The 69,556-nt window shown below is 49.2% G+C and overlaps 3 protein-coding genes across 7 annotated transcripts; 1 reads left to right on the forward strand and 2 right to left on the reverse strand.

Moving 5' to 3' along the window:
* Positions 1-4,944: 4,944 nt before the first annotated feature.
* Positions 4,945-18,613, reverse strand: LOC121673199 (lysophosphatidic acid receptor 4-like). 2 transcript variants are annotated; one of them, XM_042046303.1, is made up of 2 exons: positions 18,144-18,613; positions 4,945-7,660 (listed from the first exon to the last, which is right to left on the reverse strand). In XM_042046303.1, the coding sequence occupies exon 2, from the start codon at positions 7,505-7,507 to the stop codon at positions 6,461-6,463; it is 1,047 nt and encodes a 348-aa protein (XP_041902237.1). In that variant the 5' UTR covers positions 7,508-7,660; positions 18,144-18,613; the 3' UTR covers positions 4,945-6,460. The 2 variants fall into 2 exon arrangements, with proteins under 2 accessions (XP_041902237.1, XP_041902238.1); XM_042046304.1 differs by lacking the exon at positions 18,144-18,613 and adding an exon at positions 17,196-18,093.
* A 24,921-nt stretch (positions 18,614-43,534) lies between these two features.
* LOC121673201 (G-protein coupled receptor 183-B-like) lies at positions 43,535-49,411 on the reverse strand. 4 transcript variants are annotated; one of them, XR_006019158.1, is made up of 4 exons: positions 49,009-49,411; positions 47,399-47,842; positions 43,968-45,684; positions 43,535-43,929 (listed from the first exon to the last, which is right to left on the reverse strand). XR_006019158.1 is itself a non-coding variant. In XM_042046305.1 (3 exons), exons 2-3 carry the CDS (start codon positions 47,539-47,541, stop codon positions 44,994-44,996), a joined length of 834 nt encoding a protein of 277 aa, XP_041902239.1. In that variant the 5' UTR covers positions 47,542-47,842; positions 49,009-49,411; the 3' UTR covers positions 43,535-44,993. The 4 variants fall into 4 exon arrangements, 3 of the variants coding, with proteins under 3 accessions (XP_041902239.1, XP_041902241.1, XP_041902240.1); XM_042046305.1 differs by having other exon boundaries at positions 43,535-45,684; XM_042046307.1 differs by having other exon boundaries at positions 43,535-45,684; positions 47,394-47,842; positions 49,009-49,409.
* Positions 49,412-63,419: 14,008 nt separating this feature from the next.
* Positions 63,420-69,068, forward strand: LOC121673203 (cysteinyl leukotriene receptor 1-like). The gene is made up of 2 exons (XM_042046309.1): positions 63,420-63,466; positions 65,912-69,068. The coding sequence occupies exon 2, from the start codon at positions 65,957-65,959 to the stop codon at positions 66,992-66,994; it is 1,038 nt and encodes a 345-aa protein (XP_041902243.1). The 5' UTR covers positions 63,420-63,466; positions 65,912-65,956; the 3' UTR covers positions 66,995-69,068.
* Positions 69,069-69,556: the final 488 nt, after the last annotated feature.

Here is a 69,556-nt window from a genome sequence, read left to right on the forward strand (position 1 = left end):
ATGGGCTGTTACAGAGCACCCAGAGTTTATAATGTTACTAATGCCACCATGCCACTGTTTAAACGGGATCATTTTTTCTTTGTGTGACCTATGTAAAATTTGTAAATTATTTCCCCAGACTCTTCATCTGTGCAGCAGGAGATCTGAGACACCTCTTCTACAGCACTTTCCTCAGCTCCCTAATGCAGCTAATATTGATTTAGGACAAAAAATAACACCTCCCCTGGGGATCTGCTGCTAATTCAGTGTTGTCTGTGAGGTTCTCAGACTCCTTGAGTAAGGTTTCAATTCTCTCTGGTGCTGAGAGGGCTTTTATTCCACCTCACTTCCAGGGATAACACATGAGACCAGCTTTGGAAGCAGCACAGCCCTTCCAGTGGTCAAAAGATATTTTTAAGGTTAATTTTATTCCATTAGCAATGTGTCATCCTGGGCAGGAAAGATGGGAACTTGGGGAAATAGAAATTAAAATAGGTTCAGTGCAACTGCTTTGGCTTTTTCTGTGTGTTGTGGTCTGGGAAGTGATCTAGGGAATGAGTTCCAAGAAAGTATTCCATGACTGCAGAGGTGATTTGGGTTAATGATGGAAGGAAGAAATGGGAGGATTTGTACAAACCAAGAAAAAGGAATGACCAGTTTCCTTGCTGAGAGTTTCCAGGAAAATCTGCATGTGTGCTGGATGTACTCAGGATTTGAGAGGGCTGCAGAGAAAGTGAAATTTAAATATTATTCCAGCTAATATTGTGTATTTATGTAAGTCAGGGTAAATGAGCACACTCACACGTTCTGTTGTTCCGGAAAAAACTTTCCTTTTTCATTATCCACACACGTCCACAGAGATACAGAAAAGAGCAAACAGTGCAAAACATGGGCGTTGGCACTTCTATACAATATTTACATTGCTCAAATCCCTCAGGCAGGGAAAAGCCAGCCCAGGTTTTTCTTAGGAACTGGACAATTTTCTTGGAAAACATATGCCAAGTGATCCCAAAAAGAAACCACCACCCTCCTTGCTTGCTGCAGTGTTTTAGGGGTGTGAGTGTCCTGGTGTTTTGCATGGAAATTAAATTTAAGAATTAAAATCAAGAGCAGCCAGCAGCGTTACATGCCAGTTTTAAGTGAAGTGATGTTTTCCAGAGGAAAAAACCAGGAATAGCTCCATGTTTTGCTGTGAAATGTGCACATTTTATAGGGCTTAAAATCACTGTCTTAAATCATGGAATGGTTTGGGTTGGAATTGACCCTAAAGACCATGGGCAGGGACACCTCCCACTATCCCAGGTTGCTGCAAGCCCTGTCCAACCTGGCCTTGGACACTTCCAGGGATTTCACATCAGGCAGAACGAGCTTTTAATCATACCCAGATCCTGACAGAACAAACAGGAAAGGGAGGAGATTCCCATGGTTGGAATCTGTGCTCAGAGAAAAGGATCTTTGACCACTCAAAGATGTTTTGGGTCGATCTTCCTCACTTTCTAAGCTCTTTGAGTGCTTGAACCTCCAACAAACTTAATTTTCTCCAAGTGGCATCTCCATGGCACAGAATTCCAGGGAGATACAGGTTATGTATAAATACCATAACGGGATGAGAGGGAATGGCCTCAAGTTGTGCCAGGGAAAGCTTAGATTGGATATTAGGAAAATTCTTTCACAGAAAGGGCTGTCAAGCATTGAAACAGTGGGAAGTAGTGGAGGCCCCTGGAAGTGTTCAGAACATGTGTGGATGTGGGGGACATGGGTTTGTGGTGAACATGGTGGGGCTGGGTTGATGGTTGGACTTGATGATCCTGGAGGTCTTTCCAACCTTAATTCCATGATTCTAAGGGTGATTTATGGTCCTTGGAGTGTCAGAGGGTGAGTGCACAGCTCAGACCCAGCCTGGGCTCTGGGGTCAGCATTCAGAAATAAAAACTCCAGCTTTCCTGGAATTACAGGGGAAACAAGGCTTGGGCTGCTAATCCATGGAGAGCAGCTCTGCCTCTTTCCTCAATTAACGCTGAGCACCAAAACCTGCTTAGTGAAGTGAGGGCTGCTTTGTTCCTGTCCCTAAATCCTGCCCCAAGACTCTTGGGCACAGCAAAGCTTTGGGGTTATCCTGTGCTGAGGGCTCCCCGTGGCCAGCAGGTCACACCAAAGGACACTTTCACAGGAGCCACTGCTGTCCCTGAGGGGACAATTTCCTGCCTGTGGACAGCAACCCTTCCTGCTGGGAATGGCATGGGATGTCTGTGGGGACACTGGCTTTTGAGAAGGTTATCAGAAGTGCTGTATCTCTCTGGCACATGGGAATTCCTTCTGGGTCATCCGTGTCTTTGTGCTGGGTAGGGAGCAGAGCCTCCCTCCCTCACCCATGCAGAACTCCAGAGAGAACCAACAAAAAACTTCCCAGGGATAGTTTTAGAGGGATTTCAAGGCTGGATCCATGCAGGGAGCAGGGATAGGAGGAGTAGAGGCTCGCTGGCTGATGTATGCATGCAGCACAGGAACCTTCCATCCCTCTGGCTCACCCAAGAGCTAATCCATGGCTTTTATACATGACTTGTGCTGCCTCTTTGCCCTTGTGTTTCTTAGATGTAATTCTGGGTAGTTTGCGCCGATTGTGCAAAGCTGCTGGAGATTTACACAAGATTTACCCAAGATTTACACAGGACTTGGCACCTTTCACCCATCGAAGGGCCCGTGGTGGCACCGAGAGGAGCTTCCCTGGGACTGTGGAACAGGGCCGTGCTTGCCACTGTTGTGACAGCTTAGACTGGCACAGAATTTCACCAGGTGTGGGCACCCCAGGGTGGGTTTGGGCTGGGCAGAGGGCTCAGGAGCCTTTTGGAGCTGCAGCTTTTCCAGCTGGGCAATGGGTTGCAAAGCTGGTGAGCGAATGTTGTGGGAGGACAGGGGAATGGGAACAGGGAGCTGGCTGGGAGCAAGGAAATCCATGATTAATGTTTGTTTAGGATCTCCGGGTCCTGTCTCAGCCTCAGCTAAAGGCAGTGACTTTTAATTAATTTGATTTTGTTTTTAAGCTTGAAGTTGAGGCGTTGTCTTTGCTGACAGCAGCCCTTTGTAGGGGGGGAGGAACACTCAGCTGCCCCTCAGCCAGAGAAACTGGGAATCCATTTTCCTGCCACCCTCTCCTCCCAGCTTGGCTTTGCTGACATCTGAAAAATGACTTTTCCTCTCTCTGAATGCATAATTGGTTATTTATCCACAAACCATGGAGTGTGTACTCAGTGTACCTGACCTAGAAAAAAACAGATTAGTCAAGACCTGTCCCAGGCAGATGTGAGTGTCAGTCATCATGTGATCCCCATATAATTTATGAGGTCTTAAATTACAAAATAATGGATCTTTTCAGTTGGCATTTTGGCACAGGATGATAGGATTACATTTTATGTGAGAATATCCACCACAGCTCTTGCCCCATAAAACTGCAAACAGAAATTTGTAAGCGTTGGCACTGGTTTGGCTCCCAAAAAGACACCCATTATGCTGGGATTACAGGCAGGCCATGGATGTGGAGCCTGGAGCTTGTCCAGTCCCAGGCAGTTCTTTCCCTCTTCTCTTTTAACATTTCCTTCAGAAGGCCAGACAGTGGTTTCTAGCCTGGATTTTTCTTTCTTCCCTTGGATTTAACCAGAGGAAGGCCTGTGGAGCACACCCAGAGCAGAAGGTGTCTCAGGGCTCTGGAAATGAGAGATTCTGCAGCCACCAGACACGAGAATAGCCCTGTCCCACAAAGTTCCCAAATCCCACAAACCCTGGGATCTCTTCTTGCTTTGCAAGTGGAAAGCAGCAGCTTTAAAATAAGATTCCCAAGCTGGCAGTTGGATTTTGCCCACTGAGAGCAAGCTCAGTGTAAACAGGTTTCTCATCTCTCTGTAAATCTGAATTAATCAGGGGTTTGCCTCAGAGAAGAGCATTTTCTCATGTTCCAGATACTTTTCTTGTGAATAGGAAGATGTGTTTTTAGGCCTAGGTGGGATTCTTGGGGCTGTCCTCTGCAGGACCAGGAGCTGGGCTTCCATGATCCTTGTGGGTCACTTCCAGCTTGGGATATTCTGTGGTCTAAATGCACCCTCAGTTTTTTAGCAGATCCTTCTCACTCTCGTTCCTTCCCTCTCCCACCTCTAGAAATGGAGCTTGTTAGTGAACTCTTCCTGCTCTTTTCCTTCTCTCTCTCATCCCTAAAAATGCAGCTTGTGTGTCATTAAGTCCAGTTCCTGGCAGGGTGTTGGGATGGGGTGCCCCATTTCTCACAGGGTTTGGGGTGTGTCAGAGCTGTTGATGGTTCCCCAACCCTCCTGTTTGCCATGGGGTGAAGGATTTGTTCCGCAGGGAGAGCTCTGCCTGTAGGGAAGCCTGGCTGATCCCTCACTTTGCCTTTTGATCTGATGTTACAGGAGCGACTGCTCTGAAATACACAGATTTCATGGCAAGGGTTGAGAGGGGCTCATCAACCAAAGCAAATATGGATTTTAAAAACCCCTCTGAAGAGTTTGGGTCAAGCAGGAAAGGGGCACGGGCAGGAAAAGGGGCAGTGCACTGCCGGACACCGCCTCTGGTTAAATGGCAAATATTGCTCCTTCCTAAAGCCCAGCTCAGCCCCTGGGCTGGAGGTAAACCTTTCCCAGCTGCTGACAAACTCCTGTCAGTGCCTGTCCTTGTCCCGCCACATCGACCTCATTCCACCACCTTTTCCCAGTGATCTCTCCTTGTTTTCACATTTTTCTGCTCCAAAGTGCTGTTCTCTGAGGGCTCAATCTCCAGAAAAGCCTCCCAGGCCAGTCCTGTGTGCAAGTTTCCAGTAAATACTGTTGTAACTCAGAGCTGAAACAGAGTATTTGGGCTACTCTCGTGCTCTCTGTGTATAATGGGTTGATCATAAGCTTTTTTCCCAATAAGTGACATTTTAGGGCTGAAATAGAATAATTTCTGGGGTCTCCCAGCCTTGGTAAGCCACTGACTTCTTTATTCAAAGTGAATGCAGTGCTAAATAAATATTCCCTTGGAAGCATTAACATTTTACAGCTGAATTCTTCTCACACTTAAACCTCTGTTGCTTTAAATGATCACATTTGAGGTGTTGCTCTCGTATCTCATGAGGCTTCATCAGAGAGACTTAAAATAGAAAATGAGTGGAAAACATCTGTTCAATTAACAATTTGTCTCTTTTTTTGGCAATACAGTCCTAGAAGTAGCTTTACCGTGGAAATGTAGATTGCTGAGCTAACAACTCGTAACTTTATAATTTTTTTCAAATTAAATTGTTCTCCTCATTTCTGTGTCTTACACTTAAGAATGACCCAGCCTGGGAAGGGCTGTAGAGCTTCAGACATGAGCCAAGAGCTGGAGAAAGGAACCAGGTGGTAAAATGCAACACATACAAATAATTAATTTTCCATATATTTCTGTAATCTCTAAAAGGAAAGGTAATAAATTAATTGGAAAACAAGACAATATTGCTGTAACCAGCTAAGAAAAGAGTGCAGAAAATTGGTTTTTGAGTTACTTTGAGGCCCTAAAAGCCCATTAAACAATCACAGATCATCCCCTAATTGGGTGCTCTGACACCACTTGTCCGTATTTCAGTGGGATCAGCACTCCTGGGCCTTCAGCTGCCTCAGTTCCATATGGGAGCTCTGCCCTTGGAAGAATTCTGGGGTTTCAGGCCCTTCTCCAGCTGACTTTACAGCCCAGCCCTTCCCAGAAATAGTCATATAATTCCCTGGGATATAAAAGCCCAGGTGCAACAGATCATTAATGAGCTCTTTACTCCTCCCCAGACGTGGCATTAAAAATAATCAAATAAATTAAACGACAGCTTAATCTGATAAAAATGAAACTTCAGATTTCAAAACTGTAGTATTAATTATCTTTTTTTCTTATTATCTTTGCCATCACCAAGCAACTCTTCTGCCTAATTGCTAAACAGTTATTTACACTTCAAACGTCTCCATAAATTCCAGTCTCTAGGAAAACCAGGCTCTACACTCTGGCAGTGGAGTAAGGGAAAGCCACAAGCTTTTATTATGCCTTTGAAAGCAAACATACATATTGTGGGAAGTTACTGAGTTAACATATGAGGATGAGGATGCATCTCCAGAAGGCAGGAATCTCTAAGAAAATGACATTTTCTATTTCCCAACTGGTCCCATGTCAACTGCTGAGGGGGAAAAATGCCAAATGTTGGCATCTTCTGGTTAAAGAAGTTGTTCTGCTCCCTCCTGAGCTGATGCATGTGTTGTTGCCTACCCATAATCTCCAAAGGGAGATCCATTGGGATTTTGATATTTCGTGTTCACCTGTGGAATATGATGGGACCATCCCAGTGTGAGGATCTGCCATCCCCCAGCAGCTTTTCTTCATTAACCCCACGTGTGAACCCCCGTTTTCTGGAACAGCTCTTTGCCACGTGGTGTTAATCAGGAGTTAATGGGGGATAACTCCCTGTGTAAACATCTCCCTAGAAATGGGATTCAGATGTGGGATCTCCTCCGTTGGTGATGGCCTGATCACTGATCTCATCCTGTGGCGCCGGCAGCGCCGTCTTTGTGAGCGGCATCTCCGTCTTGAAAAGAGAATCCATTTTGACCTGGGTTTTGATGTTGAAGGACTTCTGGAAGGACTCAGAGGTGAAGTAGTAGATGAAGGGGTCAAAGCAGCAGTTGAGGGTGGCGATGCACAATGTGATGGGATACATGGTCCTGGCAAACCTCTCCAGGGAGCAGTTGGCGATGGCCTGGGAACGTACGAGCGCGTACAGGAACAGGATGGAGTTGTAGGGGACAAAGCACACAACGAAAATGGCCACGTGCACAATGATCATCTTCAGCACTTTCTCCTTGTTCGTCCCAATCTGGGACAGGGTGGCCGGCTTTCGTAAAGTCCGGAGAACCAGCGAGGAGCACGTGAGGTTGAGCAGCAGAGGGATGATGAATCCCACCACCTCAATAAATATGGTGATCTTGGACAGGTAGGTTTTCCAGATCCTTTTGGAGAACCCTTCGAAACAGGTGGTGCTGGTGTTGGACACGTTGGTCGTGGAGAACAGCGAAGCTGAAATTCCGCCACTGAGGACCAGGATCCAAACGCCGGCACAGACGATGGCAGAATTCCTCCTGGTGCGGATGGTGCGGGAGCGGAAGGGATACACGATGGCCAGGAAGCGATCCACGCTGATGCAGGTGAGGAACAGCATGCTCCCGTAGATGTTGGTGAGGAACGCCGTGCCCGAGATCTTGCACAGGCTGTCCCCGAAGGGCCAGTGCCTGTTGAAGTTGTAAAAAATCTTAAAGGGCAAAGTGAACACGAAAAGCAAGTCTGAAACTGCCAGGTTGGTCATGAAAATGGCCGTCTCGCTCCGCATCTTCATCCGGAAGAGGAAAACAAAGAGGGAGGCACAGTTTGTGATCAAGCCAAGGATGAAGACCACGCTGTACACGGCTCCGTACAGGTTGTACTTGAAGGAATCATCTGTCAGGCAGGTATGGTTGTTGCTGTGGTTTCCCATGCCAAGTCTGGGATGGGCTTCCAAAGGCCTTCAAAGTCTACTTCAGTGACATCCATAAAATAAGGCAGGGAGCTCGCCCCTTCCCGAAGGAACACATTCCAGGGAGGTGGCTGGACTCCTTCCTACCGCATCTCCCTCATGGATCCTTTCATCCTGAAGGAGAGAGAGAGAACTGCCATCAGTCCTGAACCTGTCACCCAAAGTGGCTGTGCAAGAGAAATTCCCAAGTCAATGGATGTGCAAACAAGAGCAGGATTTAGTTTTCAAGCGAGTCTTTACAAATTCCTCTATTACTGGGATTTTTCACAGTTGAAGACAGAATTTACTGAATTTGGCCTTGCCTTTCTTTCCATCACTCCCTCATCCTCCTGTTTGAAGGAGAGTGATTGCTCTGAGCAGCCTGGTCTATGGAAGGTGTCCCTGTCCATGGCAGGGGGTGGAACGAGAGGGGCTTTAAGGTCCCTTCCAAGCCAAATCATTCTATGGTAATTCCAACTTTCCCCTTGGAAAGGTTTTTGTTTGAAATCTGAGATGGAATTGGCCCAGTGTGTTTGGAAAGAAATTTAACAGAATGAAACCTCTGAAATATTCTCCTAAACCTGTAACAGGAGGAGAAAAGCTGAAAGTTTTAGTGTTTGCTTTAAACTGTGCACAAAGGAAAGTTCTATGGATTTTCAACCTTTTTTGATGCAAAAGTATTTTAAAAATCCACAAAATCTATGATAACAAAGAGCTGCTTTGCCTTTTTTTCTACTTGAAAGTAGGAGCATCTTTACACATGTTTTCCGAAGTAGAAAACTGCTGTACCTCAGAAATGTTTATCAAAAACACTTCCCAAAGCCACGTTCACTTTTTTCCCCCTTAAAAATGTCTGCAAATATGGTATTACTTCCAAGAGGGATTTTTTTGCAAGTGTAAAACCTTCCCGAGAAAGACTCCTCTAAGCTGTACCAACAGCTGCTTTTCATTCCTGGTCTTTGTCGAGGTTTGGAATGTGAAATTTGGGAAATCTCATGGACTACACTCTTAACGAGATTTTGTCCCAACTCAACAAGGTTTGGAGACAGGCGGAGTTAAAGTGAGCATGTTTTTACTTGGACATAGGTGCTTCCTGAACTGCCTGGCTCATCTCTCCTGGCTACTTTAAGTGTTTTTAATTCCTGTGAGGATATTCCCTTGGAAAGTCTCCTTGTTGGAGCGAGGAGGGTTTGTGAGTTGGATCAGCACTTCTTGGAAATGTGGAGCAAAGTTGGGTCATGAAGGGAAAGACCTTTTCCTTACAAACTCCAACCAAATATGAACCAGTTTGGAATCTCCTTGTAATCTAAGAAATTTAGGAGCTACAACTGGGAATAATTTGGAGGCAAAACCCTTGTGAAGAGTGGGATCCTTTCCACAGTCATGCCCTGACAGATGAGTTTCAGCTCCAAACCTGTCACTAGTTGTGTTAAAGGTTGTAATGGCAACATATAAACAAATAGAATGGAGAAGAAAGCATGGATTTGGGATAATCTGGGGTGCAAACGATCAAAATCAGATGTTTTCCATATGTTTTCCTCCTGGGAAAGCTCATGCTGACCATTGTTCTCGCATGCAAGCTGTCAGTCTTGCTGGTAAAATGGCAAGTGCTGGGAAAGCTGGAATAGCCATGGCTTTGCCGGGTGGAAGGGGCAAGTTCCTCACCTGGGAATGCCTGGAGAACCACAGGCTTCCCAAAAACTGGTGCTGTGACCCTGGGAGCAGGCAGCACCTTACCTTTGCACCTGGCAAAGTGGCAGGAAAGGAGGATGCCCACATCTCCCATCACAAATGACTTTCAAATTATTTCAACCTTTGGACATCCAAAATGATGAGTTGGACCTCGGAGGTCTCTCCTGTGGAAGTGTTTTTCTTCTAAATTCATGGTTAGATGAACTTGAGTGGGAAACAAGCTAAATAAAGATAACAAATATTTAAATTTATGACAAGGACAGGAGTAAAATCTCAAATGTGGGATTGAACTCACTTTCTTTGGCTCTGTGGTGGTGTAAGTAAGGAAAGGTCTTGCCTGAGTGTTAAATGCCTTTAAACAAGAGCTAAGTTGGACTGGAAAGCTCACGAACTCCAACAGGAATAGCTGAGCCTTGGCTTAACCCTCAGCCTAAAGCATTAAATCCTTGGCTTGGAGCTCCCTCCCAGTGCAGACACTCCCTGTTATCTCCATCAGGAGAGTTTGTGCTTATGCTGGAATGTGACTCCCTGGGTGTGTGAACCCCAGGTGTGCCACACTCTCCTGGTCCAGGCTTCACTCTGGGTCCTACTGGGCAGATCTCAGAGGGGTTGGGTGTCCTTTGAAACCTCACACAGCCTGGGAGCCCGATGGAAACCCTGCTTTCCAACCTGGCCTGGGTTTTGGCAGTTCCTCAAGACCCAGGTTTGGAAGGTGCCTTTGGAACTCTCACCTTTGCTCCTGACCAAGTGCTCGTTGCCTGTAGCCTGACCCAGATACTCCTCACACAGGAAAAAAGATGCTTCATCACCTGATTCTTTTCTCCCTGCTCTGCTCCAGACAGCCCCAAGGTCAAATCCCGTTTTTTCCAGTGTCTAATCTCTGGGAATTGTCTGCCAGCAATTGTCTAGTTAACTTATGGGCTTTAAAATACAGCCTGGCTTGTTTACCTATGGAACCCTGAGGTGTTTAAACAAGCTGACAAGTGGCTTTGAAACCCAGCCATGTGCTTTAAATTCTGTAGGATGAGTCCACAGATTGAGTTTTCCGAGTGTAAAATTCCCTTTCCTTCCTTTCCACTGTGGATTAAAGCAGTGGGATGCTCTTCATGGACACCACGGTCACCACTGCTGTTGCCTTGCTGGGAAAATAAAGCAATATATTTTTAAAAGTTAAGTAAATACAGGATGACAAAGGGGTTTTCTTTATATTTCAGGCAGGGCAAAGCTTTAAATCCTATATTTAAACTGGGGGTGAGTCCAGGAGGGGAGGAATGTAACAGAATAAACCCCCTGTTTAATGTGATAAAATTCAGAATATTCTCTCTCCTGGCAGGGGTGGTACAAGCAAACCTCCAGCAGCCATCCCTCACATAACCCTGTTATTCAGAGTGAGGTTCAGCAGAGGGTTTACTCTTTTATTGCACAAGAATCCCATCCTCCATGGACTGAAAAGAGAGGAAAACTTGGTGTTACTTCCTATGGCGCCTTGAGCATCCTGTTTACAATTCTTGTATTTCCTCCTCCCAGCACCCCAAGACACCTCCAAACTGCCAGACTGCAGCTCCATCCAGAGCAACTGTTTGTTAGAACAGGAATTACCGCAGGGAAAAAACAAATTTAAAACCAGCCCCTGTCATTCCATTATCCCATTCTTCCTGCTCCGCACTGATCCCGTTCTTCACACGTGCAGCAAACTGAGGTCAGAAAAACCAGCACAGAGTCTGGGCCTGGCATTTTTGGCATCGTCACATTTTCTTTTAATCATGTGAGATGTCAGATGAGTGGATCTTTATCAGTCTGGACGCGAGGGACATCCTGTGTGTTCATTTAAACCACTGAACACTGGCTTTGGGAGGCCTGGCACAGCCCTGATGGGAAAACCTCCCAAAGCTGAAGGATCTTTGCTGGATTGTCACGGTGTGTATTCAGGTTATCTCTTAAATCTTGAGAAACAAAGGTTTATAGGTAGAGAAGCCAAAGCCTGCAGGACAGTGGGGTTTGGGGAGGTTTCTCTGGGTTTTGTTCCAGGTTGTGGCACCACTCATTGTGTTTTCATAGGGTCTCAGCCCCTGACCTTGGAAATAAATCGGGATTTTCCTGGGGCACAGCAAGAGCTTTATTTCTGCCTTCTCCTGACAAAACTCCATTCACTCCAGGGTTTGCAGCTCCCTGCTCCTCACCCCACTGCTACAATGCCTGTGGGATGTGTAACTTACTCCCACCACGGAGCCCAGGGTTACCGCTTTACAACAAACTCTGCTCTGCAACTTCTTGGGGTTTATTTCCTTCCTTCGTTCCACTTTAATTAGGCAGAAGGCTCAAACAAAAGGGTTTGTGGGGGGAGATGTTTGGGTTTTTGGCAGATTTTTGCGGAGATGATAATTCTGTGTAAGGCTGTAGGACTTGGGTTCTTCCAGAATGCTGACTAGAGACAAAATGAGATTAAACTGCTATTGTTTGAATAGATAAAATCAGAACTATTATATTTAAAAAAACCCCTTTTTCTACCTGAAAAACATTAAACATCTCAGTTCCTGCAATGGAATTTGCACTTACTTCTACTTTCTTTTTTCAATAAAAGTTGGATTTGGTCACAGAGGGCTCAGAGAGTGTGAACTGGAAGCAGCTTTAAGGACTAGCCTCCAGTTTGGGGCAATCTGGTGGATGATTTTTCCCTGTCCAGAGGCTGCCAGGCCAGGAGCTGGGGCTGCACAGTGATGCTGCCTCTGTTCTCCCAGTGTCAGCTGTGTGGGTTTATGGAAAGCTGGACCAGCTGGAGTAGGTGATGCTGGATCTGGCTTCTCCAGAGAAAGGTGGAGGGATGGGAAATAGCTTGGGACACCACTTTTGGGGTTGGCTCAGCTCGCTGAGTGCCTGCGAGCGCTCCATCCTCCCGAAACTCCTCGCAGATTCCCAGTAACCTTCGCCTGTTTTCTTGCCCGGTGCGGTAGGAGCAGGGAAAGGCTGGGATTAGAGGGTGGGAAGCGGAGCAGCAGCCTAAACAAAGCTCTATTGACGATCCGAAACTCTGGAAAGGAGAAATGCTTTAATCTCTTTCATTTCCTAATCCTAAATGATGTATTGGAGAACAGTAGGAAAGGAGCAGACAGAAGTGGGACTTTGAAGTCCACGGAGGTTTGTGGAGCTTCAAAGGGCCATTCTTGCCTGGTTTATCGGAGTGAATGCCCGGCCGGTATGCCGGGGAAAGGGGACGTTCGCGGGTGATTAGCATAAAAGCCAAGGCAGGAAGGCTCTTATTCATGGCTTTGACACTTATTGTGCTCAGTGTCACCCGGCCTGGCACTCCCCAGCCCTTGCTGCGGCTGCGACAAAGTCTCCTGTACCTGTGGGAAGGTGGGGTTGGGAGTTACTCGCTTCAGTCAGGTTTCAGCAGCTGCTTTCCAATCCTCTGTGAGCGAAAAACCCCAAACATGGGACCGCTTGAGGAGGCATCGGCTCTCCCTCAGCCAGGAGTGAGCGCAGGGATGCGCCGGGATGAGGCGGGAGCCACCGGCCGCTCCCGCCCCCTGCTCTGAGCTGGCTTTGGCTTTTGGGGACCCTCACACCCCTCCACGTTCAACAGCTCCTCTCTGTCGTGCACGAGCTGCAGCAGGACCCCAAGTGAATTCTTCTCCAGGATGGAGCAGGGAAGGAAGCCTGAGCCTCTCCTTTAGGCCGAACCCTAAAGGCTCTCTCCTTTATTCTTTCCCTTTTTTTTTGTTTTTTTTGTTTTTAATTGCTCAGCACCGCCGTTGTCTCCTCACTGTCCTCTGAGACTTACAAAGCATTTCCTGCTCGTGGTGCCTTCTCTGGGCTGTATCTGTTTTGGATTGAGCTAATTAAAATGTTTCCTTCAGAAGAGAATCGTGAACTGCCTTACCCCATATTCAGCCACTGATCCTCAGGGCATGACTCTCTTTTTGTTTGCACTGAGAATGTCTCTCTCCATTTACATCACCCTTTAACCCTTGGCGTGCTCTGCCTTTCCCCATCCCCAGCAGCCTCCAGAGGGGCTGGGCCGCAGCCAGGAAACAATGGAATTCACCCCAAGCTTCCCAGCGAAGTTTGCATTATTTAACACTTGTAAGAGGGGCTTTTTGCTTCGCCTTTGGTGCTGGAGGAGTGCGGGAATGCTCCTTGTTTGGAGCGCCAGGTCTCTCACTGAAGGGGCATTGCTGGATAATGGCAGCGCCGGCTTCAATGGAGAAGATTTAGATGCAAAGAAAAGCTGATGAAGTGCTGAAAAGCAAAGTTACCCTGTCTGACTAGGTTGTTTTCACCCAGGAATAATGTTTGTGGTGGAGGTTGCTGCGTCCTTGATGTAGCCCTGGTTCTTTACAAAGTGTGGCTAAGAAAAAAAACAACATAAAAAATAAGCGACTCCTGTTTCCCTGAGCCACTGGGGACTCCAACAACAGGCCTGGGTTTATTTGCTCACAGTTCCAAAAGGTTCCCAGTCAGCAGCCTGCCCAACAAGCTGCCTTTCTTCGCTTTCCCTGACACAATTTCCATGGCTCCTTGGCCATTCCTTGGCTTTTTGGCTCCTTGTTGCCTTTCCTCAGCTCCTCTGAGCCACATAGAGCCCTCCTGTCACCCCATCCTCATCCCATTGGGCTGGATCCTCTGTACTCCCTTGGCTGAAATGGGAGAGCTGAACTTTCTCCTCTGATTATCCAAAAATTATGGACTTTTCCCCTTCCCTTGTAGCAAGAAGGTGCCAGCACAGCAGCACAAACAAGATTTCACCTTGGCAAGGTGGCCTGGCTGGAAGGGCTCTGTCTGGATTCCTCTGGGTGCTGGGCCAATCCTTCCATGGGGCTGGACACAATCTGTGTTTGGGACCTTGAGGGACCTGAGCCCTGTGTTTATTTACTGCAGGGGGCTGATCTAATAAGGTTTTATTCTCTTAAATGGCTTTATCCTGTGAGGAAAAGGGGAAGTTCTCGGGACTGTAGAATCCCAGGATGGTTTGGGTTGGAAGGGAACTTAAAGCTCATCCTGTTCCATCCCTGCCATGGGCAGAGATACCTTCCAGAGGGTACTCCAAGCCTTGTCCAACCTGTTTTTTTCTGTAAAGTGTTAAAATAAGTATGAAACAACTCCACAATGCAGAAGTATCCAATCTCAGACAGACAGCAGTGTTTCTGCTTCTTAGAAATCAGATTTCTAATGATGAGATCAGGGCAAGGCAATGACATTTTGGCATCGTGCAAGGGCTGGATGCTGCTTTTCCTGCTAAATATGGTTATATCCCTCTGTAAAACACATGCTGGGGAGGAAAAGGGTGGGTTGTCTGCAGGTTCAAGAAAGGAAAATGGGAATATTATTGGAGGAAAAGAAGAGGTCTGTTGTGGCTGTGTGTTTACAGCATTAGAGGGTCTCACAGCCTGATGAGCTCATGTTTTGTCCAGAGACAGGATCTGCTCTGCTGCCAGAATACACCTTTGTCTTGGGGCTCAGGGACTGATGAATGTCCCTTAATTTCACTTGCCAAGATAAAGAGATTTTCCTTTTCCTACCAAAACCCTTACAAATGATCCAGCACACTTCCCTGCAGCCAGGGTCAGCTCAGGCTGGTCTGGCTCCGGAGCAGGGTGGATCTTTACCCCTTTTATGGGGCTGAGCTGGGAGCTGGTGCAGGAGGAAGCTTCGCAGAGCCACTGTCTGCTCTGGGAATAAAGAGCTCCTCTTTTCAGGGAGAGAATTTCCCTTCTGTGGAAGGTGGTGGCTCCCCTTCCCTGGGACTAAATCGGATCCTTATTTAGGGAGGAGGAGCAACGTGTGGAGGAACAGAGTGAGGCTCTGCACGCACGCTTGACCTGGGAAGACCTGCTGAGGGTGGCTGAGTGCTCCAGGAGCACCCCCACCCAGCCCATCCCGTGGGGACGGCTCCTTTGGGATCCTGGAGCTCCGTCAGGATGGGAATGCCGCTCCAGCCACACAGCCCTGGCCAGTAACGCTTAGACATCGGGAAATAGAGCCCCAAATCCCAAATAAGCCTTAAGCAGGGTGAGGGGCAGCTGGCACCCGTGGATCACGGACATGGCATCCATCCAGATGGCTCCAAGTGCCACAGTGACAGAATCCCAAATTGCTTTGCCACGTCCCCTCCAACGGTGCGCCCTGTCTCCAGGATCTGGCCCAAGCTTTGGATAAAACTGCCTTAATTCCTGCTCTTGTGCTCCAGCCATGAGGTCACAGCTGGAGGAGGGATCCATGTTCCAGCTGGGAGAGCATCCTCCCCCTGCCCAGGGAATGTTTCCATCCCTGCTCCTCAGCAACCCCAGCTTTGCAGTTCTGTGCCTCATTGCAATGCCCTAAATGAAGGTGAGTGGGGAATTGGGGCATTTGTTGTGTTTGTCCGTGTGGAGCTGAGCTCCCTGGAATTCGGAGGACATCGATTTTTATCAGTTGAGGGGGATTCTCATTTTTAGCCTCAAAGGATTCCAGTGACTTGTTCAGCCTCCTGTCCCATTCCCTTCCTCCCTCCCATGTGTTTCTGGATTTCCTTTTGAGACGAAAGATGTGTGCCGATGTCTTTACAAACAGTTTGATGGGAGTTAAGGTCTGAAATGGGTCCTAGTGCCTCTACTGTCTTGGGGCAGCAGGTTCCTTACCGGGCCCAGACAGTCTGGTTCCTGAAACAGGCACGGGTCTGCACAAGGCTGGACTTCTGAACTTTGGGGTAAAACAGTAGGTTCAAGGGGGGATATGGGATAGGCAGTTCGGGAAGGCTGCACCTTCCTGGTACCTCAGGCAAGAGGGAAACGAAGAGGGCAACGTGCGGCCGGGAGTTCGGGATAAAAGGGAGGCTGTGCCCTCCGAAACCTCGAGAGAGAAAATCCCATGGGCGTGTGCCCAGTGGACTCTCTCCTCTTATTCGAATAAAGTTGAAGGACTCCTCTGTCTCCCTTTTGGACATAAGCGTTGGTGGGCTGTCCTGACACTTTTAAAATTCAGAGGCTTTGAACCCCCCAAGTACCAGGGTTTCCTGCCTGTTTTGTTTTTAGGGAATGCTCCTAAGGGCAAGAAGATGGAAAAGTACTACAAGGGGGGGAATGTCCTTATCACTGTGAACTTTGTACTTCCCACCCTCTGGATTTGACTGTTCTGTTCCTATAGGGCAGCAATACAAAAACCACACACAATTGTCTCCTCTCAAACAATGATTTGGGATTGTCATTAAAACCTCCGAACTCTTCCTGCAAATTCTTCTGCCATGTGCTTATATCGTGTTAAATCCTCTCTCTTCCAAACAGCCAAATCTTTAAATGATGTTGTTCATCGTTCATTTTACTTCTGACTCCCGGTTTTTTAGAGCTGTCTTTGAATTTTTCTCATTGAAATTTGCTGCTTTACAGGAGTAGATTTTGGCCATGAATGAAAGCCAAAGTGATTAAATAAATTTTTAAGGTCTTCAGTATAATATTTATAACTTAATTCCTAATTTTTAATAGAGTTTGTAGGAACCAGCCCTCCATTAAACGAAGGTGAAAGTCTAATTTATGCCACATTTATACCCAACTCCTTTTTAAGCTTAAAGTGTCTTTATGACACTGACTCCAAGTACAAAAGAAAGCTGTAACCAAGGGACCGTTTTCACAAACGCACAACAAACAACAGGAGAGAAAAGTCCTAAACTTGTCACCTGCAGTGCCACAACGAGAATCTCGATGGGAATGGAGAACTACGGTGGGAGTTAGAACCATTTCCATGCAATCTGGAGGAGTAGCTCACACAGGACTTACTTCCCCAAAAGTTGGAGCTCATCTTTCTGCCTTTAAGCAGCCCCAGCTGGGGCTGGAGCGGGAGGAGTGGGAGCTGCCAGCGTAGGGAAAACACCGCTGATCTCCAGTGAAACCCGGCTGGGTTCATCCCCCACATCCATCCGAGCCTTCAGCTTCCAGAACCCCCTCCCGGAGCTGCCATGAAATCCGGCCGCTTTTCCTGCCTCGGGAAGGGGACAGCAGGGACTTACCGGGGTCGCCACCATTCCCGCGGCTCGGTGCTTCCAGGGGATCCCTCCCTGACAGCCCGCAGCGATCCTTTGTGTCCCTGGGACACGAGCCGCGTTATTCCCACGCGGAAAATCCCACTTTGTCCAAGTTCAGCCGCTCATCCTCAAACTCCGCGCTGGGTGGCAGCTGCCCGGCCTTTGTTCCAAGCGGGATCGGGGCTGCCGAGCGCTGCTGCCATCGTGTCTTGGGAAAACGGGACGCAAGAATGGGCCCAATGTCTGGGCAGGGGCTGTGGGCAGGGGGAACTCCTGGGGGTCTCCATAGGAAACGCTTTCCATTGGACAGGGATGTGTTATTAGCGCCGGAGCCCGCCCCGCCCCGGGTCTCCGCTGGGTCCCTCTCGCGGGGCTCTATCCATGGATTCCCTTCCAGAGCCTCTCCCAGTTCGGAATTAGCAGCTTAAGGACAGCCCGACAATGAGCAGCGCGGATTTCCTGAGCAATTAGCCGGGGGACCCAGCCTGGGAGAGCGTGCCCGATGGGAAGGAGCCGGGAAAAGCTCCTCAAAGCTCGGATTTTCCTTCCCGCGGCCGTAATTGTTTTGCCTTCCAATTAAAAAAAGTGAGGAGCAGAGGGGGGGAGCTGAGGATCGGGAAAGCGCTGGGAAGCTGCAGAGCAAAGCTGGCCGTGAAAAGAAAATATCTCCCTAAGCAGATTTAGAAAGGCGCTGTTTGTTAGGCTGGGGGTTGTTGTTTTGTTTTAAATCTTCTCAAATGAGCTGACTGGAACAGTCTGAGCTCTTGCCCTGAAAGCGCTGGATTCCTGCTGGAAAACCGGTCAGCTTTCCTTCTCCAGGGCCGTAATTACAAATACTCAGGGAAGCGTGGCTGCGTCTGCCTGGGAGCTGCCCCCGAGAGCCGCGCGGTGAATCTGCCCTCTGCCTAAAAACTGGTCATTTCCCCCTCTTACCTTCGATATCAGCCCTTCAGGTAGGGACGAGGTTCTTCTGGCAGCAGGAGCGAGGCGGCGGATGGTTCATTTTATTCCCTTTTCAGCTCTCTCTGCTTCCATAGGGCTGAAATCCCGGGGCTGCTGCTAAAGCCCAGCCTCCCCCTAACGCGTCTCGCTCGCATTGTGTTTGTCTCTCCTCTTCCTCCGCTCTCCTTGGCTCTTCCCACAGGCAGCCAAGGCCAGTAAACAACTCATTGTGAGGCTGGGATGGGTGTAATTCCTGGGGCTGGTGGCCACCGTGGCTGAGTCGCCTCTGCAGCGCGTCCGGCTGCTGCCACAGGCTTTTATCCTCCATGCAAATAACTTCCTGAATATCTCATGTAACAGCCCAGCAGCTCCAGGCTGCTAAACCCCAGCCTCTGCGAGCTCTCGGTTTAACGAAACACAAAAACAGGAGCGTGGATTCGGAGCGAGAACGGTGGCGGTGCAGATGTTTCCTGCTCCCGATGGGCAAAGGTCCATTCTATTTGTTTAGTCACAAAAGAGGCAGAAAATGTGGGGGAATGGTGGCGGGGTGGCCCAAGGCATCGCTGTCACCGAGTGTGGGGGCTGGCAGAAGGCTCAGGGTGGAAAACCCACCAGTATCGCCAGTAAACTTATCCAGAAACCCGGTTTCGTGGCTTGTGGGCATTTCCAGGCGGCTGCATGGAAATGTTGATCCCTGGGGAGATGCGGCTGCTCTTCACACCCATTCTCATGCGAGGGTGAGAGATCAGTGGGGACTCATTGACCAACACGGCGGCATTTGAAAGCGTTTTTTAGGGAAAAAAGAATGTTGGGAGCTGGGTGTGCTGCCACAGATTAGGATGAGCTCCCTGAAACCTTTTCACAGATTAACATCTTGAGTCTGAGCTTCAAAACTGCCCGGGCTGGGCAAACCCATTAGAAAGGAGACTGATGGCTCCTTAAAGATTAAATACAGCATAAATCTTAACCCAAAACTTCTGTGCCTCTTACAGAATTTAGGCAGAATGTGGTGGTTGTGCCAACTTTGCTGCTGCTGGAACCGACCCAGGCAGCTGTGCCTGGCTGGGATGTTTGCTTTCTCTCCGCAGTTATTGGTTTAATTAAACTCTCCTGACAAAAGTCTTCAGCTGTTGGGAACTTCAAGGGCTGGGAGAACAACTCCTCAAAATGTTACAGGAGATTGGGAATGGGATCTACGCCCTTTGTGGAGTCCATCCTTCTTAAACCGCCGTAGTGATTCCAGCTTCACATCTGTGTGTGGTTGGCAGAAGTTGTACTGAGCAGGTTATTCAGTCACCACTTGGTTTAGGATTTTTTTTTTTTTCTTTTAAAAGGAGCGTTTTTCCTGCTACAGCCAACACTAGAAAGCTGGAAAAGTGCAATCTATAGGTTGAGCCATGATGCTGCTCTCCAACCTTTAGAGATCACCAAAAAAAATTTAAATTCCAACTTTTTCACTATGGAACATAAGATTTTTGGTATTGATGACAAAGAAAACATCCCCAGAGCAACATACTCCTGCTGCCCTCCAAGCATTCAAAGGACTGCATGGATGCCTTTACCCTTCTCCCCCTGAACAGGCCAAATGTTGTGCTATCAACCCACTCTGTGTATTTTTTTTTTAATAAATCAAGTACAAACATTTCCAACACAGTGCCCTTAAGAGAGGTTTATTTGCCAAACATGAAGAAAGGAGGAGGCTGCCTCTCTTCTTGGTTCCAGTTACAGAAAAGTGTTTGCTTTAAAATGGAAAAACAAGGAACAGCCTCCTGGGCTCTTCATCTCTGCACTACCCATTTGGTGTCCCCACCCTGATCCCATGGTGTTCGCCCTAGACTTGGGACAGGGTGGGATTTAGTGAACTCTCCTTGTTAAAACATTGGCAGGACATCAATAATCTGGAGTTATTTTGGAAAACAAGGGAAACTGGGCTGTTATCTCATTGGGAAGCATGGCTGCTGAGAAGGCACAAAGTGTTGAAGCAGAAGTTTTACCCCCTCTTTGCAGAATTTGCTGCCCATGCACAGAAACCCCACAGAAATGATACTTCTGGGCTGTCTCCGGTTGTGTCAGTGCTGGAGTGGCTTTGGGACTGGGATGTGCAATTCCCATTGATTTCAGTCGGGCAGGAACACCTGAATTTATGGGATAATTTTGCCCAGAAAACGAACATTTTGCATTTCCCGGTGATTAACACTTAATTCTTCTGCTGTCAAACCTCAGTAGGTATTTTCAGTCAATTGAGGCTTTCTTGTGCCAATTTTCCTACCTCAGGGCACTTAGGAGCCCTCCAAGGAGCCAAAGAGCGGAACCCAAATCCAGCTGGCATTTGAAGGCCCCTGGAATATACATGATCAAGGCATTAACTTTGTTCCTTTATTGCTCCTTCCCTTCCTGTGCTTTCTTGCACCAGCAGAATTCATTTGTCATTTGAGCCTTAAATATTGCATGGCTTTGGTTCATCCTGAGGCTTCCATGGAGCCTTCCATCCATAGAATCCATGAACAGGATGCTGGGGCAAAAATGGAGCATCCAGGGGGGGCTTTGTGGCATCTGAGTGGTTTAGGGACCCTGCCTGGGGAAGGGGGTACCCCCATGAGCCCAAAACATCAACTTTGTGCCTCAAATTGTTGTATTGGGAATTTTTTCCTGTCTGCAATGCATCCATGATATTCTGTCTCGTTCTCTCATCCTGTGACACAGATTCTAAAGGTCTTACACTTTTAAGGCATCAGCTTTAGGACCACAACTCCTGTGGAATAATGTTTAGTGTCTGGGTGACCCCAAAGGGTCATTACTGGGGTGATTAAACCAACAGGTTTAATTGTGTTTGAATGGGGTGTTTCATTGAGGGTTTTCCCAGGAAAACTAAAGGAAAAAATCAGTAATAGTGGCATTTTCCTGGGGGAAAAGAGAAAAAAAATCACTTTACAGAAACCACAGCCGGTGCTGGAAAAGATTTTAAAGGAAAATTCCTGAGCAGAACGAGGTTGGACGGGGCTTGGAGCACCCTGGGATAGTGGAAGGTGTCCCTGCCCATGGCAGGGGGTGGAGCTGGGTGAGCTTTAAGGTCCCTTCAACCCAAACCAGTCTACAATTCCATGATTCTCTAACCCTTCAAGAGCTCATTAATGCTGTGGGATTTCCTAATGTTCCATGGCTTGTCAGGGCTTCCATTCAAAACCTTTTGCAAAAAGTTTTATAACACAGCATCCAAAAATCCCTTTGGAATCAAATGGAAGTGCAAAGCATAATCTTTTCAGTTTTGGGGGTTTTTAAATAAGCATTTAGAAGAATTTTTAAATAATTTTAAGTGCTGTAGAGAGATAACAAAGAAGAAAAACAAAAGGCAAGTGCCCATTTGAAGCCGTCCCCTTGCAATTTTAAAAAGGCCTCATTTAAAAATCCTGGTTTGTTTATTTATCAGCACTTAACGTTCCATTACTTTCCTATCCAAGAGGACTTTTTGCCAATGGATGCCAGGATCTTTCTTCTCCAAATGTTTAGGCCTTTCTGTATTTAATGCACTCAAGCAAAGGCAGGATCATGAGCTGCTGAAATTGGGGAAAAAGTAAAATAAAAGTTTGTGCTGTTTGCTGGGTCAGGCGAATCCAAAGCTCTGCTGGCACCAAGGCCTGGACTTGAATATCCCCCCAAACCTCCCATTTTGTCCTCAACCTTCACTTTTATTTTATCCCCAATAAGCCAGGGGAGTCATCCCTCAGGACAGAGTCCTCTCCCAGTCTCCAGCACTGCTCGCTCCTTTGCTTCCCATGTCCTACAGGAGTTTAATCCAGCTCTTCCAAGGTTGTCTAAGTCGTTTCAGAGCCTTTAATTTCTCTTGTTGATAGAGAAGGGATTAACTTTGCAGACTTCCCACTCATACCTCATCTTTCCCATGACATGGAGCAATTTCCAAGCATGACCACGTCAAGCCTGCGATGTCTCCCTGCAGAAACCGCATCCAGGAAAGAAATTCCTGGTTATTCCCTCCTCCAGAATGAGTTCAGAAACTCGCTGTGTCCATATTTGCTGTGGGATCTGGGTTTGTTGGCTCCTTTTCCCCAGTTCTGCTGGGACAGATCCTGGTGGGAATGGACACTTGTTTTGACAGGAGGATCCAGCTACTCCGAAATCTGATCCCTGGAAAAGGGAGCAGGTGTTTTCCAGCAGAGCCTGCCTGCTCCAGCTGGGCAGAGCCCGATTCCCGAGCTGTGACATCGCTCCTGCCTGACAGTGTCCACGGGGACACCGAAACATTTCCCTTTGTGTCCCCATTCTGCAGAGCAGGGTTTTAATGAAAATCAGGGGAAATAGAGTTGGTTTATTGGGTTTTTTTTTGAATCCTGGTGACAGCTCCTGTTCCAGATATGGTGGAGCCTGTTTTTTAGGCAGGGATAGTGGATTGGAAGGTGATCCTGCCCATGGAAGAGGGGTTGGAACTGGATGGTCCTTAGGGTCCCTCCCAAGCCAAGCTGTCAGTGCCAGCATGAGGTCCCATATCCACATTTCATCCCTCACAGCTGCCCTGGCTGAGGCTGTGAGATGGAACATGACATGAGCAAGTGCTGGTGTTTTCCTAGAGGAAAACGAGTTTCACAAAAACATTGGGAAGGATGGAGAACCAGACAGGCAGGAAGAGCCACCACAGGGCAGAAATGAAGGGAGAAGACACCAACAGAGGACGAGCCCAGGGCTGGCTGCTGCTCCTGGGTGAGAGCACAGAGGGAGATTAAATGTCAACAAGCCCCAAGGACATGAGAAGTCAGGGAATTTGTTCTGTGTTCTGACAGCAAAAACTCCCAGTTTCAAAGGGCTGGGAGCACCCCAAACAATCGAGGGCACAGCCAGGCAGGAGCACAATTCTGATGGGCATGAATAGAAGGAAGAAGCAGCTGAATGTCAGGAAATGTTTGGAACAATGCAGAGACTGGGCTTCGCTGGAGGCTCCCAAGGGAAGTGGTAAAATCCACATGGGCTGAATAATGGAAAACCAGACAAAACCATGGTGTGCATGTCATGGAGAGAAATCCTTCAGAACAGGCAGGGGGAATTCTCAATCCTTAGGGAGCACAGCATTGCTGGTGTGCTAATAATGCCTTTAAGTGACCGGGTTGGAGTCACAGATTGGAGATTTCTTGCAAAGGAGGGAGGTGGGGAGGCCCTGGCACAGACTGCTCAGAGAAGCTGTGGTTACCTCATCCCTGGAAATGTCCAAGGCCAGGTTGGAGCAACCTGGGCTAATGGAAGGTGTCCCTGCCCATGGCAGGGGGTGGGACTGGGTGAGCTTTAAGGTCCTTCCCACCCAAACCGGTCTGGGATTCTGTATCTTAACCCCAAAATGAGGCAGTTTGGAGCCCAGGGCTCACAGGGAGCTCTGTGATTGTGCCCAGCCAGGGTCAAACGCCCAAATTGTGCCTCTCTTGTAAGACTTGCATCAGCAAAGCTCATTAGCAAAGCTAATCTTGCCCAGCCCGAGCTCTGCTGGGGCACAAACTCCCAGTGTTATGCAAATCCAAGCGGGTTTATTCGAGTTAAGCCACCACCACCTCACTCCTGCTCTCCAGTTGTTGCTGAGACTTTGGCCTCGCCTCACTAATTGCAATTCAGCTTTTTGGCAAAACAGTCAAGGCTGCCTGCTCTGGGTTTGCTCCATACCCCTGGAAGATGCAGATAAGCATTTCCTTGAGAATGGCTCCAAAATGACCCCAAAGTGCCCATCAGGGAGCCCTCACACCCCCAACCCTGGTACACCAGGACCTGACCTTCTTCCTCCCGGCCCTCCCTTCTCCAGCCTGTAACAAACACTTGGCATCCACTGGAAGTCCAGCCTGAAGTTCAGATTCATCCCAAAGCTTGTAATTCATGACCCAGAATTCCTGCCCAGGCTGACTGGTGTCCCACCAGGATCCCCTGACAGGAGGCGTTCCTGCAGGGCCACCGGGTTGGAAATAGAGCAACAAGCACAGAAACCCAGGAGATAAATCAAATAAAAGCTGCTTTGCTAAAAGCATTTGACATTGAGGGACAAGCAGCTTCACCACGGCAGGGAAAGGCCACCCTGTCCAGGAGCTCTCCAGATAAGGATGGAATTCCTTGTATAACATTTCCCTTTGTTACCAGAGCTTTGTTTTAAAGAGGAAAGCAACCCCAACAGGGCAATGCCTCTATTTTTTTCCTTTTACCTTTCCTCAGTTGACTCCTGATGTCCTTCCAAGCCTGGGGAAGGCGCGGCTGCCCTGTCACATCCCCGCTCCGGGGAACAGCTCTCCATGAAACGTGAGACCCTCACTCATAATTCATGGCACTCCCATTTTATCACCACTAAGTGGCCAGGGAAGGACAACTGCACCTCCTGTGATTGGAGGCAGTACAGGATTTTCTCCTGGGTTCGTGTCTTCCCTCCTTCGCTGTCTTGCTTTTCCTCTGGGAGAGGATTTACATAAAGCAAGGATTTCACTCAACATTTAATAGTGGTTGTATCGACTGAAGTGAATAGACTGAGGCAAATCAACCCCTCTAGTCTTACAGAGTCTGATTAGAGACTTTCCTGCTGGTTTCTTGTTTCTTGCAATGCAATTTCACGAATTATTAATCATGCTGGACTCCCCCAAGCCAAACTGGCTGTGGAATGGGGAGTAATAGGATGCTTTTCTTGTTTATAACAGCACCTGCAGCCGAAGCTCCATGGGATCTTCTGCCCTGGAGTGTGTCCCGTGAGCTTGAGGATCCTTCATCCATCCCCTTCCCATCCCTGCCCTGTCACAGCACAGATCTGCTGCTCAGCAAGAAGAAATTTGGGAGGATTGTCCCCATTTTCAGCTGGACAGTGATGCAGCCACAGCTGAGGGTTTGCTGAGGTTTTGATGGAGCTACTGTGGATCTGTTGGAAAAGGCTTGGATTAACCTTCCAAATGGCCCAGTTCCAGACTTCTCCAGCCTGTCCTGGGGAGGGTTGGGAAAGTCAGGGAGCAAAGTGCCTGGTGGGCTCCGAGACAGCGCAGTTGGTCCCCAGTTGGACTCAAGGTGGGATCGGAGCAGGGTGGGATGTGGAGGCTGCTGGGTTGTGCCGACCCCTGTCAGTGCTGAAGGCAGAGCTGAAGGCAGATGCCGGCCCAGGAGCTCCCCAGGAGCTGCAGATGGATTTTTCTCACAGGGCTGGAATACGATGAGTTCCCAATCAAGGCAGCACCTTCCAGCAGCTCTCACTCCGTGCCTGGGGGCGTTGGGCTCCGGCTGCTCTGGGATCCAGGACAGGAAGCAGAAACCAGCACGCCCAAAGGGAAGCGCTGGAGGAATTCAGGAAGACAGAAAGCAATTAAATAGCCTGGAATTTGTCCAGGTCCCTGGGGCTGTCACCCCATCTCCTGCAAAAGGACCATGAGTGGCCTTTGTCTCAGTGCTGTGTCCCCTGGGAGAGGTGCAGGGCAGTGGGACAAGTGCTTGAGGTGTTCCTGGGTGCTGGGCCAGCTCCAGCTCCAGCTCCAGCCTGAGCAGGGCAGCTTTCCATGGCGGCACAGGGAGGTTTTCCCTTGGGAGCTCTGGCTGTGGCTACAGTCAGCTGAAGCTCACAATAAATATTCCCATGAGAACCCAAGGTGACTTGTCAGACCATGCCCAGCAGATCCTATATTTATCCTAACCCTGACACATCTTTAAATAGCACGGATACGTGGCAGGTCCCTGGTCACAGAGTTCACCACTCTCAGTTTCCCTGAGCGTGGTTCCTTGGAGCACTTTGAAAAGGAGCAGATCCTCCCTAAACACTGCTTTGATCCCACATTTTTCTGACCAGCAGGAGTTGCCAGAACCTCGCCCTTCTCTGTCAAGTCCTTGTTACACCTCTTCTGTAAACATTATTTCCCCTCTTTCTGTTCTCTTTAGCTTTCCCAAAACACCCGTCCTGCCATTTCCCAAAATCCTACTGAACCTCTCCCAAATTCACACAATCACTAAGGGTGGAAAAGCCCTCCAAGGCCATCGAGTCCAAGCTGTGCCCAATCCCCACCTTGTCACCCAGCTCTGGGCTGAGCACTGAGTGCCAAGTTCAGCCCTTCCTTGGACACCCCCAGGAATGGGGACTCCAAACCTCCCTGGGCAGCCCCTTCCAAGGCCTGACCGCCCTTTCCATGAAGAAATTCCTCCTGCTGTCCAACCTGACCCTCCCCTGGCCCAGCCTGAGGCCGTTCCCTCTCATCCCTGTCCCTGTTCCCTGGGAGCAGAGCCCGACCCCCCCGGCTGCCCCCTCCTGTCAGGGAGTTGTGCAGAGCCACAAGGTCCCCCCTGAGCCTCCTTTGCTCCAGCCCTGCCTTTGCCCAGTGCTGGAGATAAACTTTCCCCTGGTTCCAGGAGAACACATGGTTTTGCTTAGCTCTGCCGAAGGAATTCCGAGCCGAAAGTCGTGGATGTGGCTCTGCCAAGGTAAAGTAACCTCTGCTGTGAACTTGGACAATCAAAGCTCGGCCTTGTTTGTTTTCCTACGTATGGATTTACCAGCTGCTGCTCTCTGACATTCCTGATGTTTTCTTTTTCCCAGTCCAGACGTCATTGCCGTGTTTGTCATCCCATGTGCAGGGGGTAGCCAGGTAGCCCACGAGGCTTTTCCTCTGCCCAGGGCAGGATCCAGTAGGGAATCCCAATTTACTGTTTTGACCGAGTTTACTGCAGGTGGAACAGGTACAAGCAGCATTTTACACACTCAGCCCCCAGAAAAAGACTTGCAGAAATCTTAATGGAAGATTTTGGTGTTGGATTAGAGAAAACAAGGGGAAACCCGACTGTAAAAGTGTGTGTTTTCTCTTGTGAGATTCCTGAATATTCCTTGGGATTCCCTTTGTTCTGTTCTGAGGGAAAGCTTCGCACAAGGAGCACATCCTGGAGCTGCCACAACCAGAGCTTGAGTCTTGTCATTGGCAGGTGGGCATTCATGTTCCCAAAGTTTGGGATAACTCCCAAAGGCTCCCTGGCTTGCTGTGTGTTCCTTGGCCTTGCCAGGGGATGATGTAGCTTTATCCACATCCATGGATGAGGATAAGGACAACTGGCAACTCTTTGTGCTGTTTGGGATTCAAACCAATGGCTCCCCACCCATCTTACACTGAAAAATCGGGGTTTGAGCCTCGATTATCGGATTTGCACAGCCCAGGCAAGAGCTCAGGTGTGGTAGGAACCCCTTGATAAAAGATGAGGAAGGTTTTGTAAAAAAAAAAAAATTATTTTACAGAGCTGCCTTGGCACAAATGAGGATTTGAGGCCATTTTGTTGGCTTGTACAAGTTGCTTCTACAAATAACAATGATTTCACACACTGTCATGTAGGATTTGTGTCCTACCTGGTCTCTGAGGGAACAGTGAAATCGATTTAGGCTGCAAACAGAGCCCTCCAAAGCTCAGAAATGCCACAGTTTCCATTGTCTGCAGGGTTTTTGCACCAGAAAATATATTTTCTGTATATTTTCTCTATATTTTCTTCATACAGTTTTCTCTACAAGCTGCCACTCTGTTCTGGTGCACAGGATGAAAAACAGAGCTTGAAAACCTGGCTAAGTCTTTGTAAAGAAAGAGTTTCTCTAGTTCAGAGGGTTTTTTAACTTGCCAGGGGTCAAAGGGTTCCTCAAATGACAGTAATGCAGATTCTTGGGTCAAGCTGAAAAAATGACATTTTTAATTAAATTTGGGAGCTGTTATCACTGACCTTTGGAGTGCAGAGAAAAAGAGGTTTGAGATGTGGGTCACAAATCTCCCCACTGATTTCAGTGCCTGTTTGTGCCACTCCTGGAGTTGTCTGAACACATTAAGAACAGGAAGCACATTCAGGATCCCTGTAGCCCCAGGGAAGCACTGGGAGCAGCCTGGCTGGGGCAAGCTCCTCACCTGGAAAACCTCAACCTGTGCTCCTGGCACGTGGCTTGTCTTTGTTCCAGAGATCCACAGGCAAAACTAAATCATCTGGCACCAAGCCTGGCATAGCTGCAGGACCAGAATCCAGGGAAAGGCAACTTCGGGGAGCAGAGCTGGGAAGGAAGAGAGGTCTCTGGGGGAGTGGTATGTGATTCGCAGCTCCAGGCAGAGCTGTCTTCAGCCTGGCAGAAGCACAGAGGACAAAGCCTGTGTCCCTGCTCTCCAAACGGAGGTTGGAAGCTGGAAAGGGAGAAAGGCAGTTTCTGCTCCCTTGTCTCCCAGGGAGAAGTTCCTGGGGAAGAAGCAGAAGGCAGTGCTACTCAAACCAGCACAAATGATATAAAAACCCTACAGAATGAGCCATGGAACATAAATACAGCAAAATCTCTGCCCAGCAGAGCTCCCCATGGCACCACCAGGAGCAGATGGGCTGGTGGCTGCCCCCTGTCCCCAGGCTTTCCTTCAGCCCATGCACCTTTGGCTTTGCTTATTTGGGTGGGTTTTCCTTCATCTGGGAGGATTCTGGAGCTGTATTAAGCACTGAGGCTGCTCTGGCTCTGGGCTGAGCTCCACAAACACCCAGGGCACGGAGAAGTGGCCGGGCCAAGGCTCAGCTCTCCAACCTGACAGGTAAAAATAACCCAAGCAGAGTCTGGGAGATGAAAGCACCCACAGCATGTCCCCAAACACAAACCCTTTAATGAGGCTGAGCCACTGGGGCTGGCCCAACAATTTTAGGGGCTCTGGTGGCCAGGGCCCCCATGAATAGAGCACTTGTGGAAGGCCTCCCGTGCCACAAGCAGGGAGACGGCGCAGGGGAAAACAAGGCTCAATGAAAGCTTTTAGAAAGCTCTGCTTTTCCAGGCCACGTTTAACTTTTAAACTGCTGCGAACTTGATACCTCCACATTCAAACTTGTTTCATGACAGCAGCAAGCAAAAAAAGGGGAGAAAAACCTGTTTGGCTTGATTTTCAGGTAAACTTAGACTTCTCCAGGAGCTTTTTTCCTGGCTTTTTATATTAGTGGAAGGCAGGTAATTTAACACATTTTTACAGGCTCACAGCAGTGTCAGGGCCCCTCGCATGATGAGAAAGACATTGAGGGACTGGAGAGTGTCCAGGGAAGGGAACGGAGCTGGGGAAGGGGCTGGAGCCCCAGGAGCGGCTGAGGGAGCTGGGAAAGGGGCTCAGCCTGGAGCAAAGGAGGCTCAGGGGGGACCTTGTGGCTCTGCACAAGTCCCTGACAGGAGGGGGCAGCCGGGGGGGGTCGGGCTCTGCTCCCAGGGAACAGGGACAGGAGGAGAGGGAACGGCCTCGAGCTGTGCCAGGGAAGATTTAATTTGGATATTTGGGAAAATTTCTTCATGAAAAGGCCTTGGAATAGGCTGACCAGGGAGTCCTCATCCCTGGAAGCATTCAAAAAACGTGTGGGTGTGGCACTTTGGGACATGGTTTAGTAGCAAAGTGGCAGTTTTAGATTAACAGGTGGATTCAATGATCTTAGAGGGCTTTCCCAACCGTAGTGATCCCATGACTCTCTGATTCCTGGGACATTTGTGTTCATTTGCATGTTTGCTTTTGCAAACATGGCCTTGTGTTAGAAACAAACTCTCCAGATATTCCCAGTGCCATGATGGGTTCCTGCGTCCCCTGGCAGTGCCAGGGCTGGAGCTGCTGCTAACGAGGCAGCTCATCCTGTGCTAATTAACTCTGATGAGTAATGAAGCAGGGGAGGCTGTGCTGTGCCAGCCCTGCTCTGTTCCCACACTGAGGGACTCTGTCCAGCCCAGGTGTCCCTGCACAGGCAGGACGCGCTCTGGGCACCCCTGGAACTCGCCCAGGAGCCCAGGTCACGTCCTGCAAACCATTCGAGCCCACGGAGCTCTGGCAGCCGCCCCAGCTCCCAGAGTTTGCTGGATGTTGCCATGGAGAGCAGGAGCTCTTCCTGCCTTGCCTCTGGTTGCTTTCCCAGCCGCCGTGCCGAGGGCAGGGAGCACAAACCCTGTGGGCAGGCACGGAATGCCAGGAGAGAGAACAGGCTGTGCTGCTGTCCTCAACCATGAGTTGATGAGTGTCATCACCCACGCTCAGCCCACAGGTGCCTTTGTGACGATAAATTGCCCTTGGTGACTTTCCTGGCTCAGTGGTGGGGGTGTCCAGGGGTGTCAGAGCTGCCAGGAGCAGTGGGGAGCCTGTGGATGAGCAGGACAGGCAGGGTAGCCAAGAGGTGCTACCTGCCTTCAATGCCTTCAATTGTTGTGGCCTGAGAAAAAGGGGAGATTCAGGTTGGACAGCAGGAGGAATTTCTTGATGGAAAGGGTGGTCAGGCATTGGAAGGGGCTGCCCAGGGAGGTGGTGGAGTCCCCATCCCTGGAGGTGTCCAAGGAAGGACTGGACATGGCTCTCAGTGCTCTGGGCTGGGTGACAAGGTGGGGATCAGGCACAGGTTGGAGCTGGTGATCCTGGAGGGCTTTTCCACCCTCAGTGATTCTGTGAAACTTGGATTGGGCCCACAATGTTGTGTGGATGCTCAGTAAATTCCTGCCCTCTGGGGCCAGGGGCAATGGGAGATGTCACCTGCTCGCCCCTGCAAATGTAGAAGTTCCACGTTGCACAACAGGCAGTGCAAGGAGCTGCCAGGGAGTTCTGCTGGGTTATTTCAGTCCTTGGTCATGGTCAAGCAGGAATTTGGCTAAGGAAGGGCTGGAGCCAGGTGAAGCTGTGGCACCACAGGAGCATCCCTAAGCCTGATGCTGCTGGGATGGGATTCAAAGCAGCCTGAGATGGGCTCTGGCAGGTGCAGGTCTGCAACCATGTGGGAATGAATAATTTGGGAATGACCGAGGCAGGAGGTGATGGAATGGTGGGGGGACAACCCTTCCCTGACCTTGCCCCAGTGAAAATCCAAGCCATGGATCAGGGGTTTCAGTCAGCCTGGTCTGCTTGAGGGTTCCCTGCCCATTGCAGGGAGCTGGAATGAGATGGTCTGGAAGGTCCCTTCCAGCGCTGGGGACCTGCTGCAGGGAGTGGGTGAGCAGGACACAGCCCTGACTCCCTCATCCCAGCCTGAGGAACTCCTGTTGCTCTTGGCAGCTCCCAGATCCGCCAGCATTTTAGGAAGTGCTGGATCAGCTGGATCACCTGTGCTATAAATACCTGTCCTCTGCCAGAGCAGGGCTTGGAGTCAGCAAAACATTCCAGCACGTGCTCAGTCACACCCAGCCCTTGGCAGAAGTTGAGCATCTGCTTATTTTTAAGCCTGCACTTCTAAATTTGGGGGGTTGGGGTGGTGCTGCCTTGGGATGGCCAAGCTGGATGTCGGTCGTGATGGGTTTTGTTGCCTACCTGGAGCTCCAGGGAATGCTGGCTGCCCTCAGCTCTAACACTTTTAAAGAAAAAAAACTAGTGCAAAGCTGTAAATGTGGGAATAGACATTCCCACAAGTCATCTGCTGTTAATTTAAAGTTGAATCGATTCATTTTAATCCAAAAGCAGCAGAGCAGCTTTCAGCCTCTGAAGACCATTGAATATTACACTTGATATCATCAGCAAAAGGATTGCAGGGCATGTTTTATTTCACCAAGAGCACTGAGTGCTTTGCCAAACTCTGTCTCCTGAGGGTCACTGCAAATGTGCTCTCCTGCTTTTCATACAATGTGGTTGTGCAACTCCTTAACTATTCCTGCAATTTTAGCTTGGAGGACTCTCTAACACAAACGTGTAGCTTGGTCTCACGGACGTATCTCCCCCTAAATTAATAAATGTATGAGCAACCTTCCTTCCAGGGCCTGAAGGGGCTCCAAGAGAGCTGGAGAGAGACTTTGGGTGAGGGATGGAGGGACAGGACATAGGGGAATGGTTTTAAGACGAAGAAAGTTAGATTTAAGTTGGATATCAGGAAGAAATTCTTGGCTGTGAGGGTGGGGAAGCCCTGGAGCAGGTTCCCCAGAGAAGTTGTGGTTGCCCCTGGATCCCTGGAACTGTCCAAGGCCAGGCTGGATGGGGCTTGGAGCAATCTGGGATAGGGGAAGGCGTCCCTGCCCATGGCAGGGGGTTGGAAATGGATAATCTTTCAGGTCACTCCCCATCCAAACCGTTCCATGATCCCATATCTTCACCTGTGCCGTGGTGCCACAGGAGATTTTTACCTGAAATATGGGAACCAGTCACTTCTCAGCAGAGACGGTGCAAAGCAAAGAGCTCACCCAAACTCCTGGACAAGTTGGACTGTGCCAGGTCCACGCTAAATTAAATCAGGAAACAGCAAATGGACATTGCTTGCTTTAGATCTTCATTTACCTCTTCTTCTGCTTCATGTGGAGCAAAGGCCTCCGTGGGAAGCAGGAACATTGGGCAGCTGCCTCCGAGCACTGGGTGTCTTTGCCATGTTTGATACCCTGCAGCTGCTCGGGGTGGGTTCATTATCTCCTTAAAGCAGGAATTCCTGGTTTTACAGGGTGATTAGCAGGCTGATGGAAACACGGGGAGAGCAGAAACCCAAATACTTATGCAGAGCCATAAAGCGCTTCCCAGAGCTGGCCCCACAGCTGCAGCAAACACTGGTGGTTTTCCGGGTGATACATTTTTCCTAAGGGATAAATTGCTGGAATAGCTTGAAGAGAGCATTGCCTTGTGCTTGCACGTCACTGTGCAGGGCAGAGCTGCACTGACAACCAGCAGTGGGGTGGTTTGGCCTCACTGAGCTGCTCCCAGTCAGTTGTTGTTGTCCGGGTGTTGGCTCCCTGTAGGAGTGACGGATGTGGCGGAGCCGCGCCGGAACACAACAGCTTGGCTGGGACAAGGGACAACCTCCTGGGGGCAGAGAGCTCTCAGATTTTGGGTGGCTGTAGGTCTCAGCCCATGGATGTACTCCAGGGCTGGGGTGATTCCGTGCATCCTTCTCCGGCACATGGATGCTCATCCTGCCCACGGCAGTGGAGCAGGTGCCAGCCCAGCTCACGCACTCTGGATTTAATAAAGATCCATAGTGTTGCTGCTGAAAAGTCTGAATCAGTCTAGTCCTGCTTGATCTCTCCCTCCCTTTCAGCCTTCCCAGCTAATAACGGGCACATGGAAGTGATTAACGAAGCCTTGTGCGGCTGGTCCTTGTTGTTTGTGCTCCCTCAACGTGAGCTTTATCTCCCAGCACGAGGGGAACGTGTTTGGCACGTTGGACCCGCCGGCTTTGCCAGCTGCAGGGAGAGCACCAGCTCCTCTCCACACCCCTGGAGCTGGGAATTAGGGATTTTTGCCTGGTGATAAATGTGTGGCTTTAATAACCAAGATAAGCACAGTCTTTGCCTGCTCTGTGCAGTCTTTGTGTGACTTCTCGTTCGCTGAGCGATGCCCGGGGTGGCTTTGGTCTTGAGCACGTTCTTTGTGACCCTCCATGTCCTGCCATCCATCAGCAAGTCCTGGTGGATCCATGTCAGATGCCAAAATTGAGGGGAAAATCAATGAAAATCTTAGAAGAACTTTCCACATCTCTTAAGAAATCTCATTTTCTTTGACAAACATTTACTAGAAAGTTGGAGCTCGGCTCCATGTTCTGTCCCGCTGGCAGCCAGTTCACAAAGTCATCCAGAAATTGTTTGGAAACCCTGTTATTGACAACAGTAACCATTAACACACCCAATGAGCTGAAAAATAACGCACATCTGGGAGAAAATAAATGCAGAGCATGCACGTGCTTTATGGAAATAAAAGGAAATTAAGAATCATGGAATCACAGAATGGTTTGGGTTGGAAGGGAACTTAAAGCTCATCCAGTGCCACCCTCTGCCATGGGCAGGGACACCTTCCACTATCCCAGGTTGTGCAAAGCCCTGTCCAAACTGGGTTTGTAAGACTGAAAATATGGAATTATGAAGATGGTGAGGAATCCTGCTGGGAGCTTGAGGATCTCACCCAGTTTCAGGTCTTGAACCGCGATTAAGTTCTACCAACTTTTTTCCTTTTCTACCTCTTTTTGACCCAACTTACCCCAAACCCTTCTCAGCTGAAGAGCACCCCCCTGGCAGGGCTGCTAGCATGGCTGGATCTCCTTGGAATTGTTTGCATAACTTTGGATGTGCTCTTTAAGTCTGGAGTGCTTGTTTTGATCTTTGTTTCAATAATACTTGGAGTGTTGATCCATTACGTGGTTTCCTACAGCCTCCGAAGAGGTACAAGATAATAAAAAAGATATTGTTGAGTTTAGGGGTTTCTTTAATGAATTCTCTAATTGCCATCATTAACCCAGCGCTGCCAAGGCCACCACTAAACCATGTCCCCAGGTGCCACACGTCTTCTAAACACACAAAGGGCATTTTGTGGCAATTACAACTTAAAGGATTTTTTATCTTTCTTTGTGGCTGGAAGTCTAGGAGCTTTTGGGCACTTCCTAAATGCATTAATTTATGGGAAGAGCACCACTGAGTGATTGGGAGCTGGGGAAAATCCTCTCAATGTGAAAAGCTAAACCTAAATGCAGAGACTGAAGCAAATCTCCATGTGCTGGCAAAATGAGATGGTTCTGTTTTCCTTTCTAATTCCTGGGTTTACAGGAAATAAGTTAGGAACTGTCAGTTAATAATCCACAAAATGGTAGCAGAGGTCAAAGCACAGAGTACCCATGGCCATCACATCCATCCTCTTTCCCTGTTCTGTGCTATGCACCTTGGAGACACCCCCATTTCCTTGGCGTTTAACCAAGCCCAGCTTCACCCCCTGGGAATGTTGTGGGGGTTCTCCCTCCAGGGATGCACCTGCTAAGAGGTACAAGGAAATGTGGTAGGACCCCATAACATGGGAAGAAGAGGTGAGCCAGCTTCTCAGCATGAAAGGGGGACACACATTGAGTACAGAGTCACACAGGTGTGTGAGGACTTAGGGGATCTCCCCACCAAAAACCCCATGTCTGTTGGACCACAAAACCCAGGCAGAAGAAACACCTGGCGCTCCAGGTGTTGTTTTTCAGGTTGATAAAAGAGGAAAGGAGCAGTTTTACCACACAGACAACACATCTCAGCAGCACCCAGGGCAGCACACACCTCTTAAGTTCCACTCTTTGTGCAAAATCAGCCTAAAGTGGGCTGAAGTTGTACTTTTGTTTAGAAATAATAAATGGCAGAGAAATGCACCCAGCAGAGATGGTCTCATCTTTGGGCTGTTCCACTTTACCCTCATCCACAAAGTACAGGAGCTGATGCCTTTGGAATATTCCCTTGGGATTGCCTGGAGTGGTCTTATCCAAGGCAGACCCATGGTTCATTTACTGGGCCAGCAATGAGCCACAGAGATCCTTTCCATTAATAAAAAAATTCCCATTTCTTCATCAGCATAAGATTTAGTCCCTCTCCTTGTTCTGAGCAACTGTTTGACTCTTTGGAAGGAAGTGGTCAGGTGTTCTGGAAATTCAATTAATTCCCTGGGTCACAGGGTAGTTCTAAGACAAGGAGTTAAACTTGTTTCCTTTTCCTTTGTTTTTAAGCTCATTTTCATTGTGTCCAGAGCATAGCTGAGATAAGCTCTGCAGTAAACACACACCAGGACCAAATTCTTCAAGGAAACATATTTTTGTCCTATTTTTTTCCTTAAACCAGAGCTTTAACTGGATCCTTGTCTAATTCTCAAGGTCACTGTTAAATATTTTAAATACTTGGTGAAATGCCAAAATATTTTCATTGCCTGAAGTTTTCTCTTTGGAGAATGCTTGCAGACAAGGAAATGTGTCATCTTCAGCAGTTGTGTCAAAGAGAAACCTGCCTTGACAAGCACTTTTGTGGCTCAGGAACTTGACTAAAGTTTTGTTTATGATGAGTAGGACCAAGTGTCTCAGGATGTGTTTAATCACCAGCAGCAGTATTTAATTTACTTTAATTTAATGGATCTAATCTCTGCAGCAGGACTGTGATTATTATAGGTTTTAATTATTAGGGAAAAATGGTTTTATTGCTGAGGTTTGTATTAAATCTGGGCTGAAACCATCTGTAGGCCTTAGACAGGCCTGGATGAAGCAGGGGAAGGCCTGATGGCCCCTCGTGCTTAGGGCACGTTCCCTCTCTGGGAACATCCACAGGGCTGGGGAAGGCAAATGGGACAAATTGAGAGAAAAGTGGATTTTTCCTTTCTTCACACCCAGCTGTGGGGAATCACTTTGCAGTGAAAGCCTCTCCAAGGCAGGGCAAGAGCTCCTTGGTGGTTTGGGTCAGGCCTTAATCTACAGTGGAATAATAATGCCTGAGCACGCCTGGATCTTGCCACAGCTTGGTTTTATCTTTTCTCAATTTCATACTCAACAAAAAAGGAATTAAGATCTTTCTATGATACCCTTTCACCATCACTTTGCTTGAGGAAGGAGCTGAGGGAGTTTAAATGAGGTTGGAGTTTGCATCAGGCCTGTGCCAGCTCTGCACTGAGGGTGGAGATTGATGAAAAATGCTCAAAGGATGAACTTATGGTTTGTCTGATTGGGAATTCTGATTTGCTCAGAGGAAGGAGCAAACAGAACTTTCCAAAGTTGGATTTTGAACAGATGAGACATTTGTGCTCCATTTGTGAGAGCAAGGGAGCATTAACAGAAAAGAATTGAATCTGACCAAACCCGGTCATTTTTATTTCCTTCCAAGCCCTAATTTTGATTTCTGCAGGTGATTTACAGTGAAACTCCAAAGCCTCTGGAAGCATTGGGCATTATCCCCATTATAGGGCTGGGCTGGGTTTCATTCCCCTTGGGTTTTCCATGAAAAAAGGTGGTCAGGCATTGGCAGAGGCTGCTCAGGGCAGAGGTGGAGTCCCCATTCCTGAGGGATTTAACAGCCATGTGCATGTGGCACCTGGGGACGTGGCTCAGGGGTGGGCTTGGCAGTGCTGGGGGAATGGTTGGACTTGATTATCTCAGAGGGCTTCTCCAGCTTAAATGATTCCATGAGTCTGGGCTGGGGTTTAGAGGGCAACGTGCCCCATCCTAATGGACCACTGGCTGTGGGGACAATGTGGGGACAATTTCCTCCCAAGTGTGGGCATTCCCGGTTGGCTCTGTGACAGGGAGAAGGGCACTGAGCAGGGGAGAAGGGCAGGACGCGGTGTGGGCGTGACATCTGCCACTGTCACCACCAGAGTGGCCTCTGATGATGGGCAGGGAAGGGCTGCCTGGAGGTGTCTGCTCATAATTAATCAACAGCAGCAATAATCTTGAGGGATTTAATGAGAAAGGTTACAAAACATGGCTTGCTTTGTAGAGAAAACAAAGATTTTTTATTTTGCAACTAATTAATCCCTTCTTTCCCCCTTTCTGGCTTTTTTCTGCTTCCCAGGAAAGAAAAGAGTAGAAGTTGGGATTCTTTTCTTCTTTCATTTCCTTGCCCTTAATGAAAATTCAGGGAGGCCATAATTCACATGAGCACATCCCATGGAGTGAGGGGAGAAGAGCGAGGGGAGAGGGTGAGATTCCCAAGATTTAGCAGGTAGAGCCATCACCCAGCCCCAGAGGAGGATGGAGATCTGATGCCTTTTGGGGCTCTTGGCAGTTTTGGGGTATTGATGTGGCGACAAACTGGCAGAGCTTTAGGAGAGAGGCAAAAACCTAAAAACCTGACTGCCTAAAAACCTGACTGGATAAAAACTTGTCTGCCTAGAAACCTGTCTGCCTAAAAACCTGACTGGATAAAAAAATGACTGGATTAAAAACCTGTCTGCCTAAAAACCTGACTGACTGCCTAAAAACCTGGCTGGATAAAAACCTGACTGGATTAAAACCTGTCTGCCAAAAAACCTTCTCTAACCAGCAATAGAGATGGTTCTGGGGAAGCATCACGGGGGATATTATTTCTTTATGATCTCTTCTCTGGCCTCCTCAATATTTGTTTTACGCAGCTGCCTCCAACATCTGCTTTTCATCTCTGCTCTCTGTCCATGTAGGTATTCAAAAATGCCTTCCTTCTTTCAGCTGCTTTCTGGGCCTCCTGCCTTGTCAATGAAACGTGCAGATAATTGAATTCAAAAATCACTTTAAAACAGGTTATTGAGTCTTTTACACCCAAATAATTAAAGGACTAATGTCAGCTGCCTTCTACACAAAGGAAGATGGTGAAAAAGAGCAAGATGAGCCTGAAATTTCTCAGGAACCTGAAAGGAGGCTGAAGCCATTCTGTAGTTCCAATTTGAGGTGTTTTCCCACCTTTCTAGCTGATGGACTTTAAGCATTTTCCCAGCCCCTCCTCTGTGCACACAGAGCAATCAGATCCCAAGCTGTGGTTCAGCCTTTGAGCCCTGGATCCACCTCTGGAGCATTGGGATTCCCAGGAGAGCAGCTCCTTGTGGTCAAGCATCCAGCCTTGGTGTCACAAATCCCTGATTCCTTGGCCTTTGGCACCGGTTGGCATGAAAACGTCTCAGTCCTGGCACGGCAGGTCCTGGCAGCTGCCTCTGAGCCCTGGCACAGCAGGTCCTGGCAGCTTCACCCCGCTGGGAGGGGGGGTTGCATGAGTGGGGGTTTGCAGTTATTCCATCCCACTTTCGGCCTGAAATGCTCTCCCTCCTCCTCCTCCCCGGGACATGCGGGGTTGTTGCTCTTGGATTAAGGAGCTGCAGCTCCGAGGGTTTTCTCAAAAGCAAATACAACTTTTGACCTCAGTGAGGAGCAGATTTTGCCTGGATGCAAGGCCAGCAGCTCCACGAGGCTCCTGGTGCCTCCTCCCTCTCATTCTCACTGCAGCCTCATCGGAGAAAAGCCCACTTTCTTCACAGAAAATCCCTCTCCTTTTGATGTTTTTCCCATTCTTTGTTGTTTTATCTCTTGGGCAAAACTCGCCCTTGGAATAACACCCCTCCACACAGCAGTATCTCTGTGTTCCTGGGGCTGAGCTTCTCCTGCATCTTGGATCAGCCATGGAACAGGCAAATCTGCATTTTCTCATGTAGGTGATCAGCAGTGAGGTTTGGAGCCCTAAGACTGAAAACTGGGTAGAAAATACTCCCAGGCTCAGGTGGGGTGGTCTGAAGTGTAACCCACCTTCCAGCCCAGAGGGAAAATGGGATTTGCATCCCTTCCTTCTCCTCCTCCTCCTCCTCCTTCTCCTCCTCCTCCTCCTCTTCCTCGGAGTTACCTGGGCAAACAGCCCATCATAAGGAAAGGAGACTGGAAAAAAGCTGCCAGGTCATGGCTCTGATGTCTACAAAGTGTAGGGGATTTTAAGGAAAGTAACAAGGAGCAGAATTGGGGCAAGGTGGGATCAAGGCCTGCAAATCCTGGAGGTCCCCAAGCCCTGGAGATCCCCAAACCAGCCCTGAGTGGAGCCCTGAGGTCAGTGTCCACTGGGATTCACATCCCCTGGTTTTGTTTAGCAGGCAGAGGAAAATCTCTTGTGCTTCTGCATCTTCCTCCATCTGAAAATGTAAACCATGGTAAAGTATCTGCTTATAGTGTGACCTCTTCACTTCAGCAGGGGCTCTGTTCTGGGGTGAATTCCAGCAAACCACGGTGTTTACAAGGAAAATGCCTTTTTTCAGTGTTCTCATGCCCATGAGAACATCCTTGGGGGAGAAACTGGAGAGTTTTCATGGCTCACCCAGGAAAGTTGAGGGAAAATATATTCCTACCCCACTGTTTTAAAAAATAAAAGAAAAAAAGAAATTCACTAAAATCAGTTTTAAGTAATTGTTTGGTATCTCCTGTGGTGATGCATCTGCTCTGAGTTTTAAACAGTGAGGTGCTGGGTTTTCCACCAAACTCAGCCTTGCAGCAAACAGGAACAAACTCAGCCCTGCCAGGGCTTGGAGCTGGCAAGAGGTCGGGTGCCCCAGGTCATCATTTCTGAATTCCAGGAGGGATTTAGCCCACTCTGGGGACAGGGCTGTGCTGGGCAGACAAAGCCCTTCCTGAAGGATTCTGGCTCCCCACCGTGGCAACAGCACGAGTTGGGCTGGGGAATGTGCCAGAGGAGGCAGCCCGGGGTGATGAGGTTGGAGCTGCACGGGAAGGTGATGGACGGCCCTTGGAGCAGCCTGGTCTCGTGGAAGGTGTCTCAGCCCATGGAGGGGGGTTGGATTAGGCGACCTTTAAAGTCCTTTCCAACAGAACCATTCCGTGGTGGCCAGTGGCAACTGGGCACTGGGAGTCGCAGCCCCTGGGAGCTCCAGCTGCTGTTCCAGGAGCTGCTTCTGCAAAGGGCTGAGGGAAACCCTGCCTGTCCCTGACAGTTCCTGTGAGGGACAGGCAGGGTCCCACACTTCCCCATGGTCACCCGGCTCTGTAAACAAACTTCAGTGTGCCTGGAGACAGATCACAGCCTGGGACTCCATCCCTCTGCTCCTCAGCACGCTCAGGGAGAAGCCAAGAGCAATAGATTTATGGAATCCAAACATCACAAATGCAATTTATTTACACTGCTAAGGCCGAAAGGAGAAGCAGATGCTTCTGGTTTGGATGCCTGTCCAGCCTAGTTTCAGGAAAGCATGGGGGTCAGTGTGAGGGAAAGGATGGACTCAAAATGTTCAATGTGTCACCCCCAGTGACAGTCCTTGTCCATCCCTGTCACATCCTCACAGTCCTGTGTGCCTGAACACAAAGTTCAGCTCTCCAGCAGCAGCCTCCAGAGCCACCCCTGCACCCACAATCCCGTTTTCCCTAATTATGCTGTAAGATATGCATCCAGGATACCTCCAGCAGGGCCAGAGGCTGGGCCAGAGGGTTGCAGAGCAGTGCAGGGCTCTGGCTGACTCCGTGTGGCAATGGCTTGTCCTGGCTCAAACCGTCCTGGGGGCAGAGGAGTGGACAAACAGCCCCTGGGGGGTTTATTTGGCACAGCTGCACCGTGCAAGGGAGAGGTCCCAAAACCAGGTCTGAATAAAGGGGAATTGTGTGGCCACTGAAAGGTGTATTTGGAGATCAGATGTGGAGCTGGCCATGACTTGCTGCCTCCTGTGCCACATTGTGGGGTCACAGATTGATCCCTTGGGAAGGGACCTTAAATCCCATCCAGTCCCACCCCTGCCATGGGCAGGGACACCTTCCACTGTCCCAGGTTGCTCCAAACCCCGTCCAGCCTGGCCTTGGACACTCCCAGGGATCCAGGGGCAGCCACAGCTTCTCTGGGCACCGTGTGCCAGGGCCTCCCCACTCTCACAGGGGAGAATTCGTTCCCAATATCCCATCTAACCCTGTTCTCCTTCATCCCAAAACCGCTCCCCCCGTCCTGTGCCCGCCTGCTTTTGTCCGAAGTCTCCGGCAGGTGCCCCAGCAAAGCAGGACTTTCCTCAGGGCTGGTTTGCTCCATCTCTGGCCCAGCAGAGGGCACGATGTGCAAGCGAGAGCGGCGATCCCCGGCCAGGAGCGGTGCCAGGAGTGATGCAGCGAACAGGACCCAAAGCCAGAACGCCCCAGACGGGACGCGCCAGACACGGCGTGTCCTTGGGGTGGCCGGGGCCGCTCACTGCTGCCAGCCAGGGGCCAAACACCTTCTTGCACTTTCGAGAGCGCTTGGTTTCGTTATTCAACAGCCCCGAAGGTCCTTTAAATGGCTTTTGGAGAAACAGCTGTGAATTCGAGCAAATGGAGCCAACATCTGTTAGAAGAAACCAAACTGCCCCTAATTTTCCGGAATTTTGATCTCAAAAGAGGAACGTTTCCCAAAAACATTCAATGTCTTCTAACACCGTCATTTACTGCAGGGAGCGAACCCATCTCCTCAGTTCAGTCTGCTCTGTGAGTTGTGTGAGGTCTAAATCCAAGTGTTTGGATTATTGGTGCTTCAGAAAACTCATCTCTAAGAATGACTCAGTCGTAGAAAAACACCTTCCTGTCCCAATCTTTCCTTCTCCCTGGATTATTATCAAACTTCCTTTGAAAGAAGCTTCCCAGCAAAAGTAGGAGAAAAGTTCCCTTCTTGCCTTAATCATTAAGTAAGGTAAACATGCTGTGTAACCTCAGCCATGTAATTTAAGGATTTTGGTCATCCCTATGACACGGGAATTCCCCTCTCATGGGCACCATTATGTATCTGTTCCGAAAATCCTTTCATTTCACCTTTCTGCTCACATGGTGCTGCTGCAGTGATGCAAGTCCTGGCTGGCGCTCACTTACAAGCAGTGAAATCTAAACAACTTTTCTTCCAAGAGGCAAAGTTTACACAAATCCAGTTCACACAAATGTCCTGGGAGAGCCTCTTGTGATAGGGAAGTGCCTTCCTGCAGCTGCCCCATGCCAGCCGTGTCCTGCCCATCCGTGCTTCCATTGGAAATCCCTGTTGCAGCGATGGGTCCCTCTCCCTGCACCCCAGAAAAGGCTTTTGTGGTTCTGGAGAGGATGGACTGGGGGGTTTGGCGCAGGAAATAGCTCCAAGATAAACACACGGTGCCCAGAGAAACTGTGCCTGCCCCATCCCTGGAAGTGTCCAAGGCCAGGTTGGACAGGACTTGGAACACCCTGGGATTGTGGAAAGTGTCCCTGCCCTTGACAGGGGGTGGGTTAGAGGAACTTTAAGGATCCTTTCCCACCCAAACCATTCCATGATTTTGTGATTTCAAGCTCTTGGCAAAAGCAGACTATGAACTCTTTTTCAGAGAATGACCTAACTCCCCAACCACAGCTACATCAAGCACCAGGAGCCAGCCAAAACCACTCAGGGAATCGTATCCAAGTGGAAAATAAAAATAGCTTGTGTGTTTTAGCTGAACTGTAGAGAAGCCCTCTTTATTTCAGGGATTTGGAAACTTCCGATGAGGATGTGAACAAAGGGCATGGAGGGTCTGTCCTTGACTGCAAAGTGCTTTGGGTGTCCCAGATGAGCAGATCTCTCCAAGCCTGCTGTTCTTACCCAGAATTTCCTTGTGGAGCATCTCCTTCCCTTTCAGCCTGGCCACTGCCACAAACCCCAGCTGCTCCCAGCAGGACACTGGGTCATCAGAGAATCGCCAAGGTTGAAGGGATCTCCAAGATCACCGAGTCCAACCCGAGCTGTTCCATGCGCAGAGGTGGCACCAGCCCAGGGAAAAGCCAAAGGCTGCTCACTCTCCAGGGAAATCACTTCCTCCCCTTGCTGCTGGGTGTGCACAGAGCAACTCTTGGCCCTGGAGGAGAGCAGGAAGGGCTTCCCACCACAGCATGTGCTCCCATGAGGAGCACAGCGAAACCACCAGCGGCCCCTGGGTCTTCTCTGGTGGCTGTCTGCTGACAGGGGGAACTCTTCCATTTATCAGTTTGATCATCCTGTGCAGGGTTTTGTTTCCTCTCCATCTGCAAAGGTGACCAGAAGTGGGGCTGATGGGGACCAGCTGCCAGGAACTGCACCACAGCAAAACTGTGAATTTGCTGAGATAGGACAGGAGATAGAACATCCCCCAGTGTCACTGGGTTCTCTCTGTCCCTCTTTGCCAACCAAGGAGTCACATGTGGTCTAAATGTTCACTACAAAAATCTTGCCAGCAGGGGCTGTAACAAAATAATCATCTCCTCTAGATCTCTCTAGCAGAACCTCAGCAAAAATACATAAATAATGCCCAGGCTTTAACAAAATAGATTTTTATTAATTACAGCACTTCAAGTAACATTTCATCTCTCCTGGGAGTGTCTCACTTCAGGCTTCAGGAGCGAGAACAGGTTATCTCAGTGCATCAAGTTATTAGGACATCCTTCCTGCTGACGGGATCAGCTTTGTTTGGGAATGTTCCTCCAAGGGTTTAATTGACTTGCTTACATTTCTGCTCTGCTTTTACTGATCCCCAGCCCTTGGCAGAGCTTCCTTTGGAGTCTCCTGAGAGGCAAAGTCAGCACTCAGCACTCGCTGCTGGTGCCACAGCCATGAGCTGAGGATGGCAAAAAGATTTGGGGATGGCATGAGGATTTGGGGATGGCAGAATGACCTGGGGATGGCAGAACGATCTGGGGGTGGCAGAACGATCTGGGGGTGGCAGAATGACCTGGGGGTGGCAGAACGACCTGGGGGTGGCAGAACGTCTGGCAGAAGTTCAGTCTGTCCTCATCGCAGTCTGTACCTGGAGTTGGGAGGTGTCTCCCACATGAAGTCAGGAGGATTTGGAAGTGCCCACAGCCACGTGTGCTTTGGGCAGTGTCAGAGGTATCTGAAGCACTTTGTGCTTTGCTGACAAAATCCCAGAGTGCTGAGGAAATTCCAGGAATTACCAGCTGGGAACAGCTCTCACACATCCACCCAAGCCCTGGTGTGGTCAGAGGGAAATCTGTGGCCGTGATCTTCCACACCACTGCCACGAGAGGTGGGGCAGCTCTGCTAATCCCAGCAAATCCCTCCCTGCCTCTAAACCCATGGCCATGGAATCACTGGAGATGCCTCTGGATGCAGCATATGCAACTCTCCACCTCGAAGGGCTGCAGCAAACAGCTGCATTCCAGCTTTCCACCTCTTTATTCCTGGAAAAGGATGTGAGAGAAGCTGTTTCCTGCTTTGCTGTGACAACCTCCCAAGAACAGCTCTGGGAATGTTCCAAGGTATGGCAGCTCAGCCCCGCTCTGTCCCAGGAATTCTCCAGGTGGGGCTGATGCCACGAGCCCACCTTGGGCATCTTGGTGCTCACCTTGTCTCTCCATCCCAACTGCTGAGCCTGGGGGCCACCTGAGTTAGGAATATTTTAGGACATAGATCCTGTCTTTAGTAAACAACTACACAACTCTTGGCTCAACAGATCCCTGAGGAAGCCATTAAGCAGCCTTATTATAGAAAAAACCATGGCGTTGATTTACATCCATGAAATCTCTTTTGCTTCACCTGTACAGTGAATAAAGTCTAAATAAAGACACAGCAGCTGTGGTTTCTCGATGCCAAGGGGCTCCTCAGCCCCAAACTCTTCTCAACTGAACAGCACCAGGAATCACAAAGGTTTAAACTCCCTGGTGAGCCTTGTTCCTGGTTATTGAGCAATTTCCAAATGGTTTGGAATTGCCTTGAAGAGTCTTGAGTTGTTCCAGCATTCCCAGAGGGAACACGCCCTACTTGGATTTCAGTCTAGACCTGGGAGACATGCTGAAAAATATCTTGTAGTAGATATACACGTTGATAATCCTTAGCAGAATTCCCAGGATGTAGCTGAGGGACCTGAGCAGGTCTGCGGCCACGCTGGAGAGCTGGAACAGGAGCCCCAAAGGGCCACGGGAGGGAGCGGAGGCGCCACTGGCCCTCAGGTGGTCATCCATGAGGAACAGGGCGCACTCTGCGGCCACCAGCGTCCAGATCACCCTGCATATCATCCTGGCATTCCTGACTGTCCGTAGGGGCTGTGACTCCGAGGGCAGGAAGGTGATCAGATAGGCCTCGAAGGCCACGCAGCTGAGCAGGACACAGCTCACGTGGGCGTTGGCCGTGAGGAGGATCTGCACCAGGGCCAAGGCTCCAGGAGAGACACTGGCACCAAAACTGCCCAAAACCATGTCAGAAACAAGGCTAAGGAAAACCAGGATGTCTGCCTGGGCCAGGCTGGAAATGAGGACTGCAGTGGACTTGGAGGAGACCTTGGCAGACTGCAGGAGGATCATGGTGTACGTGCTGCCCAGCAGCCCCAGGAGGGTGCTGACAGCGTTGGAGGAAGACAGGACGAGGTATTGGATATATTTCAGTGCCAGGTACCTCCTGAGATCTTTCATGTGGTCTCTCTCCATTGAAATGCCAGTTAGGGAAGAATACCTGGAATACACATAAAAAAACCCCGATGATTAAATGTCAAATTAGCAGGATGGATTCCAGGCAAATTATGATGGACCTGCACTTGTACAGGCACATTCCGGCGTCAAGAACTGCTTGGAGATGATGCCAGCTCAGGATCTGAGCTTGTGTTTACACACTCATATCTTAAACAGGAATGAAGTTTGTAAAGCACCTGGGTATTTTCAGGTAGCAGCATAATTTGTGTAATAGTGCACCGAAGGGTGTGAGTTACCCCTGTCCCTGAAAGGGAGGAGCCAGAAAATGATAAGCTGCAGTTCCTAGAAAACACTAAAATCATCTACAAATTCAGTTCTAATAAATAAACAAGGAAATTGTTATCTAAATGGGAGAGAGGAGATAAGGAAGAACAACGTGGGTTTCTCACAGATAAAGCAAATTGATTGAGCCCAGCTTCCTCCTGCAGCAGGGTGATCAACCCTGGTGGGAACCAGCCAGTGTCACATAGCTTGGATTTTCTGAAGAGTTTCAATATTGTTTCACGAGGCATTTTTAGGGAGGAGCAAGGTAAGAAATGTGGCCTAGGTGAAACTATGGTTAAGTCATACACAGCTGGATGGGAAACCACTGGAAGGCTCATTCTCAGGAATTTGAGGAATGATGTGTCAGGTGGGGCTCTGCAGAGATCTCGTGTTCTGTGGTTTTCATGAACTGCAAGAAGGAACCCAGCAGAATTTAGGCCTTGGCTGAGGTGTGCGACCAGTTTTGAGGCCAACAGCTCAAGAAAGGTGTCACTGAAGAAGTTTCAAGGAGGCTGAGCCTCAGAGATTGAGCCGAGTGTAACAATTCCATTTCTCTCCTATGGAGCAATTATCTCCTTATGTAAATTCCCAGAATTCCCAAAGTCAGCACTTTGGAGCTGGCGTTACAGAGCTTTTCCAGCACATTACCCTGCAGGTCAGGGTGTTTGCTTAAATCATCACCTGGGTTTAATTTTGCTGGGATGATGGGGAAATGATAATCTCGCGTGGTTCCCGTGAAAGGTATGGAGCCAGCTTTTTGAGACTGGGATTCCCATTGTTTGTAGAGACTTGACTGGTGCCAGGTTGACTCATCTGAGATTCACATGTGCCTGTTCTCCTTTGTCTTTGAAGTGTCTGATACAACTTGCTGATGAAATACTTTGGGGAAGAAGTAGGAAAAGATCTCTCCCTGTATTTCAGCTGAGTCAGCTCACCCTACCCTCACTTCCCACAGTGATTAAGTGGAAAAATTATTCTGCATTTTGTGGCAAAAGCAAATGATCTTAGAGGTCTCCTCCAGTCTTAATGACTCCATGATTGGTTTGACCCTTTGTTTTGATGCAGAGCACCAAAGAAATTCTGATCTAATGCACAAACCCTGAATCCACAGAGCGGAACTGATGCAAGTCCCCAGCTCCAAGTGGAGGAGAACCAAGCCATGACAAGTACACCCGAATCCTGATTTGTTGTGTTACCTTCAAGCAAGTTATTCCTTTGAAAGGTACATTAAGAATCTCCTGACATTATTTTTTTGCTTGCAACCTGTTCCTGTGTCTACTTTCATCAATTACATTATTGAGGAGGTAAATGACATGCCTTGATAAAGACCTTTGCTTGTTTTAAGACCACCATCCAAGGGCTGGATTTACAGCTGGTCTTGCCCATGGGGAGCATTTGAACTCAGAGCTTCTGCACTTCAGGTCCTACCTTACCCCAGGGTTTGGTGATGAGTCCAAGGAGGAGCGTTAGGAATCAGGAGCAGCCGGAGAAGTCGGAGGAGGTGCCTGGGGCGGGACCCTGAGGAGTTCAAAATGTGTCTCCCATCCTCTCTTCTTGAAACTTCAGGATTTTCCATAGTGCTACCAGCACTTTTCTGAACACCACAGTGTCCTTTGGAAAGGAACTGGAGCTTCTGGCTGGAAGATCCTTCCTGCTTTCTGTGGGACTTGTCAGAGGTGTCTGTCTCTTCATTCCACGGCGCCCCTCGAGGCAGGATCGCTGTCAGGCTCCCTCCTGCTCCCTCCACCTCTTCCACACTATAATTTAGGGGTTAAAACTGGCATCCAGAATGCAGCAGAGCGAGGTTTGATTTCCTCCTTCACCTCAGGGGATCGAGATGTTTATCTCGGGGATTGTCCTCGTGCCTCCAAAGGAATCTGGGCACAGTGTGAGAAAACAGGTGACAGCCCGGCCGAGGGGCAGGGATCAGGAACAGCCCCGTGGGTCACCACACAGGCACTTGCACGTGATAGGGAAGAGACATCCCAGTTCCTGACACTTGCTCCAGGTGCTGCTTGGATACATCTGCTTCTGTGAATGAAGCAGAGCTGGGAGATGTTCCCAGGTGCTGGAGCTCCCTCCATGGAGAGCTCCAGGGGCCCCTGGCAGAGTTTTGGCACTGCAAATGCACACCCTCCATGGGGACACGGGCTGGGCTGTGGCAGGAGGAGGCCAGGAGTGCTGCCTACCCCACAAGGATGCTGTGAAGGCACAGTCCCTGCTCCTGTAGCCAAATCAGTGCCAGAGACACCCTGGGCATGGCACTGGTCAGACACAGCCTCTGCACAGGCAAGAGAAAGGTAATTTGGGGTGAAGAGCAGGTGCATGAAGAAAGCACCAGCAGGGGCTGAAGCCACAGGCTCCTCCTGTGTGGCTCACCTGAGCTCCCACTGCCAGGATCCCCATCCATGGCTTCCTCCAGTGGGAAATCCCACCAGCCCACAAAGAGATTTCGTGAGGAGAGAGCAAACCCTTCCCTCTGCCTGCACCTGGGGTGGCAGGTGGGATCACACCTGGGATGGGAATAGGAGTGGGGAGCTGTTTCCTGAATTTTCTGAATGTTTCCAGAATGGCCACACTCAGTGAAGGAGGAAACCTGAGCTTCACCCCTTTATTTACAGTTTTCAAAGCAGCTCTTGTGGCCTGGGGTTCAGGTCACCCACAGGAGGATTCCTGCACACGGACAGGGACGCTTGGACAGTTTTTGACCAGATGAGATCTCAGTTCAAGATCACAGAAGGTTTCCTGAACCAACACTTGGTGTTTCCAGTGCATTATTTTTTTATCTCCACAGAAATCTCTCTGGACACACTTCCCAAATTCCAGTTAATAATAACTCCTCATTTATCGTCAGTGCACTGTTGTAGTCTGAGGAGTACCCAAAAATACCTCCTGCTCTTAAACAAGTAATTCCTTTCAAAATTCCTCCTGGAATGGTGTCAAAGAATACACAGAAGAGGAGAACAAATTAGAAATGCAGATTAGCCCTGAATATCCCGACTAATGAAGTGCTATTCCGTAGTTGAAAAGGAAAAATACTTACATTTGCTGGAAGAAGCAGCCAGGGATAGTTTTCTGCATGCCTGCACTCTGTGTGATGTCTCAGCAGAGCCGAAAAGTGCCGTTTCCCTTGGATGGATTCCTGGTTTTTATACAGAGCACCCCGTGTTCGGCTCCACGTCAGAGCTGGGGCCGCGGGATTTGTTTTGCTGGGCAACTTCCTCCAGAGCTGGTTTCACAAGGATTACTCACTTGAATCATGGCACCCATTAACTTTCAGCTGTCTGGAAAAACTGATGGGCTGCGTGGAAAAGGAGCCCCAGACACTTCCTCAGACACAGGGAGCGATCCCGGGCTTGTCTGGGCGCCACGAGAGCCAGCGCAGGTTAGCCATGAGAAAAACCCTCTGAGCACAGAAAGGATGTCCCTGGCACGGCTGCACTGGGCTATCCCGGGAGTGTTTGTGTTGGCGTTGCCGGGGATACCCAGGTTTGGCGCTGCTGACGCTGCACGCCCTCTCCTCATTGTTCTCCGGGCGGGACGTGGGGCTGGAGCCCAGTTCTTCCCTGTTTTGGGAAGTTTCCTCGCGAGGCATCGGTGAGGAGCAGAGGAGCATCGCACAGCCGCCGTGGGGAGCAGCAAACGGGTGCATCCCCAGCCACGGGAACACCGAGCACAGCTCCAGGCGTGCGGTGCCCATCCCATGCCTGCAGCCAGGACAGGGAAGCAGGGATGAAAGGCAGTGAGGCTGCCTCGGTTTCTGATCAGCCAGGAGGGTTCACTGCCTGTCCCGCACCAGCCCTGCCATCCCCCCCAGCGCTCCCTGAAGCCATGGAGAGCTGCGGAAGGATAAAGCAGCTGAAATTCCGGGCGCTGCAGAGCTCTGGCGCTCACCTGAGGATGGGGCAGGGAAGGCAGCCCGGTGCTCTGCTCCCCACCTGGAGACACTGGGGGAACATCTGCCACAGCCAGAGAAAGCCCTTGGAAACAGGGATTGGGCTGAGTGGCAATTCGTATAATTTGTGCTCGGATTTAATGTGTAAATATTCATTTCTGTATCTGATTTTAAGGAGTGTGTTTTGCCAGGGACTCTCTGTAGCAGTTTTGTGCTTCAAAAGTTCTGCTATACTACACAACTTCCATTATCTTTTACAACTCCTGTTCTATTTCACAACTCCTGTTGTATTTGCTTATTTTTCTTGCCTGCCACGATGATACAACAGAACAAGTGGCTGCAAGAGCACAAATTCTGCAAACTCTCCACACTTTTCTCAGCAGCTCAAAATTTCACAATGACTTGGGGACAGATAAGATGAACCCTCCACTTCCCAGGGCACCACTCTTCTGGTGAGAGCTTCCCCTGTGTCACCCACTCCGTGAAAACATCAGGGAACTCCTCTTTTGGGGGAGGTGGGAGGCTGAGATGGGCGGTCTGAGCTTGGCTGTGCCCAGTTTCACCGGCCATGGGGAAGGTGCTGGAATCTTTAATCAGCTCTCTCATTTAATCTGTTCATCTTTACCTCCCCATGGCTGGTGGCTCCTCTTCGAAGCCCCTGGTGCCTCCACAAACAGAACAAACACAGCTTTCCCCATTAATTTCTGTTTGCTGGGAGCTGGCTCCCAGTGTTTTTCCATAAGCTGTTTATTTTGTGCTACACCTTTGTTTAAAGGCCGTGCCCAGCTCCCCACAGTGATTACAGTGCCCTTTACAGCTGAGGAATTTCTCTTCCCTTTTTTACCCCTCAGCAACTGAATTTAATTGGAATTCAGCAATATGTAAGAAAATTTCACGTTTCTTCTGCCTAAAGCACTTCACTTTTGATCCATGAGGGTTTCCAGCACTCTTCTCATGCCATCTCATAGAACCACAGAATAATGGAATCACAGACTGGTGTGGGTTGGGAGGGATTTTAAAGCTCATCTCATCCCAACCATGGGCAGGACACCTTCCACTATCCCAGGGTGCTCCAAGCCCTGTCCAACCTGGCCTTGGACACTTCTAGGAATGGGGCAGCCACAGCTTCTCTGGGCCCAGGGAAATTACACCATCTGAATATCTTGTATTTTTAGGAAGTTTTCTAACACGCTTGAAGATTTCAAGGAAATCGAGGGAGGACACTTTTCTTTGCAAATAACTCTGCAGTTTGGTCCTACAAGCCAGGCCCTGGTTCCTGTTCCTTGGGGGTTATCCTGTTATCTGGTCCTGCTGGTGCCAGCTGCCATCCTGATCCCTGGGCTGATTGATGGCTCTGCTACTGACAGTCTGGGCTGCTCTTCTCATGCTTTACCTTGGTTTTATTTTCTCTTGGGTTGTTTGAGAAACCAGAACAATTCTTGTCAGATCTTCACCCAAGGTGTCCTGATTTTCCCCTCATGAGGGGTCTCCTGTCTGGACATCTGACTTGACATCATTTCCCATCTTTATTATCCTCAGAGAACGTGCATTTCTTCAGCACTTTTTGTGATTCCTCTCTGAAGTTCTCCACAACTCCACAATTCCTCCTCTCCCTCGCCTCTCAGAGTTCAAGAAGCTCCTTTTCAAAGTCAAGCCCAGCCAAATGATTGTCTCTTGTGTCTGGAAAAGGGAGAAGGAGATGCTGGTCAAGGATTTGCAGGTACGAGGAGGGGTTGGGTGACAAAGGGCAGACTCTGGAGGGCAGGAGTGACCTGTCACAGCTCCCACTGCCACCGAGCCATGGCCAGAGCTCCACTGGCAGCAAAGCATCAGGAGGCTGCCCAGAAGTGCTGAGCTGACCTTCTCAATGCCCTTCCTGATGGGAAAACAGCAGATTCTGCATGCTGGAGAAGCAGGAATTGGCAGGGTCAGCCCTGTCCCTGTTGGCTCAGGTGTGGATGTGTGACCTGGGTGTACCCTGCCCCTCTCTCAAGAACATGAGTTTCCCCTTTTCACCTTCCCAAAGAGCTCATCAGCAGAGGAAATCATCATCCCGCTTGTTTTATTGCCATTATTCTCCATTTTCAGGGTAGAAAAGGAAATTACCTTTTAACGAGAGCAAATGAGGGATAAAGCATTACTAATAGAATGTTTATTCCTTGTGGACGGGAATTTCAGCCATAAAACAGGATTTCATCAGCCCCTTTTGCAGAGCTGGCAGGAAAGATTTCCTTAGAGGGAGACAGGGACAAGGTTGATGGCACAATCCTTTTTGGTAAGGCGCAGAATGGATCAAGATCACAGAAACAATGCATAAAGAAGTGGTGGTGATTCATAAAACTGGGGGGAAGAACTCAGTACAACGAGTTTAGTGCAAATATCGGCGTGTTCTAGCTTCCTCCTTCACTAATTCACATTCCCAGTGTGGAAATTATCATGCAACAGCACTTTGGGACACGCCCTTCATCCAGGAGCTGAGGTGAAAATTCCCCATTGCTGCCCTTAGCTGAAATTTTGGGAATACATTGAACAAGTTTGGGAGTTGTCAGCTGACAGCTCTTCCAAGGAACAGTGTGGGGAGTGCCCCGCTCAACGCCTCGGGGCTCTCATCCGGCAGAGATCTGCCCCTGCCTGCTCCTGCCCCTCCTTGCTGGGAGGGAGCTCCTGGATTTCTCCCTGTGCTGTGCCATGGACAGACCTTTGTGGGGTTTATTCTGCTCCTGTCGGGGTTTCCCCTCAGCCTCTCACTCGTGTCCGAATGCTCCCGCTCGGATCCGCCTGGTTCCAGTTAAACTCTGCGCTGTCCTTTAGTCACAACATTCCTCTGCTCAGCTCATCTCCAGGGATGAGGCTGGCAGGAATTTCCCTGGAAGACACAGATTTCCTCTGTTTTCTGCTGAACTCGCCCTCCTTCCCCACCCTCACATCAACACACGCTCACCCCATCGTGGCTGGGCCCTCTCCGTTCCCATCACGGACCAACAGCAGGAAATCATTTCCATGCAGGGTTTTCCTCAACCACAGATTTCGTCACTTTTACCATTCCAGTGCTCTCCCCCATCCCACCAGGAGGGAGCCAGAGGCCATGTGGGGCTGGGATTAATCCAGGACACGGTGCCAGGGCCAGTCCCACAAGGAGGTACCAGCCTAGGGAAGCTCAAGCAGAAGTGATGTCATCCCATGGCTCATCCAATGCAGATTTACCTGGAGTAGGGTTTCTCCAACCTTTACACCGTGTTGTAAAGTGAGAGCAGAGCAAACACTCGTTGCAGTGGTGGGGGGTAAATGCAAAGTCATTGGAAAAGCCCAAAGGAGCTTTTGGGATTGGAAAAGGACAGTGAAGGAGTGGCTGGAGCGTGGCAGGATTGGAGCAGGTGAAGCCTGGGCTGAGCAGGGATCTCTGAGAGCTCCCTCAGAGCCCAGCTGGGAATTGCAAACCACCAGGGACAGCTCCAATGCCACGATCCATCTCCGTCCGGATCATCACACAAAGCAGCCCTTCCTCCACAGGCAGCTGAAAGAAGTGCATGAGGAATTAATTCCTGGTTGTGCCTCAGTGTGTCCCAGAAATCTCTCCTGGATGAACACTGGTTACCTTCAGCTGGTGGGGGGGAGGGAAGTTGTCAGAAAGAAAAATTTATTATTTCTTTAAGAAACAACTTAGGAGATATTTCAAGTGTTATTGTTGCCTGAAAGAATAAAAGAGGAAATAAATTCTGTGCTATTCCATGCAATTCCTGTATTAGTGAATGTGTTTGCTTTGGACAGATGACAGGAATTAGGAAAATGTTTCCTAGTGGGACCACACAGATGGATAAAAATAACTTCCATAGAAAACCAGATAATTGAGTGAGTGACCCAAGTGTGCTGCTGCCAAACTTCAGGAGATCTGAGCTGCCAACCTGGGAAAATCCTGTTGGAAACACAGCCTCAGGAAAATCCTCCATTCCCTGCAAAGGCCAGTTAGGATTTGGGGTTTTATGGCAAAGATGGAGTTTTTATGGCAAAGACATAGAGTTTTGGGAAAATTGCTTGAGCCAAGGTAGACCAGCCAAGGCGTTGGTGGGAGTGGAAAAGAGCTGGGACATCTGTAGCTCCTGTGGTCCAGGGGAATGGGAGGAAATAGAGGAAAATGTTGGTTTCTGCTCAAGGAAATTCTGGTCTTCAGAGCAAGCTGGTATCAGGATTTCTGGGCCTTATCACTTGGTGGGTCACAAACTCTGCTGAAGCTGATAAGAGATCTGGGGGCAGGGGGAGAAGCATATCTGTTCAATGGGGCATTGCCACAGGTTTGGTGGGGTTTCTTAGGGCCTCATGAGAGCTTTTCAGAAGAAAACTGCCTTTCCCTGCCAGCTGAAGCTGCAGGTGGTGTCACCCAGTGTCCCTACAAACCCAGGACAGTGCCAGTGGTCCACAACGTGCACAGGGAAGGCTGAAGGATTCCCAGCTTTCTGTAGCTTTTTGGGATTTGTTCTTCCCTTTCTTTGGAAGAGAGCAGTGGGATGTGGAAAATAGGACCTGTGAGCCACCTGTTGCTCCTGGCAGTGGCTGTGGAGAGCCAGAAGTTCTGGGAGCAGATCCATGGCAGGGATGAGCCAGGTGCTCGTGCTGACACAGCCTGGTGGATTCGCTGGACCAGCTACTCCTTCCCAAATCTGTCTGGAAAACAAAAATAAAATCTAAATACTGATGCTCCCTTTCCATGGAGCCCTGCTGTGCTTCAGGAAAAAGCATTGTGGGAAAAATCAGAAGGAAAACACAGCAGAGAAAGAATAATGGGAATAAAGCACAACTAAATAAATAACGAGGAAAGCCAAGCCTTCAGCTGAACTAATGGCTTGTGGTTCTTGCAGGGAAAGGTTGGGAGCCAGGAAAACATCTGCCTGATGCTTCTATAATGCTGTTCTAATATTTGAAGGCAGGGATGAGAGGCTGAAATTTGATTTCTGAAGCAATGGAGAGACTTGAATGCAGATGGATAAATTACAAGATAAGGCAGAAATCAGTTGTCAGCCTGGAAGCTCAACAGAAGCAGGGCTCGTGTGACTCAGAGGGCCTCAGATGGCCAAGAAAGGCAATTTTGATGATATAGGGTCTGCAGGGAGCAGGAGGCAGCCAGAAATCTCCGAGACTGCAGAGAGTTTGCACAGAATCTGAACTCTCCCAAGAAGGGGCAGGGGGTGGGGGTCAGTCCAAGGCCTGACCTTGCAAAGCCAACGGGGTTTTGAGACACAGACAAGACACAGACTAAACAGAGCGAGCTGTGCTGGGGTGATTTATATCTGTGAGTCCTCAGAGTGTGGCCAAAAGGAAACAAAATCTCATAAACATTATTTCAGGGAGCTTGAAGAAAGTTGGGGAAAGACCCGAATCCACCAGTGGCACTGACTGGAGTGAGCTGCACCTCTCTAACTCACAAAATGATGGCTCAGAAGCAGCACAAAGAGGGGTTTCAGGTGTTTTTTGGCAATGGGCGATGAGCTCCAGGCTGTACCAGGTGATGGATGCAGGAATCCTTCAGCTCCCTGCTTCTCAGCACTTGGAAGTCCATTGGAAAGGGCTAAAAAGTCATTAATTCCAACAGAATCACGTGCCAGTTTTGCAAAAGCTCCACCGATATCAGGGTGAGTTATTTATGATGCCCCCCATCAGAGTTGTTCTTTGCTGGCAGTATTTTTGTGTTCTGTGGCATCTCCAGATGGATGGGAACAGCCACGTTCTCTTTGGTCTTGAACTTGCCTGAACTCAGCCTCAACATGGTCATAAATCTTTAAGTTATTGTATTTACATACAAATATTTGAGTTATTAATATTAAGTTATGCATTTAATTGCTGCTGGACTGAACTGGAGATCAATACTCATGGAATGTTGGTCCCAGTCCTGACTGTCCCCAGCAGGGACACCATGGACACCAGCCTGGGCTGGGATCGTCCCCAGCCTCCACCACCTCCTGGAGCACCTTTGAGACATCACTGATGTCAAGGGAGACGATCTTCCGTGTGATAGAATTTTATATATACTATATTTTTAGGAAGAAAGCTTTCCCTCAGGCTGCCTTGGCTACTCCCCTGTCCTTTCCCAACCCAGGTGAATATTCCATTCTAAAGCCTACTCCTGGCATTTTATGGGCCTGGGCTGCACAGAGCAGTGGAATCCTGGCAGAAAAAGAGTAAAAACCTTCTCCAGTGAGAAACCCCAAACAGCCATTCTTGGCACAGGAGATAAGAGCAGGCACTTATGTAACTGAGGGATGATTCAAAGCCCAGAGGAAGCGTTTTTGGGCCAATCAGGAGCTGATAGCTGGCCTAGCCTGAGAGCACACAGCATGAAATCCAAGCAGAAAGGATGGGACAGAAGTTTTGGAGCAAAAAATGGAAGCACAAGCAGCTCAGTGTGGTGGTGTAGGGTGGTGCAGACCACACAATTCCTCGATCTGATGGAAAATGTGAATTATTTTCAGGCAGCTCTATTGGTGACATTCAGGAAATGAGAGGTTGTAACGATTAAAACCAAAACTTCGATTTCATGAAGATTTCTGGTGATATCTGCCGCAATCTGCTGTAGAAGCAGAGCTGCAGGAGGGCTGGAGGTGGGCACTGGAACATCTTTTCACAAATTCCTGGTGCGTGGGGTGTCCTTATCTGCCCTCAGCTCTGCACAAAGGGCCTGGTTAAGTCATCACCCATCAGGGGCTTTCTCTTTGCATTTTTCCTTTCAAGTCAACAAGGAAACAAAAAAAACCCTAAACCATCAAGATGAGAGCTTGAATGCTAAAAGAACAGGAAGCTTCTGACACTCCTTCGTGTGGTGCTCTCAACCAAACACTTTGCATATCTGATGCTCCAGATCCGTCATTCTGGAGGGCTCAGTTCTAGTCTCCAACTCTCATGCTGCAATTGCAAACCCTGCCCTCGAAGAGCTGGTGGAGGAACCAGAATGTTGTTGCTGCTGCTGTGTGCTCCAGCTCATTCTGCTCCAAAGTTGAATTTTCAGGTTGGCCTTGGCTGCCCTGACACTTCCCTTGGCTGAAGAAGCCGGGTGTGTCCAGCCCCAGGTTCCACCATGCCTTCTCCTTTCTCAGAGAGCTTGATTAGGCTTTTCCCATGTTACTTTGGCTGGTTTTTAATGATATCCTTCCAAGATCTTATCTCTCTCCCCATTCACACAGGGTCCACCCGATACCTGTTGTATTTCTTTGGGAATTAGAAGCCCAGGACTGAGCTCCAAGGCTGCTCCAAGTGATCTCAGTTTGGATGTGGACATGGGGCTTTCCCTGTCAGTCAGGAACAGAATCATCCCCCTGGTGCAGATCATTTTACCACATAAATACAGCCAGAAATCCAGGGATGTCACCCTAAAAAGAAATAAAATGGCACTTGGGCACATGGTCTTGGCTTGGCTAAGATAAATGATCTTCAGGGTGTTTTCCAACCTGAATCATTCCGTGATTCCAGGTCTCCTGGTGGTTAATGCGTAGCAACTGAAAAATGAGATTTCTCCTGAGAAGTTGGTCTTGTCCTTGTGTTCCCCATGTCTTCCCAGGGTAAAACTGGGAATGAGAACAGAAAGCAAAGGTGCAAATAAAATAAAATGGGAATAATTAAAAGGTTCATCCCGTGGCAAAACATGTTTGATCATCAAAGATTAATTATGGAGGTTTAGCTGACCAGGCATTTCTTCTTAATACTTTTAAGGAAAATCTGATTTCCACATGGATGTTTCCCCACAACTAACATGGAGCTGCTCTAGTGAAAGACAGGATTTGCATCCTGATGGATTTTTCCTGAGAAAAAGCCTCTGGCAGGGGCTGCAGTTTTATTCCAACGCGAGATGCTGAACATGATCTCTGGGATTCTGTGGAAAATACTGGGTGTGTGCTATGTCCCAGATAATTCTCTGGCCATCCTCAAAGCCTGAGCAGCAATGTTCTATCACAAGATACAGTAAATAAATACAGGTGTCAACTGCCACCAGTGACAGCTGGACTCTGGGGATCTTCGAGCTCTTTTCCAGCCTTGGCTATTCCATGATTCATGAGTTCACATGAAGATGAATTTGCCTCTCTGTTTAGATTTGAACAAATTTCCAAGTGCTACAAGCCCTGAAAATAATATTGATGCCAAAAATCCTCATATATTCATGCTGTTTATTCCAATGCCTTTCCCAAAAGGGAATGCCAACTGGCACAGGCTATTTCTGGCTTTTCAGTTTACTTTCCAAAAGAAGATTAAAGCAAATTTTCTCCATGAGGAATGTTTGTTTTTGTACTGTTGAGATTTCCAGGGGGGATGTTTGCGTTCTCATCTTCCAGTGACAAAGAATTCTGTGGGGTTTGTGGCGAGAAAACTCTGCTGTCAAAGGATGAACATCAGAGAGTTAAAATGTTGCTTTTGTGGGTGAGAAAGGCTCCCATTAGCCCCGTCGGGAGGGTTAAAGTCACTGGTGACTTGCAAGGACCCTCACACCCAGTTCCAGCCTGAGGGTCAATAATGCACCTTTAGGTCTGTCCCATTCTGGAAAAAAATACTAGGGTGAAAGAGTAATTTGGAGAGATTTGGACATAATACAGATTTTCCATCAGTTCTACAAAACCAGGAGCATTCATAGAATTTCCCAGCTCCTCATAAAGGAACCATCAGGAATGGGAAAACGTTTTCAGGCTGTTTTTCCTTGACTGTTCCATCTGAGAGGGCTGCTGCACATTCCCTGAGCCGTTGGGACTTGTGAAAGGCTGGAGGCAGAGCTCAAACCCAGCCCTATCTGCCCCATCTGCTGCAGCTCTCGTGTAAAAAAACAGGAAGGGGAAGCAGCAATGGGCTCTATCAGAACAGCATCTCCTGCCAGAGTGGCTCTTTGTTCTCACAGGCTGACACATTGGAACCACAAAAAAACCCCAATCAAGGAAATGCAGCTTTTCAAGTCAGCAGTTCAAAGGCTTTTGTGAAGGCTTTAACATTTTTCTGAGGTGGTCGATCAGGGACTTGGGATGCTTTTCCTGGCACCCAGCACTGCTGGACTCGGAGGTGTTCAATGCCCGGTGCAGCCCATCCCATAATGACGCTGGAGAGGTACAAATTCAAGCCTTCTCTTTCACGAATCCACATGTAGAGTGTGACCAGCTGGTTGCACATGGGTCAGTTCCCGTGCTATGCCGGGTCCTTCACCAACCCAACCACAGCAGAAGGATGGCTCAGGGTCCTTGTCTGGAGGTTGGCCTCACGAATCATCCTTTGATTGCAACATCCTCTCCATTTGCACAAGGTGACAGGATCGGAGCAGGTTTGAGGGTCCCTAAAAGCCCTATTTCCAGAAGTTTTCTTTGGCAGAAGAACCTGAAATGTCTGTCCTCTGTCCCAAAGCTCCCTCCAAACTTGGAGGGGATCAGTTTAGGGTGGAGTGGAACTGCAGCACCAGGAGCTGTGGCAGCGGGGGCAGCCCTGTCCCTGTCCCCACACCCTGTCAGCTCCACTTCCCAGAAAATGCAAACTCTCCCTGTTGGGTTTGCATTTTGAGAGGAAACCCTGTCAGGGAAACAGAAACAATCAGTTATCCCTGATGGATGCCCTTGTCCTTTCCCAGACTTGTCATCCATCCCCATCCCCACCTCTTTTCCTGGGGAGAAATCAGTGCCTGTGACAGAAGAGCATCATTCTCCAAATGTTTGGGATAACAAGGGTGGGACTGCTGAATGTGGTCTTTGCACTCAGTCTTGGGAACAATTTATTTTATTCATCTCAGTAGAGCAAGAGCTTTATCCCAGAAAATGTTGATTGGAGACCATGCTGAGGGTGTCCAACCATCTCCCCATCTTCTCTCAGTCCTCTTTCCTCAGCAGCCACTCAAAAAGTTGTATTTGTAGTAGGACTTGAAGGGCTGAGTGACAAGGGCTGAAGTTCCCTTCGTAGGAAGTTCCCCAGCTCTGGTCTCCCACAAAAACCAGGGAATAGGGAGCTTTGTCGGCCTCATGGCTTGGGATGGAGCAGCTTCTTGCAGCTGCGAGGGTGGGTCACTCATTAATATCAATCCCTAAAAACCAAGGGGAGATGGGGGCAGTGTTGGAAGTGGGACATCAACTCAGATTCCCTCCGTTAGAGCCAGGTGCTGATAACACCAAGGCATGGGTTTGATCCCTGGATAAGCCATTCCCTTAAAAGCTGGGCTCGATGATCCTTGTGGGTCTCTTCCAGCTCAGAATATTCTGTGATTCTGTGAATTCCCTGTGCTGAGCCCAGGAAACAAACAGACCCACGTTCAGCTGACAATAAGGGCTGATCCACTGGAGAAGCAGCTCCCACTGAGGGACGGGAGCCGTGCAGACTGATACAGCAAAGGGATTCCACATCCTTGGCAAGCAGAAATGACTTCCCCAAATAAGGGGAAGCACAGGAGGAGGGAGCCGAAGGCATCGCACAGCAGCTGCTGACAGCGTCGTTCCTCCGTGTGGTTTTGTGTCACCCAAACGCCGACTCAGGCAGCCCGGGGCGGACTCCGGGCTCGCCTCCGCGCCGGGGGGGATGGCCCTGAGCCAGCACTTCCCGGAGCACAGCGCACCTGTTTCAGAATGACTGCGGGCTGCCGGCCTTCAGGACACAGGATTCATTGCATTGAAAGGCTCTTCATCTCCACTCACACTGGGGGGACGCCTCCAAACCTCCCCTTTCCCTCCGGTTTCCCACCCCTTCGCAGTGGAAGCGCATCCCTGCCAGATCCAGGGGCGCTGTTCCAGTGCACTCCCCTCATTAACCCCCACCAAAAGCTTTCCATCCTCCTTCCCTCTCTTTTTTTCCCTTCTGCTTTCCTCCTGTGCTTTACTTCACTTCCAGGAGGGACATTCCTGGGATGACGACTGAAGCCACGCACATTCCACGTGGGGATGGCTGAGTCCAGCTGATCAGGGCAGGCAGAGCACTCCCAGGTCTCCATGCCCGATTTCAGGCATCACCACAGTCCTGCTTTTCTGGAGAAATCCTGCAGCTGACATTGCCACTGGGAGTCCCCTGCCGGTGTCACACAGCCCAGCCCACGCCAAATACCTTGGGGCAGGTCTGAAGCTGGGACACCATCCTTATCCCACAAGATTCCAAGAGAAAGGACTTATTTTGGGAAGTCACAGGAGCGGAAAGAGAATGCAACATTGTTAACAAGGTGTTTGCTTCCACACTAAACCCCACCTTTCTGCTCTCCCCTTCTTAAACAGCCAGAGTGGAAGAAGTTGCCAATGCTGGAGGGATTTTTCATTCGCTCTGGGAAGCATTTGGGCATTTAGGAAGTTGTCTGGAAGTCCTGCAGTAAAGAGATAAGCAGTGTGCTGGATCAATGGCGTTTGGGATACTTGAGGAAAGGCTCAACTTCTTGGAATCTGGTGCCTGGCTGAAGCTGCAGGAATTTGAGGGCCAGGGGAGAAGGCAATGGAGGGTCAGTCAGTGCTAAGTGACAACCCTAAAGCATGGTCAGGTTTTTTCCAGATTTGGATGGTCCCAGACAGATTTCCAAAGCCTCATTTGTGCCTTTATTCCTTATCCCATTGTCCTGTGGAAAGGGAATCAGAGGTGTTACAGCCTCAGCATCACATTTCTCTTATCAGAACTGATGGGGATCACTTTGTTGGGGTCTTCTTCACCCTCATTCCTTCAGGAATTCATCCATCTGGAGCAGCAGCAGCCTCCTTGATCCCACAGCAACCTCAGCCTGACTTTGCAACTAGAAATTTTCCTGTTCGTGAGAGTGAAAGGCAGAAAAGAAAAGAGAAAAGGGAACCGCAAAAAAAAAAAAAGAAGTGGGAACAAAAAGAAAAAAAAAAAAAAAAAAAAAGGAGAAGGAATAACTGAGCAGCAAAAAGCAGAAGGAATGGCCAAAAAAGGTACCAAAAAAAGCAGAAGGAATGGCAGAATGGAGTAAAAGCAGAATGTGCACCACAAATAAAGCAAACTCCAGAGGCAGCTCCCAGCACAGGAGATTGGAGGCAGTGCAAGGAATTGTCCAGTCTCGGAGGCTCTTGGACCTCCATCCTTGAAAGTCTTCAAAATCAGGTGGGACAAAGCCCTGAGCAGCCTGGCCTGGCCTGGCCTGGATCAAGCAGGAGTTGCACTAGAGATCTCCTGAGGTCCTCTCCAGCCTGAATTATCCCATGATCCTGTGATTTGACTGTTTCCAGTATGCTGCCAAGCAGCTCTTGGGAGCTGGACAGGCTTCCTGGGCATGGGTATGTGAGGAAAGGTGGGAAACTCTTGGGAAGGGCAGAGGGAAGAGGTGCATTTCCTTCCCACACACCTTCACTCTTCATGGAGAGCGAGGTCAGAGAGAAACTGCCACATCCACAGCACCATGGCTTGGAAACTCCAAAAGCTGCCATAAAAATGGAGTTGGGGCAGGAAAATGGCTGGGAATCCTCCCAGCAGGTCACACAATGGCAGCACCGAGGGAGAGCTGGGCTGGGGTGGCTTCACAGCAGGAAAACGTGGCATCACTGCTGCCAACACTTGGAACAGAGCTGGGCAGGCTGAGCCTGGGGACACCAGCACCAGGTGGGGACCAGGGATGTCCGTGAGGACAGGGAGATGTCCATGAGTGACCCACAGGGTGAGTTCAGCAGGGCTGGCTTAGCTCATGGAATCATGGAATGATTTGGGTGGGAAGGGACCTCAAAGCCCATCCAGTCTCACCCCTGCCATGGGCAGGGACACCTTCCACTGGACCAGATTGCTCCAAGCCCTGTCCAACCTGGCCTTGGACACTTCCAGATGCTCCAGTGCCACTTGGAGCTGTTCCCACATGGATAAAGGTTTCTTCCTCCAAAGAATTCCCCACTGCCCCAGAGAAGACAAAAGCTGCTGTGTCCCCCTACCCTGAGGGCTACAGCTCCCTGTGACCATCCACATGCCAGCCAAATCCACTGGGGATGGGAGAATAGAAGAATTCCCTAACTCCTGAGCTAAAGGTGGGAGCAGCATATCATATATCCTCAGAAGAAAGCCAATATAATTAATTGAAAATTCAGGGTGGGACAGCCCACACTTAAAATATTCGAAGTTGAGAAAAGTAATACTTCATTTGATACAGCCTTGGAGTTTGTTTGGTTTTGTTTGGTTTTTTTTTTTTATTTTTATTTTTTTTTTGGTTTTTTTTGGTTTTGTTTGTTTGGTTGGTTTTTTCTTGCAAAGCCACAGCTGTTTAAAAAAAGAGAGACAAATAAACTGTATTTTGGGATGCTGGAAGAACAGACTGCTAAATTCATGAGAATTCTGGTTTCCCTCCGATGAGACCAAAATCGAAAAGTCTCATAAAAACTATTTCTAAACAAGGTTGCTAGCTCTGATATCAGAGATGAGCTCCCTGCCAGTTACAAGCAGGAGTAAATTACTCCCAGAACAAAACCAGGGAGGGGACCCCGTCAGTTCACACCAGACTAGGGGGCGTGGGCACGGCTGGGATGCTTTCAAGTGTTATTTCCTAGGAAGGTGGGAAAACTCTGGAAAAGCTGAAGGTTTCGGAGTCACGATGGGGCCGGGGCGGGGCCGGGGGCGGGGCCGGGGGCGCGCCCCGTTTTAAGAGCGGCGGGGGCGCGCCTGGGACCGATCGCGCCCGCTCCGACCCCGCAGCGCTCCGGTAAGGGCTGCACTGGGGCTGCACTGGGGCTGCACTGGGGCTGCACTGGGGCTGCGGGGTCTCGGGCTGAGGGGTGGGAGCTTTGCCTCGGTGCCCGCCGCTTGGCCATGTCCCAGTTTGAGCCGCTCTATATCCCCCGGAGCGCAGCCGCGCCGCTAATGAGCTGCGGCGTTAATTAGCGGCTGATCGCTCCATTCCTGTCCTGTGCCCCCGCTCCGTCCCCTCGCAGAGCGGATTTGGGGCTTGTGAGGGGCGTTTGGTGTTTTGGGGCATTCCCGTCCCTCTCCGAAGGGGGAATGCAGCGCCCGGAGCGTTCCTCGGGATGGGGACGCTTCGTGTTCGTGCTTGGAACGAGCGACAGCAGCGATTTTGTGCTTTTGAGTTGTGCAGTTAAATTGAGTGTAATCTACTGGGGGCCAGAGATGCTCCGAGGGCTGGAGCCCCTCTGCTCTGGAGCCAGGCTGGGAGAGCTGGGGGTGTTCACCTGGAGAGAAGAAGGCTCCAGGGAGAGCTCAGAGCCCCTTCCAGTGCCTAAAGCAGCTCCAGGAGAGCTGGAGAGGGACTTGGGACAAGGGATGGAGGGACAGGACACAGGGAATGGCTTCCCACTGCCAGGGTTAGATGGGATATGGAAAGAAATTTTTCCCTTTGAGACACTGGCACAGGGTTCCCAGAGAAGCTGTGGCTGCCCCTGGATCCCTGGAAGTGTCCAGGGCCAGGTTGGATGGGGCTTGGAGCAACCTGGGCTAGTGGAAGGTGTCCCTGCCCAGGGCAGGGGTGGAATGGGATGAGCTTTAATGTTCTTTCCAACACAAACCAGTCTGTGATTCTATGACAAACTCTAGATTTATCTGTGCTGCATCAGACTGGGAGAATAGCAGTTGTTTAGGGTTTTGTTCCCTTTGGGAACGTTTTCTCATCCTTTGTGGTTCCCTTTCACTTGTGCACATTCCCAGTGAGCTGAATTCACCAACACACAAATAAATGGTTTGGTGAACCGTGACTGTAGAAATAAAAAAGTGGCAGAAGCAATATTTGCCTTCAATTCACGTTGCAAATGTAAATATGATTTCCCTCAGCTGGGAAATGCTGTTTTGTGGGATTCTTGTTGTTTTTCACAGATACATTTCTGGGTGTGATGTTCTCTCACACTTGAGCAGTTTGATTGTGATCACCAGGTTTCCTTTTGGTTGCAAAACTCAAATTGTGTTTAGAAATTCAATAGAAAACAAGTCTTGCTTGTCTTTTGGACAAATACCTTGAGTCGTTTTTTAAATTGTGGGCTGGTTGCTGGACTTAAGGCCATTATATATTAAAGCATAAAAGGTCCTTGACACATGGACTGGTGGCTTTGTGCAGTCCAATGAGGATTTTTAGTGAACATCACCCCCTGTACCCTCGGTGGTGACAGTCCCCTCGCTGACACCTGCTGAGCTTTGGGTCATTTGTGCATTGTAGATAACCAAAGGACTCTTTTGAAAGAGTACAAACACCAAAATAGCTGAAATTTGACTGACACGTGGAAGCCTTGAGCATCCTAGAGGGGTTCTGAATCCTGACTTCAGTAAATCCCAGGGACAGACAGAAACTCTAATGCTGCCAAGTTATTTTTATGGATGAAAATACATTTAACAGCAAATTTGAGCATTTTCATGGTACAGTTGTGGGTTGTCATGGCTGATCTTGACCCAGCTTCTGCTTTTGTTGTTGTTGTGGTGTCGTGTTTTTTCAGCTGGCTCTTTTCCTGCAGTTCTGATCTTGCAGCTTTTCATGGTCTCAGGCTGCAAGGGAGGTTCCACGTTTGAACCATTAGAAACTGAAAATTAATAAAAAAAAGAGGAGAGTCAGGGCTGAACAGTTATTAGGGTCCAGGACTGCTCCTCCTATTTTAAATTCCATAGTGCTGTTGTCACCTTCATTATCCCTCTCTGCTGTTTTACTGAGTAGCTGCCTCAGTTTGTGAGGAGTTAAGAGATTTCCTGGTAATTTAATGTCCTGAGGACTTGGCCTTGAGTTGCACCAGGGGAAGTTTAGATTGGATATTAGGAAAAATGTCTTCAGCAAAAGGCTGGGCAAACCCTGGAACAGGCTGCCCAGGGAGGTGCTGGAGCCATCATATGTGCCAAAACACATGGATGTGGCACATCAGGACATGGGTTAGTGGTGATCGGGGTGGTGGTGCTTGATGGTTGGACTTGATGATCTCAAGGGCCTTTTCCAGCTGTAAGGATTCCATGGTCCTGTGATGCGATTCCATGACTGTCACATTTTGTCACTCATAACCAGTTGTTATGAGTGAAGAAAGGTGGATGTAGTGGGGGATGGATCAGATCCACATCCCTTCCCAGCTCTCTCGTTAGTGGGATGACAGGTTTTTTCCTCTTATTTCATTATGGGTACTTATTTTCCTGTGCTGCTTTGCCTCACCTGAGTTTTCACCCCCAGGCCTGACACCATCCCCAGGAGGAGCTGGTGCCTCAGCCGGGCACCATGACAGCGCTGTCCCCCAACCTGTCGTGCCACCACTCCATCGACGACTTCCGCAACAGCGTCTACTCCACGCTCTACTCCATGATCAGCATCATGGGCTTTGTGGGAAACGGCGTGGTGCTGTACGTGCTGATCCGCACCTACCGGCAGAAAACGGCCTTCCAGGTCTACATGCTCAACCTGGCCCTGTCCGACTTCCTGTGTGTGCTCACCCTGCCCCTGCGCGTCATCTACTACGTGCACAAGGGCCACTGGTTCTTCAGCGACTTCCTGTGCCGCCTCTCATCCTACGCGCTCTACGTCAACCTCTACTGCAGCATCTTCTTCATGACGGCCATGAGCTTCTTCCGCTGCATCGCCATCGTCTTCCCGGTCCGCAACATCAGCCTGGTGTCGGAGAAGAAGGCGAAGTTTGTGTGCGTTGGCATCTGGGTGTTTGTCACCCTGACGAGCGCGCCCTTCCTGCGGAACGGGACGTACCAGTATGGCAACAAGACCAAGTGCTTCGAACCGCCAGAGAACTCCCAGAAGACAAACCTGGTGGTGATCCTGGATTTCATCGCCCTCTTTGTGGGCTTCATCTTCCCTTTCATTGTCATCACCATCTGCTACACCATGATCATCCGGACCCTGCTGCGGAACTCCCTGCGGAAGAACGAGGCCAACCGCCGCAAGGCCGTGTGCATGATTGTCATCGTCACCGCCACGTTCCTGGTGAGCTTCACGCCGTACCACGTCCTGCGCACGGTGCACCTGCACGCGCTGCGCCTGCGGGGCCCCGGCTGCGGGGACACCGTGTTCCTGCAGAAAGCCGTTGTCGTCACCCTGCCCCTGGCCGCTGCCAACTGCTGCTTTGACCCCCTCCTCTACTTCTTCTCCGGGGGCAACTTCCGGCAGAGACTCACCACGCTGAGGAAGGCATCTTCCTCCAGCTTGTCGCAAGCCTTCAGGAAAAAGATCTCTGTGAAGGACAAGGATGAGGAACCCTTTGGAGAAAGCCAGAGGGAGAATGGAAGGGCAGCAGTGGCCCCTCTGTAAGGAGGTTAAACCTTCCCCTCAGAGTTCTGGTGGGGGATTGAGATCTCAGAACTCTTCCAGAAGATGGGATGGAGGCTTGCAAGCCTTTGTTGATGTTAAATAACTGTGGACAGTCCCTGGTTTGTGGTACTTGGTGGCAGAGCCACTGCTGGGGCTGGGCAGCCCCTGGAACCCCCAGAGCTACATGGGACAGAGCAGCCACCACCAGCAAACTGTGGAGCTGCTGCTGAACTCCCAAAGCCCCTTCCAAGGCTGTATTTGGGCATTTGCTTCGTTCCACAACTCTCCAAGAGCATTAATTCCCCAAGCCAGTGGGAAATGTAAACAAAGCTTGCAGCGGGTGGGGAGCTCCTGACAAACGAGGGCAGAGTTTTCACTGGATCTTCAAACAGCCGCCAAGTTATTTACACAGCGAGGTCGGGATAATTCCTGCCCTGCTCCCAGCTGCCTCTGCATTTTGGTTTTTATGATCATTATGTGTGTTTTAGGCTCCCAGGGCTGTGCCTTGGCTGCAAATCAGGATGGGCCCCTCTCCCACCCCCACCAAGCAGCTCGAGATGCTTTGGTGGGCAGCACATTTGCCAGTATTTTCCCGATTTCTAGAAAAATCTGTGGGATCAGTTGTAAAATTGCAGTATCCTACTGTGCAGGGTAACTCAGGAAGAAGGATAAGAGGGAAACTTATTTCAGTGGGACTGGTCCTGAAGTGATGGCTGCACAATTCAGAGTATCGCTCCAGTTTTTGGGGAAGTTTTAGGTAAAAGTGGAGCTCTGCGTGCTCAGAGTCAGATTTGCCTTTCTCAACTATTGGCCAAGGGTGTTACATTAATAATAATAAAGCTCTCTCTAGGATGTTTGATCCTGTTCCAGAGTGTTCACCTCACCCACACCTGGCAGCAAAGAGGCAACACGAGGCCCTTGGAAAGATCTTTAGGAAGAGCTGGAGATCCAAAATCTGAGTCTGGATGAGATGTAATGCTGAAAAAACATGGGGCCATGTTTCTTCTGTAAAGAAAAACTTCAAACTCTTAGATGGAGAGAAACATTCCCGTACTTTTCCAGGAGATCTGCAGGAAGGTAGCACTCCTGCCTCTGCTGGAGCAGAGCCTGGCCAGAGATCTGCAACACATCCCAGCAGAAATAGAAATTCTTGTAGGATCAAAGCTCTCAGTTGGAGAAGGAGTCGATAAATGAACAGCAAGTGTGTTTGGATATGGTATTTATGATTATATGGTTACTCGATGTTATCTGGAATAAAGAAAACAGTTTTAGTAGTGAAGAATAACAGTGAGCAAAAGGAGTTTGGCTTGGAGAAATTATCTGCACACATAATTAGAGTGTGAATTCACAGCCCTGGCTCAGAAAAGGCACTTAAAAAACCAAATTCACCTGCAGGACAAATGTGAATTTCCAAGGAGATCTGAAATTCCTTTGTTAAATTTGAAGGATAAAGTGGCAGAGGGCTGAAAGCTGCTGCTGTAGAGGAGAGTTAGAGACCCCATAAACCCCCAGAGGGCAGAGCCAAGAGTTCAAAGCCAGAACTGCAAATCATTCAGGGAAAGGAATTGGAAGGATTTCCAATTTTTTCAGGGAAAAAGTGGAAGAATTGGCTAAAACTCCTTTTCAGGGGTCAGCATTGAGTAGTCCACTTGTGTCTCAAGGCTTTAAAGGCATTGTGCAACTGTAAATAAAAATCCTCATGGGAAACAGAGTTTCAGAATATGCAGGAATAATATGTCCATTCCTAAAGTTTAATATACTGAACAGTAAAGCTAAATGTGTATATATATATGTATGTATATATTGCAAAGCATTTTTATTGTACCAGAGGTATTTTTTTAACCCTTTGCCTTTTTTTTTATTTGAATGAGACAATGGTAATGGCAAAGGAAATGGCAGCTTTTTTCTTTCTCTTTTTTTTGTGCAATAGGAAAGCCTGTTTTAAAAAACATTCCTGAAAATGAAATGGAAACATTGCAAGTGAAATTTTAATGACTGTTTTTTCTATGGCTTGTTATAAAGTCTCTGTTAAAGATTCTTCTTCCCTACAATAAAATTTTACTTGCACACAGCACCAGGGTGTAATATTTGCTAAATAATAATAATTTATGGTGGTGTAATAAACACTTAGAGAAGCACAGATGTTGCTGAGATGTTGGGGGAGTTACTTTGCTCCAGTCAAACTGGCCTTTGCCGTAGCCCAACTTCCCTGGATTCAGGCCACCACTTGGAGCTGCTGTCTGGGGACGTGTTAGAGCCAAAACTTCAAGGGCTTCAAGACTTCTGATGGTCTTGGTAGCCCTTGCAGAGGTGGAGCAGCCCAACAAAAAGCAGCTGGAACCTGGATAAATTGGGATTTACAGCCAGAAAACATTTGGAAGAAACTTGGAGGGCAGGGATTCTCTTGGTGAGGGGCATTTTTTGTCTGTTTTGTGTGGTGACACATCACAAATCCAGGTTCCTGCACAGAAAACTCTGCTGAGGAAACCTTCTGAGGGAACGTTTTCTCCTGGGCTTTTCCCAAAGCAGGTGCAGGGGCTGTTCACTTATAAAGCTCCAGCC

The sequence above is a fragment of the Corvus kubaryi genome, unplaced genomic scaffold, assembly GCF_017639235.1.
Source record: "Corvus kubaryi isolate FWS band 111438036 unplaced genomic scaffold, C.kubaryi_AGA036_p1.0 65279, whole genome shotgun sequence".
NCBI lineage: Eukaryota > Metazoa > Chordata > Aves > Passeriformes > Corvidae > Corvus > Corvus kubaryi.

Coding starts and splice junctions, on each gene's coding strand:
- LOC121673199 (XM_042046303.1), bottom strand. CDS start 7,507: ATGGGAAACCACAGCAACAACCATACCTGCCTGACAGATGATTCCTTC.
- LOC121673201 (XM_042046305.1), bottom strand. CDS start 47,541: ATGGAAAATCCTGAAGTTTCAAGAAGAGAGGATGGGAGACACATTTTG. Junction 45,685..47,398: donor ACTCATCACCAAACCCTGGG/GTAAGGTAGGAC, acceptor TGTGTATTCCAG/GTATTCTTCCCTAACTGGCA.
- LOC121673203 (XM_042046309.1), top strand. CDS start 65,957: ATGACAGCGCTGTCCCCCAACCTGTCGTGCCACCACTCCATCGACGAC.